This window comes from Triturus cristatus, chromosome 7, assembly GCF_964204655.1.
Source record: "Triturus cristatus chromosome 7, aTriCri1.1, whole genome shotgun sequence".
Taxonomy (NCBI): Eukaryota; Metazoa; Chordata; class Amphibia; order Caudata; family Salamandridae; genus Triturus; species Triturus cristatus.
The window spans coordinates 1,095,348,212-1,095,420,300 of record NC_140590.1 but is presented as its reverse complement, the minus strand read 5'-3'; the positions used below and the strand labels follow the sequence as shown (position 1 = coordinate 1,095,420,300).

Genomic DNA, 72,089 nt, shown 5'->3' with positions numbered 1-72,089 from the left:
TGTGGGCATTGTATCTGTGGGAAGTCCTCCCTATTCCTTCCATGGGAGACAACAACTTGGTGGCTGTCCCAGCACCTGTACATTCCTATCAGTCCTGGAATGTGCGTGACAGTGTGTGTTCCCTTTGGCTCTCTTAGTTTAGTAGGCTTTAACATAACTATACAGTCTTGTGATAAGATCTCAGTGTGTGTATTGTGCTGCATCCACCAGGGGTGGGTATGCATGTGTCATTTGTCCTCACACCCACATGTGGTGTGTCATGCAGTGGGGGAAAGACATCCATCCTCATGGGAGTGGGACACTGCTGTCAGTGATGTGTTGTTCTGGCACCCTCAACATAGTCGCACATTGGGGATGCGTTCAGACACCCATGGAGTTGTGGTCATCTGAGGATGATGTACTCACCCCTATGTCTCTGTCCACTGCTGGTAGTGATATGCACCCACTCCTCATATGTCTGGGCACTGCTGGGAGTGATATGCACCCACCCCTCATATGTCTGTCCACTGCTGGGAATACTCTGCACCCACCTCTCATACGTCTCTGTGCACTGCTGGTAGTGATATGCATCCACTCCTCATATGTCTGGACACTGCTGGGAGTCATCTGCACCCACCCCTCATATGTCTGGACACTGCTGGTAGTCCTCTGCACCCACCCCTCATATGTCTGGGCACTGCTGGGAGTAATATGCACCCACCCCTCATATGTCTGTCCACTGCTGGGAATACTCTGCACCCACCCCTCAAACGTCTCTGTCCACTGCTGGTAGTGATATGCACCCACCCCTCATATGTCTGGACACTGCTGGGAGTCCTCTGCACCCACCCCTCATATGTCTGGGCACTGCTGGGAGTGATATGCACCCACCCCTCATATGTCTGTCCACTGCTGGGAATTCTCTGCACCCACCCCTCATACGTCTCTGTCCACTGCTGGTAGTGATATGCACCCACTCCTCATATGTCTGGACACTGCTGGGGGTCCTCTGCACCACCCCTCATATGTCTGGACACTGCTGGTAGTCCTCTGTACCCACCCCTCATATGTCTGGGCACTGCTGGGAGTGATATGCACCCACCCCTCATTTGTCTGGGCACTGCTGGGAGTGATATGCACCCACCTCTCATATGTCTGGGCACTGCTGGTAGTGATATGCACCCACTCCTCATATGTCTGGGCACTGCTGGGAGTGATATGCACCCACCCCTCATATGTCTGGACACTGCTGGTAGTCCTCTGCACCCACCCCTCATATGTCTGGGCACTGCTGGGAGTGATATGCACCCACCCCTCATATGTCTGGGCACTGCTGGGAGTCCTCTGCACCCACCCCTCATATGTCTGGACACTGCTGGGAATCGTCTGCACCCACCCCTCATACGACTCTGTCCACTGCTGGGAGTCCTCTGCACCCACTCCTCATATGTCTGGACACTGCTGGGAGTCCTCTGCAGCCACCCACCCACCCCCTTGGTGCAGTACACTGCTGTCCTGGGCATACACCCCCCCCAAATTTACTGCTAATATGCTGCACCAGGTCGTAGTCCGACATTTGTGGCGTGTGTATGCCTTGTATCCATAATGTACAGTTGCCGTAGGGGAACGGGTGAGACGGACCCTACCCCTGCTTTCATAGGGTGTGTACGGTCCGTACCACGGTGCCCCTACATCACCACGACAATGGTGGTACGGACCGTACTCACGCTCTGGGGGGCGTGGGTACAGTCCGTACCACGCGTACCCCTACCTCACCACTACAATGGTGGTACGGACCGTACCCACGCTCTTGGGGATGTGGGTACGATCCGTACCACGCGTACCCCTACGTCACCACTCCAATGGTGGTATGGCCTGTACCCACGCCCCCGTGTCAGTTGATTCCTTTGTGTTCTACTGCAGCTTCTCAGAGTGTTCAAAAGAACAATTAGAGCGCTAACAGCGTTATTTATGACAAAAGTATGGCACACCTGAAGCCATCTTGATTGGAATAAACTGGTAACACTTAAAACATTTAATGTAAAAAGGAACACAATGACGGGGTTCATTTTGTCATAGAAACTATGGTTAGTGCCGTAGAAAGAAAAATTAGGACATGTTTCAAGTGTAATCTCAAATATCTTCCTGTTATATTTCAACAGGAGCAGCCTGTCTGTTGATGCCTTTGTGTTCTACTGCAGCTTCCCAGAGTGTTCTAAAGAACAACTAGAGTGCATACAGTCTTTCTCATGACAACATTATGGCACACCTGAAGTCATCTTGATTGGAATAAACTGGTAACACTTAAAACATTTAATTTAAAAAGGAACAAAATGAGGGGATCATTTTGCCATAGATATTATGGTTGGTGCAGTAGAAAGAAAAATTAGGACATGTTTTAAGTGAGATCTCAAATATCTTCCTGTTATATTTCAACAGGAGCAGCCTGTCAGTTGATGTCTTTGTGTTCTACTGCAGCTTCCCAGAGTGTTATAAAGAACAACTAGAGAGCTAACAGTCTTACATATGACAAAATGATGGCAAACCTGAAGCCATCTTGATTGGAATAGACTGGTAACACTTAAAACATTTAATTTAAAAAGGAACATCATGAGGGGGTTCATTTTGCCATAGAAATTATGGTTAGTGCTGCAGAAAGAGAATTTAGGGCATGTTTTAAGTGAGATCTCAAATCCTCTTCTATTTCATTAGAAAAGTCTAACATGCAGACTGAAACAATCACTTTCAATACTAGCAGTAGACTTTCAGTTTACTCCCTGGTGAGCTGTAGCTTTACTACAGTGATCTAATGAACAACTAGAGTGCTAACATTCTGAATTTATGGCAAATGTGTGACACATCTGAATGCCATTTTGATGGAATCAAAGTAAAACAACTGTAAGCATTTCCTACTGAGGAGACTGCAGTAATTTTAAAATTAGGAAACTTCATAGTTTCTGCAGTTTTATATAGTGCAGACTGGTCAGGTATTGGAGCGTTATATCTTACTTGGACCCCTTATTGCGTATTTTGCACGAAGTACATGAGATTGATCTTGTGAACCATTGAACTTTATGATTCTGTTAACCTGAAGTTGCTCTGAGCCGGGCTTTGTAACACCCGTTTTTACCTACTGGTTTTAATTAATTCTCACTGTATTGTATTAGGAAAGAGGATTTACTGTTTTTATGTACACTTTTATGATCTATGTTTCTAAATCAGATCGAATAAAGTTTAATGAATTCTATGGCAGGATGGAGGAGAGGATTATGCATATCTTTCCTCTCTCTATTTGCATAGTAGTTCAAAGAAAACATAACACAACCATCATTAAACAAAAGACTACAAAACTCATAAACCATTGGGGGGGTAGTCTCCAAGGCAACTATAGTCAATCATATCACAGTTCATCGTATATAATATTGTGATGTCCATTCCCCTTCTTCTTTCTTCACTGCTTGTCAGTTAAGTGCATTCCTTAAATTTTTGGCTTAATCTGACATTGTTGCTGTTTGTATAGCGGTTTCTTGTGCAAGTTATTAGCATTATTGCCTTGGTATTGTTTCATGTTCCCTGCACAGCAGACTCTCCCCCTCGCAGTTTCTACCGCTGTGCGCTCTGTGCACGGTGAGATCCTGTCAGCCGCGTCTGGTCCAAGTGAGGCAGCTCCGTCGAGCGCTCCCGCTGGTCTTTACGCGCGCTTGGGAATCCGGTCACTCCTTTAGTGTCCGCTTGATTCCCGACCAACCCTCGTCTAATTTTGACACCACTACACGGTGATTTCCCCAAACGACCAGTAATTGGTATTGCACCTCAGTCTATTCTTATAACAATTTTGAGGAAAGCCCAGCTGTTGGAGCACCGCCGAGGGGGCTGCCTTAAGGATTTTAAGGGCATTTGTTCTGTGCTCACACCCTCTGCTATCATGTCTTCTCCAGAAGACCATTTTTACTCCTCCTACCAGGAAGTGGAGGAGAATGGCCCCCCAACTTCTCCCTCCAGCAGTGGACCAAGCCCTCTCTCTGGCTATTTCTAGGGTGCTGGCTCCTCTTAGGGATCAGGTTGATAAGCTGGCGAAAAGCATCCCTGGGGTGTTCAGTGACCCAGATCTGGTGGTGGTGGGTCCCAGTTGCTCCCAGATGGGGAATAAAAGGGCCGTTAAGCATAACGCGGGGCACTTAGAGGGATTTGATAAACTTACTGAGACCTTCCTCAAGAGTGCGCAAACACTAACACATGCACCCTGCCGGGAGGAGGAGGAGTACTGAGAAAATTGTGACGCTGTCACCACTATTGTAGACCACAACGGCGGGTTATCCTTAGAGGGAGAGAGTGTATCGGAGGACGATTTCTCCACCGATGAGGATAAGGACTCGGAGCGTCCCTGGCATGCAGTCCCACTCCTCTCAGTCCCAGGTTGGAGACGGGTTCCACTCAGACATGTTCGAGCCTACCCAAATTTACCATCCTAGGTCGGCAGAGTGGACCCCTGACACCAAAGTGGCAGAGTATGTGGTGAGGAAAATCCATCAACCTCTTGAAAGGGAGGTCGGGAATAGGATGAGGGGAGAGTGCCCCATGCCCTCACTGAAGGGGAAGGTGGCACACACGCCTGAAATTGATGAGAAACTATGTACCTATTTCTCCAATTATATGAGGGATCCCAAGAAAGGTATTGATAGGTCTTGGACGTGGTAGGGCCCTTGACCCAAATTATTCAATTGGCGGAGCGTTCAAAAGAGTCAGGATGCCCTTTGTCCACGAATATTGTGGCTGGTTGAGCACACTACCCTAAACCCTAAAACACTACCCCTTCACTACCCAAACAACACTGCACTACCCTAAAACACTACCACCAGCACGACTCCCTACACTACCCAAACACCACTGCACTACCCTAAATCCAAAATCTACCACAGCACAACCCCTACACTACACAAACACCACTTCACTACCCTAAACCCTAAAACACTACCCCCAGCACGACCCCCTTCAATACACAAACACCACTGCTCTGCCTTAAACCCTAAAACACTGCCCCAGCATGACACCCTACACTACCCAAACACCACTGCATGACCCTAAACACTAAAATATGACTGGTTCTGTACGAGTGAAATGTCCAGCTTACTATAACGCCCCTGAAACCTATGTTTTTTTCAGTGAATTTCTAAGGTTTTTTAAATGCTAATTTCTAACTATAACGTGCCTGAAACCTATTTTTTTTCAGTAAAAAAAAAATATATATATATATATATAAATACATATTCACAGAAAAAAAGATCGATTTCAGGGGTGGTATAGTTAGCTGTTCATTTCACTCGTACAAAACCATAGAAATTCCTCCGTTATAGTTAGTTCTGCTAACTAAAACTCACGCGCCAGCAATGCACTGCTGATGCTGTCACATATTGCATCATTCATGACATGGTCAGTGACATCACTGATGACATCACTGATGACATCTCAAATGACATCACTGGTGACATCACTGATGACATCATCCAGTGAATGTAGTTTAGTTTGAAATTTAAATATGTATTATATACATATACCAATCTGTATTGAAGATTGAGAAGATATATAACTGTCTGGATGGAGGATTTAGTAGCTGTCTGACTGTCTCTTTAAGTGAGTAATTAAAAGTCTCACTTAATACATGGATTAGTAACTAAACTATGTGAATGTGTGCATCAAAGTCTCTGTTGTTGTTTAACATGCTGCATCAGTTGTCACTATATGAGGGTGTATATTAGTTATTGATTAGTTGGGTGAGTATTTGCATGGGACACTGAGTTTGTGTGTGGTTGGATGGGGTGTGTGTAACTCTATGCCTAGATGTGTGAATGGTTGATTGAATAGGTGTATAGGTTTAAGAGTACATGTGGAAACAGTTTTTTGGGTGACTGAGTGTATTTATTTGTATGTTGGTGAATATATGTTTTAGTTGTACATCTTCAACAAAGTAAAAAAAATAAAAGGCATTGTATGTGAGAGTTGGTGTATATAAATAAGTATGTGTAAGAGTCAGTGATTGTGAGAGTAACTATATGAATGAGTGTATAATTTTAATGTTGATTTTTTAGCATATTAACTATGAGTTACTATGTGTTTGAATAAATGAGGTGCTGTTGGATAATTGTGTGAGTAAATGTAAGTGTAATTAATTTTTTTCATGAGTGAGTAGGATGACTGCATAACCGACTAAGATGACTGCTGATGTGTCAATGTCTATATATGTGTATAAGTGCATTTGATAGTGTTCTATTAATTAGTGACTGCATGTATAAATGATTCTGTTGTTGAATGGGTAGTTGTGTGTGTAGACTTAGTAATCAGTGAGTGGGTATGTAGTAACTGGTATTGGTGTGTCAATGGTTTCAAATATGGTACTCTGTATTTTACAGTGAGTGATGAAAGGTTATACTAGTGTATGATGAGGTGTATCAGAGTGTCACGTGGATGATGTCATCAGTGATGTCATTAGTGATGTCATTTGAGATGTCATCAGTGATGTCATCAGTGATGTCACTGACCATGTCATGAATGATGCAATATGTCATCAGCAGTGCATTGCGGGCGCGCGAGTTATAGTTAGCAGAACTAACTATTACGGAGGAATTTCTATGATTTTGTACGAGAGAAATAAACAGCTAACTATAACACCCCTGAAATCTATGTTTTTTTGTTTGAATTTCTAAGTTTTTTTAAATGCTAATTTTTAACTATAACGTCTCTGAAACCTATGGTTTTTTCACTGAATTTCAAAGCTTTTTTAAATGCTAATTTCTATCTCTAACGTCTCTGAAACCTATCCTTTTTTTCAGTGAATTTCAAAGGTTTTTTAAATGCTAAATTTTAAGTGTGATAGTTGTTATACCTATTTTTTTTGTACTGATTTTCTACAGTTTTGTAACTGTTCATTTATAAATATTTTATTCATTAAATAACATTATTTATTTTTCTGAAAATTGCAAAAAAACATGAAAAAAATATTTTAATTTATTTATATTATTTTCTTTAAAAAAATGTTTCTTCCAATTTTTTTCGGAGTCGCGCACTCAAAGCGTACACATCACTATGCGTGCACGGATTCTAGCTGCTATTTTAGAAAAGTCGTGAAGGATCCGCGTACGGTGTGTGACGGCTGCGTGTTTTTCAGTTACATCATATACATTTAATATTATGTGATGTGCGCGATTGGTATGCGACCAGTCCGTGACTCCTGCTCCCGCGCATTCGCAACACATGCGCATTACGGTACAAGATGCTTGCGCGGTGGCGGGTCCCACGTGATGTCATATACATGCTGGGGCGCACTGGGTGCGCAACTCCAGCCATAAAAATGTATGTTGCAAAATGATATGTATGTGTCTTAAATATACATATTAGGGCAAGATATTATCTAGGATAGTCATAAAACTAACATATTTGTACTTATAATAAACTTATATAATTTTTAAATATATTTTCGCAAAGTCGTGTGCGTGCATTGTGAGTGCAGAGAACCAGCTCAGCAGAGGTGCTGTAGAGCCAGAGAAACCAGGTCAGCAGAGCCATTGTAGATCCAGAGAACCAGGTCAGCAGAGCTGCTCTAGAGCCTAAGAAGCAGGTCAGCAGAGCTGCTCTAGAACTAGAGACCCAGGTCAGCAAAGCTGCTCTAGAGCCAGTGACCCAGGTCAGCAGAGCTGCTCTAGAGGCCGAGAACCAGGTCAGCAGAGCTGCTGTAGAGCCAGAGAAACCAAGTCAGCAGAGCTGCTTTAGAGGGAGAGAACCAGGTCAGCAGAACTGATTTAGAGCCAGTGAACAAGGTCAGCAGAGCTGCTCTAGAGCCAGAGAACCAGGTCACCAGAGCTGCTTTAGAGCCATAGAACCAGGTCAGCAGAGCTGCTCTAGAGGCAGAGAACCAGGTCAGCAGAACTGCTTTAGAGCCAGAGAACCAGGTCAGCAGAGCTCTTAAGAGGGAGAGAACCAGGCCAGCAGAGCTGCTTTAGAGCCAGAGAACCAGGTCAGCAGAGCTGCTTTAGAGCCAGAGAACCAGGTCAGCAGAGCTGCTCTAGAGGCAGAGAACCAGGTCAGCAGAGCTGCTCTAGAGCCAGAGAACCAGGTCAGCAGAGCTGATTTAGAGGGAGAGAACCAGGTCAGCAGAGCTGCTTTAGAGCCAGAGAACCAGGTCAGCAGAGCTGCTCTAGAGGCCGAGAACCAGGTCAGCAGAGCTGCTGTAGGGCCAGAGAAACCTAGTCAGCAGAGCTCCTCTAGAGCCAGAGAACCAGGTGAGCAGAGCTGCTGTAGAGCCAGAGAAACCAGGTCAGTAGAGCTGCTTTAGTGTGAAAGAACAAGGTCAGCAGAGCTGCTTTAGAGGGAGAGAACCAGGTCAGCAGGTCTGCTTTAGAGCCAAGGGATCAGGTCAGCAGACCTGCTCTAGAGCCAGAGAACCAGGTCACCTGAACTGCTTTAGAGCCATAGAACTGGGTCAGCAAAGCTGCTTTAGATGCAGAGAACCAGGTCAGCAGAGCTGTTGTAGAGCCAGAGAACCAGATCCGCAGAGCTGCTCTAGAGCCTAAGAACTAGGTCAGCAGAGCTGCTCTAGAGCCAGAGAACCAGGTCAGCAGAGCTGCTGTAGAGCCAGAGAAAACAGGTCAGCACAGGTACTTTAGAGGGAGAGAACCATGTCAGCAGAGCTGCTTTAGAGCCAGAGAACTAGAACAGCAGAGCTGCTTTAGAGCCAGAGAACCAGGTCAGCAGAGCTGCTGTAGAGCCAGAGAAACCAGGTCAGCAGAGCTACTTTAGAGGGAGAGAACCATGTCAACAGAGCTGCTTTAGAGCCAGAGAACTAGACCAGCAGAGCTGCTTTAGAGCCAGAGAAACAGGTCAGCAGAGCTGCTTTAGAGCCGGAGAACCAGGTCAGCAGAGCTGCTCCAGAGCCAGAGAACCAAGTCAGCAGAGCTTCTTTAGAGCCATAAAACAAGGTCAGCAGAGCTGCTTTAGAGCCAGAGAACCAGGTCAGCAGAGCTGCTCTAGAGTCTAAGAACCAGGTCAGTGGAGCTGCTCTAGAGCCAGAGAACCAGGTCAGCAGAGCCGCTATGGAGCCAGAGAAACCAGGTCAGTAGAGCTGCTTTGGAGGGAGAGAACCAGGTCAGCAGAGCCGCTCCAGAGGGAGAGAACCAGGTCACCACAGCTGCTCTAGAGTCAGAGAACCATGTCAGCAGAACTGCTTTAGAGCCGTAGAACCGGGTCAGCAGAGCTGCTTCAGAGCCAGAGAACCAGGTCAGCAGAGCTGTTGTAGAGCCAGAGAACCAGATCAGCAGAGCTGCTCTGTAGCCTAAGAACTAGGTCAGCAGAGCGGCTCTAGAGCCAGAGAACTAGGTCAGCAGACCTGCTGTAGAGCCAAAGAAACCAGATCAGCAGAGCTGCTTTAGAGGGAGAGAACCAGGTCAGCAGAGCTGCTCTAGAGCCAGAGAAACCAGGTCAGCAGAGCTGCTCTAGCTGACACTGACTGACTGACAGTTTCTCGCTCTCTACTGCTCACTCTCTACTACTCTCTACTATTCACTCTCTACTATTCACTCTCTACTACTCACTCTCTACTACTCACTCTCTACTACTCTCTACTACTCACTCTCTACTACTCTACTACTCTCTACTACTCGCTCTCTACTACTCACTCTACTACTCTCTACTATTCACTCTTTACTACTCACTCTCTACTACTCTCTACTACTCTCTCTCTACTACTCACTCTCTACTACTCACTCAGTACTACTCTCTCTCTACTACTCACTCTCTACTTCTCTCTACTACTCACTACTACTCTCTACTATTACTCTCTGCTACTCACTCTCTACTAGTCAGTCTCTAATAGTCTCTACTACTAACTCTACTACTCTCTACCACTCACTCTCTACTACTCTACCACTCACTCTCTACTACTCTCTACTACTCTCTCTCTGCTGCTCACTTTTTGCTACTCACTCTACTACTCTCTACTACTCACTCTCTACTACTCACTCTTTACTACTCTCTCTCTCTACTACTCACTCACTACTACTCACTCTACTACTCTCTACTACTCACTTTCTACTACTTACTCTCTACTATTCACTCAATGCTACTCACGCTCTACTACTCTCTCTCTACTACTCTCTAGTACTCACTCTCTACTACTCACTCTCTACTACTCTCTAATACTGACTCTCTAATACTCATTCTCTACTACTCTACTACTCTCTACTACTCTCTCTACTACTCACTCTCTACTACTCTCTACTACTCACTCTACTACTCTCTATTACTCTTTACCACTCACTCTCTACTTCTCTACTACTCTCACTCTCTACTACTCACTCTACTACTCTCTACTACTCACTTTTTACTACTCTATCTCTACTACTCACTCTCTATTACTCTCTACTACTCACTCTCTACTACTCGCTCTCTGCTACTCTCTACTACTCACTCTCCACTACTCACTCTCTACTACTCACTCTCAACTACTCTCTACTACTCGCTCTATTACTCACTCGCTACTACTCTACTACTCTCTACTACTCTCTCTACTACTCACTCTCTACTACTCTCTACTACTCACTATCTACTACACACTCTCTATTACTTGCTCTCTACTACTCGCTCTCTACTACTCTCTACTACTCACACTACTACTCTCTAATACTCACTCTACTACTCACTTTCTACTACTCTCTGCTACTCACTCTCTACTACTCCACTACTCTCTACTACTCACTCTCTACTACTCTACTACTCTCTACTACTCTCTCTCTACTACTCACTCTCTACTACTCTCTACTACTCACTCTCTACGACTCTCTCTCTACTACTCACTCTCTACTACTCTCTCTACTATTACTCTCTACTAATCTCTCTACTCCCTCTCTACTACTCCCTCTCTACAACTCACGCTCTACTACTCTCTCTCTACTACTCTCTTCTACTCACGCTACTACTCACTCTCTACTACTCTCTACCACTTTCTCTCTTCTACTCACTCTCTACTACTCACTCTCTACTACTCTCTACTACTCACTCTCTACTACTCACTACTGCTCACTCTTGACTACTCTCTACTACTCTCTACTACTCACTCTACTACTCACTCTCTACTACTATCTTCTACTCACTCTCTACTACTCAGTCTTCTACTCTCTACTACTCACTCTCTGTAACTCTCTCTACTACTCTCTACTACTCTCTACTACTCTCTACTACTCACTCTCTACTCTCTATTACTCACTCTCCACTCTCTACCTCTCTACCTCACTCTACCTCTGTCTCTGCTACTCTCTATCTCTCTACGTCTCTACCTCTACATCTCTGCCTCTAACTCTACCTCTCTAGCTCTACCTCTCTACCTCTACACCTCTACCTCCTCACCTCTATCTCGCTACCTCTCTCTACACGCACACATATGCACATATATATATGCATATATATGCATATGCATTTAATCATATGCATGTGTTTATATATATATATATATATACATACATATATAAAAATATATATGATCTACATATCTATATAAATAGAAATAGAAATGCATGCATACATATACATATACATATATGCAAGTTTGAAAAACACTAATACAAGCAAAGCTAAAAAGCCACCTAATTACAAACAGAATTGCTTTAACTTAAACGAGGGCGAGACCTATTGCATTTTCAATGCTTGTTTACTTTGGTTCCATCAAGAAGGCATTCAGATGTGTCACACATTTGCCATAAATTCGGAATGTTAGCATTCTAGTTGCTCATTAGATCACTGTAGTAAAGCTACTGCACACCAGGGAAGTCTGCTGCTGGTATTGAAAGTGCATGTTTCAGTCTACATGTCTGAATTTTTTAATGAAATAGAAGAGGATTTGAGAAGTCAAAATGTGCCCTGATTTTTCTTTCTGTAGCACTAACCATAATTTCTATGGCAAGATGAACCCCCTCATTTTGTTCCTTTGCAAATTAAATGTTTTAAGTGTTACCACTTTATTCCAATCAAGATGGTTTCAGGTGTGCCATACTTTTGTAATAAGTAAGACTGTTAGCGCTCTATTTGTTCTTTAGAACACTCTGGGACATTCTGTCATTGGGCTATACGTGGGCTACATCTGAGTGATAATTGTGCTATATTTTGGCTCTTTTGCTTCTGGTGGCCATCTTGGGAGACTTATTTGTTATGAAGTTTCCTAATTTCCTCATTTACTACAGTCTCCTCAGTAGGAATACTTTCAGTTTTTTACTTTGATTCTATCAAGAAGGCATTCATATGTGTCACACATTTGCCATAATTCAGAATGTTAGCACTCTAGTTGCTCATTAGATCACTGTAGTAAAGCTACTGCTCACCAGGGACGTCTGCTGCTGGTATTCAAAGTGCATGTTTCAGTCTGCATGTCAGAATTATTTTTTAATGAAATAGAAGAGGATTTGAGAAGTCACTCAAAATGTGCCCTAATTTGTCTTTCTGCAGCAATAATCATACTTTCAATGGCAAAATGAACCCCCTCATTGTGTTCATTTTTAAATTAAATGTTTTAAGAGTTACCACTTCATTCCAATCAAGATGGCTTCAGGTGTGCCATACGTTTGTCATAAGTAGGACTGTTAGTGATCTATTTGTTCTTTGGACCATTCTTAGATGCTGCAGTAGAACACAAAGGAATCAACTGACAGTCTCTGCCCTTGTTGGATGTACATGTTTTACTGAGAATGTCAGACTTCATTCTCACATGAATGAGAAAGATAATGTGAATTTACATAAAATATGCTCTCAGTTTAGCTTATAGATCATCTTTCAAACTTCTGTGGGAAAAGCATGAGAAAGTAGTTTTCTCTCAAACATGATTCATGATATCCCAGCAGAAGGCTTTTTCACATGGTAAAATCACCTTAGAACATACCACAATTCCTAAAATTAGTATGGTACCATCATCAAATGATTTATAATGTAACTAAAGTCTTAAAACCTTCTATTAACTGCAATGCTTTTTTAATGAGGTGCTATCATGTATATTGGTCCCAAGATGGCTGCCAACACTTCTTGGATGAAGTGCTGACAGCCAATCTGATCTCACGATGAGATGTGTGGTTAGGCTCCGCCCAGATATATATGTGATTTTACTTTTGATTTTCTCAGGAAGTACTGAACAGATTTACACCATTTAAGCAAAAGGCACAAGTCTGAACCGAGGACTACCTTTCTGCCAAATTTGGTGTAATTCCGTTCAGCAGTTCAGGCTGTAGCTGCGGCTAAAGGTCCTATGGGAAATTGCATGGGAAAAGCACGTTTTGGGACCCCCTTTTTTCTCAGCCCCCGCTACACGAATCATCCCGAGACTTCCAGGAAAGGAGCGGACCGGAGCTGGCCAAAAGTTTTGAAATTTTGCGAAGATTCGTCAATAGAATGTTGCGGATTTCCTATGGAAAATAGGTCCTAACTATAACTACCTACTCAGCTCTGGAGGAATAGCAACCAACTCTAGATTATTATGAACAGCTCTAGCAGGCATTTTATTCTCATCTAATTTGTTATAACAATATTTGCAAATACGCTGCTCAGATCCCAAATCAAAACAATCCTCTACCAACAGATAAGTTGCAAATTTCTTCCACTTATCATTATCTTCTATTTCACTTTTTAAATACAGATTGACACCCCAGTCTGATTTTATAGTGACTTCGCCGACAACAAATACAAGAAACATTTGGTCTTTCACCTGAAATTTCCTTAAACTTTGTAATTTCATCCCCAACATTTTTTGTAATCACGGGTTCTGCATTGTCTTCAACATTTTGTTCTACTAATGTGTCAGCTTCTGCACTGTCTTGCTGAGAACCAAAGCAACAAAACTCAATATCATCACAAACCTTCTTCACATCTGATACTGACCCACGCAAAAGAGCACTTATCAACTCATTTAACTTTAGTGCTGGACTTTTTGCATAATACAATCTTCTCACTAACTTCCGCATTTGAGTATGATTTACTGCCAACATCCTGAAATGGTGAAAAACACTTTGACAAACTTTCCTAGAAAGACAAGCCAGAGAATGACCTTGCAAACCAGTATTTTTTCTCACTCTGCAAGGGTCTAGTCCTTGCAACACCTTAATCTTTTGTTTAACACTTTTTTTACTATATGCTCGTAAAAAACTACATAATTTATCAATAGATTCTTGTCGTACACTACAAATACTACTGCAATCCCAAGTGTACACAGGGTGTTTAGGACGTCTCCCTAGAACTTCATCAGCTATCACTTCTTCTGCATTTCTTTCAACACTTTTCTCTCTGTCAATTGGACAACCATCTCTAGCCTCATAACCTCTGCCACTGGTGTCAACTGCATACAATAAGTTAGGCTCTGAACTGGAACTGTGTTTCCATTCTCCCAAAAAAAATCACAATTTTTTTTTCTATTAATTACTCTTTTCCTCCTAATTTTGGCCTTCATTAAATGGATTGGTTTATCTAGTGATCAGATTCTGTTTAATACTAAAATAAATAGTTTCCTTTTTACTTCAAAAGCCTTTTCAACAATGGTTTCAATATGCTTCTTCTTTTTATAAAATCGAGCTCTCTTTTTATATTTCTTCACATCTTTCAGCAAATTATGTACTACTCTCTTGTAAAATATTTTTTGCGTATTTCCTTATACTGATTTTTCCTTCTTTTACCATACTTTGTCTCCTTTGACTGTCCATTTCCTTTTTTGCTTTTCCTATTATTTTGAATTTTTTTTCTAGTTGAAGCATTCTCAGAGGTTCCAGGATTCTGTACATTCTGTTTGGTCCTACGAACAATTTTTATAAATTGCTTTGTGATCTTACCAGAAGATTTTTTCTTTTTAACCACATTATGTTGTTCATTCAATACTTGTGGTTGATGTTTCTTCAAGTAATTCTCCTGTCTCTGTTCTTTTCTTTTTCTTTTTTTTCTGGCATGGTTTCTCTATTTTAACGGTGAAAAACAGTATCTGTAAAAAATAATCACAAATAAATGTATATTATTAACTTTCAAATGTATACTATTCTATCACTGTACAATCACATTTTATATAAATACTGACTAAGAAACTATAGCCCTGAAGCACAAGTGTGACGATGGTTAAAACACTACATGCATAGTGCATACTACTTTGAAGCAGTTCATGCCCTAAAGCCTGCTTCACTAAAAGACTACATGCTAACTGACTGAATGATTACTGTACTATAAGGAGAGACACTGGGTGAGTGACAGGGTGTTTTCTAGAAGTGTATGCATACTGACATGGATATTGATGGTGTGAAAGACAAGTGTGTAGGTGATTAGAGACCTACATGCATAGTGGATACATGTCTGAATCCATCCATATGTTAAGGCCTGTCTCAGTCCAATAGTACTTGGATACTGACTGAATGTTTTGAGTATTGCAAGGAGAGTGCCAGGATGAGTTTATAAGTATTTGTATTTTGGTGCAGTAAATACATTAGTACATGGTTCTGAATAAGTCACTGGAGAAGTATAAGGGGAGTGACAGAGTATTTGCGGGAACTGTATGAATACTGTCTGGGATATTGAAGGTGTGAAAGACAAGTGTGTAGGTGGCTACAGACCTACATGCATAGTGGATAGATGTTTGAAACAGTCCATAGGGTAGCACTTGGATCACTGCAAAACTACCTGAGTACTGACTGAATCATTAGAGTACTACAAACAGAGTGACTGGGTGAATCTTTTTAAGTTTTTGGGTTTTGGTGCAGTGAATAGATTAGTACTTAGTGACAAATGAGTCAGTGGAGGTGTGCAATTGAAGTGACAGAGGGAAATTGAAGGTCTGAAAGACAATTGTGTTGGTACTTAGAGACCTCCATGCATAGTGGAAACACGTTTGAATCAATCCATGTGCTAAGGCCTGACTCACTCCATTAGTACTAAGGATTAGACTATTGCAAGAAGCGTGCCTGGGTGAATTTATAAGTGTTTCAGTTTTGGCACAGTGAATGCATTACTACATGGTGCTGAATAAGTCACTGGAAGAGTGCAAGGGGAGTGACAGGAATGTTTACTGGAAATACATGGATACTGACTGGGGAATTCAAGCTGTTAAAGACAAGTGTATAGCAGGTTAGAAGACTGCATGCATACAGCATAGACATTTGAAGCAGTCCATGTGGTAATGCATGGTTCACTACATGAGTACCTGGGAACTGACTAAATCATTAGACTACTGCTAGGAGAGTGCCTGGGTAAAACTTTTAAGTTTTTCTGTTTTGGCGCAGTGAATAGATTAGTACATGGTACTGGATAAGTCACTGGATGAGTGCAAGATGAGTGACATGGTGATTTTATTGAAGTATATAGATAATGACTAGTTAATTAAAGAAGTAAAAGACAAGTGTGTAGGTGACTAGAGGCCTGCATGCATACTGGATAGGCATTTAAACAGTCCATGAGCTAAGACCTCAGACACTGCATGATTACTTGGGTACTGACTGAATCATTACACTACTGCAAGGAGAGTGTCTGGGTTAATCTTTTTAAGTTTTTGTGTTTTGGTGCAGAGAATAGATTATTACATAGTGCCAGATGAGTCAGTAGAGGTTTGCAAGTGGACTGAAAGAGTGTTTACTGAACTTTATAGATACTGACTAGTTAATTGAACAAGTGAAAGACAAGTGTGTAGGTGACTAGAGGCCTGCATGCATACTGGACAGATGTTTGAATCAATCCATGTGCTAAGGCCTGCCTCACTCCATTAGTACTTAGGTACTGACTGAATGATTAGACTATTGCAAGAAGAGTGCCTGGGTGAATTTATAAGTGTTTCAGTTTTGGCGCAGTGAATGCATTACTGCATGGTGCTGAATACGTCACTGGAAGAGTGCAAGAGGAGTGACAGGATGTTTGCTGTACACGCATACTGACTGGGAAATTCAAGCTGTTAAAGACAAGTGTATAGTAGGTTAGAAACCTGCATGTATACTGGATAGACCTTTGAAGCAGTCCATGTGGTAATGCACAGTTCACTGCATGAGTACCTGTGTACTGACTGAATCATTAAACTACTGCTAGGAGACTGCCAGGATGAAACGTTTAAGTTTTTTGGTTTTGGTGCAGTGAATAGATTAGTACATGGTACTGGATCAGTCACTGGAGGAGTGCAAGATGAGTGACAGAGTGGTTATTGAAGTATATAGATACTGACTAGTTAATTAAAGAAGTCAAAGACAAGTGTGTAGGTGACTAGAGGCCTGCATGCAAAGTGGATAGACGTTTAAACAGTCCATGAGCTAAGACCTCAGACACTGCATGATTACCTGGGTACTGACTGAATAATTACACTACTGCAAGGAGAGTGCCTTGGTTAATCTTTTTAAGCTTATTGTGTTTTGGTGCAGTGAATAGATTACTACATTCTGCCAGATGAGTCAGTAGAGGTGTGGAAGTGGACTGAAAGAGTGTTTACTGGAGTTTATAGATACTGACTAGTTAATTGAAAAAGTGAAAGACAAGTGTGTAGGTGACTAGAGGCCTGCATGCATACTGAATGGATTAGAACATGGTGCTGAATGGGTCACCAGAGGAGTGCAAGGGGAGTGTCAGGGTGTTTGCTGGAAGTGTATGGATACTGACTGAGGAATTTAAGGTGTGAATCTTTTGTATCTATGTTGTTATTTAGCTGTTTTCCCCTGTTTTTAAAATTGCGCTTCTTCCCTCTTACCTGCATTTAAATTTGTTGAGTCACCGCTGCTTTAGCGGGTCCGGTCCTGGTGGGTCACGCTACTGGGGGGAATCGGCCGCCATCTTGGAATGGTGGTGGGGACGCTTTGGGCCGCCATTCCGAGAGGTCTAGTGGTGTTGTCCACACGCGGACACGCTATTTAAACCAGTCCTCAAGCGCGCAGCGGTAACGCGCAGCGGGCGCGCCCTGATCGCGCCTGAGACCTGCCCGTCTGCGCCCGTCAGCGCTGAGGAGGTGCGAGGTGCGGGACTCGCCGCCCGTAGGTGCTTTCCATCTGATGAGGTGATGGCCACAGTAAGGGGATATTCCAGGGAAGAGTTGGTGTTTTTTGGACAGGCGGTCCCACGTTGTGCATTTGAGCCTGTCAGTCCCCTCTATGGTCGGTATACGTGTGCCTGTGGCAAATGGTCGCTCAATGCTCCTTCCTTAATTTCTGCTCTGACGGAGTCTCCTCCATGTAAGCCTTTGTGTAGTAGTCCTTCTGCCCCCCGAAATACCACTATCTGGAATCTTAATATTAGGGCCCTATCTAAGCATTTTTTAGAAGTATTTGATCTTCTACGTGAAGGGACACCTGACGTGTTTTGTATGACGGAGACCTGGCTTCAGGAAGCTGATATGGCAGTGGTGAACTTGGCTCTTCCCCCAGATTATTCCATTTTTACTCATAATCGGGCTTCTAGGGGTGGTGGAATTGCTATGGTTGTCAAGTCTTGCTAACCTTGCGACTGGAGGGTAGTCAATTTGGTATGATGCGAAAGTGCGTTCTTTAAGATCGCTATTAACCATCATTTTGCTCTATCGGGCCTTCTCATCTATCGTCCTCCTGGATGCGATACTGCCTTTCGAAAGGCTCTCCCGGAATGTGGCAGCTCGCTGGCATTGGGGTGCGCTAATTTTAGCATCCTGGGAGACCTCAATCTTCATTTCGATTGCCCTCACATCCTGGCCATTAGCAGCACTTTGGCGGACCTGGGGGCTTTTCAGATTCATCAGCTGGTTACTTCCCCCACGCATGTGGGGGGGCACATACTTGCCCGCTGTTTACAAACCTGGTAGGGGCCATAGTGGCTACGCCTAGCCCGGTTGCCTGGTCTGACCACTTTTTGGTTAAAATTTCTCTTGCATTTGCTGAACACCCTTTTAAGCCCCTGGATAAAGTGGTGTACAAACGCCACTGGAAAAAACTCAAGTTGGAGGACTTTCACCATTTGCTGGAAACGAACCCGCTAGGCCCTTATCCCAATGTCGAATCTGGGTATGACCTTTTTTGTGATTGGGTCTCCCGGGCCTTGGACGTACTGATCCCTGCGGCTTGGTCGAAATGCCGTCCCAGAGAATACAGCCCATGGTACGATAGTTCCCTGAGGCTGTTAAAAAAAGCCTGTAAACAGGCAGAATGGGATTGGCGAAAATCTTATGAGGCCGGGAAAAAATCTAGGCATCTCTCTAAAGTTAAAAAAATATCATAGAGCTGTGTGCAGAGCCCGGGCGGCCTACTACTCACAAGAATTCAGAACATGTCTTAATCCATCTAAACTAATTTTTAAGGTCCTAAAGGACCTGTTGGCTAAAAGAGTTCTTGTGGCTGAAATCTGTTCTGTGGCCCACTGTGAAAATCTGGCCTCTTTCTTTCTTGGAAAAGTTCAAGCCATCTACCGTGCCTTTTCCAATACTGAGCCAGCCGTTGAGCACATCAGCCCCATACCAACTACAGGTGAGACATTGGCGGTATTCCCTAGTCTCTCAATGGAAATATTTTTAGAACTAGCCTGGAAGACTAAATCGGGTTCGCCTACAGATCCTATGAGGCCAGCTCAGTTCAGAGATTCCGCTACTATCTGCCTCCCTACACTATATCATCTTTTAAACCTCTCTCTTGCCCCTGGTGTTGTCCCTCTTAAATGGAAACAGGCTGTCGTGACACCTATTCTGAAAAAGCCCACAATGGACCCCTCGAAACTCGAGAGCTACCGCCCGATCTCTCTCCTCCCTTGGGCTTCTAAAGTTGTTGAGTCCCATGTGAACAAGGTGCTGACCGAACATTTTGTAAAGGCAAATATTCTCGATTCTTCCCAGAATGGCTTCCGGGCTGGTCACAGCACCGAGACTGCCTTGCTCTTTATGACAGAACATCTGCGCACTATGCTCGACTCTGGTCAGACTACGGCACTGATATTACTGGATCTCAGTGCCGCATTTGACACGGTGTCGCATGGGATTCTACTTCAACGGCTTAGGGAGGCGGGTGTTATGGGCATTGCTCTCGAATGGTTCCGTTCTTTTCTAACTGGTCGGACCTTTAAGGTTGCAACGCCGCCTTTTGAGTCCAAGTTCTACTCGCTGGAGATGGGTGTGCCTCAGGGCTCGTCATTAAGTCCCACTTTGTTTGATCTATATGTGAGACCGCTAGCAGATGTCGTCAAGCACTGGGGCCTGACTATGGTCTCCTATGCGGATGACACGCAGCTGGCGGTTGCCCTGAGTGGTGACTCCAACCTTGATGCCCCCAGATTCCGGGATGGGCTCTCGGCAGTGGCTAGTTGGATGAATGCCAATTGCCTCCAATTAAATGCTCCAAAAACTGAGGTCCTGATTGTGGGCAAGCGGACGGACCTTTGGGGCGATAGGTGGTGGCCTCCAGAATTGGGTGTGACTCCTGTGCCAGTGTCAGAGGTAAAGAATTTGGGAGTATGGATAGACTCTGTTTTGAGCTTCAGTGTCCACACAAAAAAAGTGGCGGCCACCTGCTTTGGCATTCTGTGAGGGTTGCGAACCATCCTGAGATTCTTTGATGCCCCTACCAGACAGCTAGTTATTCAGGCAACCATACTATCGCGGCTTGACTATGCCAGTTCGCTCTTGCTAGGGGCTAATCAGGCTGAAATTGCACGGATGCAACGTGTCATAAATGCCGCAGCGAGAATCTGGTAGGATTACCGAGGTTCTGTTCTGCGGAAAGTACCATCCGTGCTTTGCACTGGCTGCCTATGGTACAGAGGATCCATTTTAAGACTTTGTGCCTCTCGTTCAAGATCCTCCGGAAGGCCTCCCCTCAGATCCTCTCCACTTTTCTGGTGCCCTATGTGCCTTCGCGTCCTCTTAGATCTCTAGGTCAAAACCTGGTGGTGGTTCCTCAGTTCAGGCTATGCAGGGCCGGAGGCCGGTCCTTTTTGGTTTTGGCATAAAAGTTGTGGAATTCTCTTCTACCCCACATGCGTGAAATGGATGAGCTTCTGATGTTTAGGAGGACCATTAAGACGCATCTGTTTCCTCCCTCATGTTAGTATTCTGTTCTGCGCCTGTCTGCCCTTTTTTAGCCTTGTTGTGTTGGGACCTTTTCTCCAAGCGCCGGGACGCCCCTTAGCTGGGGCAGCTGTGTGCTATAAAAGTGTTTTTAACATAACATAACATAACTTTAACAAAAACAAGTAGGGCTGCATGCATGGTGGATAGGGGTTTAAAACAGTCCATGTGCTATGGCCTGGCTCACTGCCTGAGTACTTGGGTACTGACTAAATGATTAAAGTACTGCAAGGAGAGTGCATGGGTGAATTTATAAGTGGTTGGGTTTTGGCGCAGTGAATGAATTAGTACACGGTGCTGAATGGGTCACTAGAGGAATGCAAGGGGCGTGACAGGGTGTTTGCTGGAAGTGTATGGATACTGACTGGGGAATTGAAGGTGTGAAAGAGAACTGTGTAGATGGTTAGAGGACTGAATGCATAGTGGATAGGCGTTTGAATCAATGCATGTGCTAAGGCCTGCCTCACTCCGTTACTACTTGGATATTAACTGAATGTTTACAGTATTGCAAGGACAGTTCCTGGGTGAATACATAAGCAATGACTGCCTTCTAATTCTATCAAAACCTGAGAACAGGAAAGGTTTTTAAGCAGTTATGTGTATGCAAAGATATGAAGTACCCAAATGCTTCTCTCACAGTGGTTCCCAAATGCACACAGACTCACAGTGTGATTCTAGACAAGCAACACTATCCCTAGAAGTTTACCAAAACTCATTCACTATTCTGAAAGGGGTAAGGGGACTACACACAATCTACATATTTCAGTACTGCACTTTAGTGTCAAAGCCTAACTCATTTTATGAATGCATAAGCAATGACTGGCTTCTAATGCTACTAAAACTTGACAACATGACAGGTTTTAAAACAGTTATCTGTCAGCAAATACACGATGTTACCAATTGCTTCTCTCACAATGGTTACCCAAATGCACACAGACTGACAGTGTGATTCTAGACAAGCAACACTATCCCTTATACTTTAGCAAAACTCATTCACTACTCTGGAAGGAGTAAGAGGTTTGCACACAATCTACATATTTCAGTACTGCACTTTACTGTCAAAGCCTGACTCATTTTATGAATGCATAAGCAATGACTGGCTTCTAATGCTACTAAAGCTTGACAACATGACAGGTTTTAAAACAGTTATCTGCCAGCAAATACATGATGTTACCAAATGCTTCTCTCACAGTGGTTCCCAAATGCACACAGACTCACAATGTGATTATAGACAAGCAACATTATCCCTAGGAGTTTACCAAAACTCATTCACTACTGTGGAAGGGGTAAGGGTACTGCACACAATCTACATATTTCAGTACTGCACTTTAGTGTCAAAGCCTGACTCATTTTATCAATGCATAAGCAAAGACTGGCGTCTAATGCTACTAAAACTTGACAACATGACAGGTTTTAAAACAGTTATTTGTCAGCAAATACACAATGCTACCAAATGCTTCTCTCAGAATCCTTACCCAAATGCACACAGTCTCACAGTGTGATTCTACACAAGCAACACTATCCCTAGGAGTTTACCAAAACTCATTAACTACTCTGGAAGGGGGAAGGGGACTGCATACAATCTACATATTTCAGTACTGCACTTTAGTGTCAAAGCCTGACTCATTTTATGAATGCATAAGCAATGACTGGCTTCTAATGCTACTAAAACTTGACAACATTACAGGTTTTTAAACAGTTATTTGTCAGCAAATACATGATGCTACCAAATACTTCTCTCACAGTGGTTCCCAAATGCACACAGACTCACAGTGTGATTCTAGACAAGCAACACTATCCCCTGTACTTTAGCAAAACACATTCACTACTCAGGAAGAAGTAAAGTAACTGCACACATTCTACATATTTTAGTACTGCACTTTAGTGTCAAAGCTTGACTCATTTTACGAATACATAAGCAATGACTGGCTTCTAATTCTACCAAAACTTGAGAACAGGAAAGGTTTTCAAGCAGTTACGTGTATGCAACGATATTAAGTACCCAAATGCTTCTCTCACAGTGGTTCCCAAATGCACACGGACTCACAGTGTGATTCTAGACAAGCAACACTCTTCCTTGTACTTTACCAAAACACAATCACTAGTCTATAAGGGGTAAGGTGACTACACACATTCTACATATTTCAATACTGCACACTACTGTGAAAGCCTGACTCATTTTGCAATTGCATAAGCAATGACTGGCCTTTAATGCTACTAAAACTTGACAAGAAAACAGGTTTTAAAGCAGTTATCTGCCAGCAAATACATGATGTTACCAAATGCTTTTCTCACAATAGTTGCCCAAATGCACATAGACACACAGTGTAATTGTAGACAACCAACTATCCCTTGTAGAATTACTAGTCTACAAGATGTAAGGTGACTGCACACATTGCAGACAATTTTCTACTACACATTAGTACCAAAATGTTTCTCTCAAAATGATTCCTAAATGCACACAGACTCACTCTGTGATTCTAGACAAACAACACTATCCCTTGCACTGTACCAAAACACATTTCTTAATCTAGAAGGAGTACTACATTTTAGTGTAGAAACGTGACTCATTTTGTAAATACATAAACAATGACTGGTTTCTAATTCTACCAAAACATGAAAACAGCACCGTTATCTGTCTGCAAACACATGAAAAACACAAATGCTTATCACAGAATGGTTTATACATGCACACACACTGTCCATAAGATTCTAGACCAAAAAAAGTACTCCCTGCACTTTAGCAGGAGAAATGCATTAGTCTGATTAAGATCAAAATAGACCACATATATCCCCTCACAATTAAATAACTCACCTTTCAAGTTGTTTTGTAGATTAAGAAGTATGTCAGTCACACACCATATTTTATTGTACAGAAACTCTGCACTATGCCATTGGTAAAATCCATTATGCATCTTCAACACCCTGACCTCATAATAGTGCACTGTGAGTTACAATGACCTAAGCACTTTGACTGGGGTAGGTCTGGAAATGCTTATGAAGGACACCTTTGCAGAATTGATTTCACTTTTTCCCAAAACTGCCTTTGTGTATTCTAAAATATGCCAAAGGCAGAAATGAAACTGGTCCAATCATTTTTGTCCACAGATTGAGAAAGCTAGAAAACATGTGAATAAATCTGTTTCTGCTTTTCTCCGAGACTATAGAATGGGGTCCATTTACAATAACAATCTGCGCTTTCATATGCAAGAGATGTATAGGAGAGATGGAGTACACTTTACTGATGAAGGAAACAGGAGTCTTCCTCAACAACTTTAGACTCTGTATAGGTACTTACTTATAAGTACCAAAAACTCTCAATGAACACAACGGCTCTTTTTAGAGCCACTCAAGAACAAAACCACTTAAGATTGATGTTTATCTCCCAAAAATTTCAGTTTTTTTTCCTTGGATCTGCACACCTAACGTGTTAGGAACCGCGCACCCTAATTTTACTGTAAAACAAAAAAATAGCCCCTATCACTAATTTTTATTATCCCCGGGGACCTCATCCCCCGGGGTTTGTTAAAAACTGTTGGGGACTGTGGGGGGAGCCCCAACGCCCCCACGGTCCCAGCTGGCATTGCTTTTCCACATGGGGAGCTGCTGACATGCAGCTTCCCATGTGGAAAAGCAATATCGCTTGGATTTTGAAAGAGAGAGCAGGTTTCTCTCTTTCAAAATCCAAATGAAGATTGCTATGGGAGGGTGGGAGACTCCCGCCCTCTCTTAGTAAACAACATTGACCTGGGGTGGGCACCCCAGGACACTGTAGGAGATGGCCCTGGGGGTGGCGGTCTCCAGGGCCCTCAAGGGCTCCAGGAGGGAGGCCATGCAGCCCCCCTCCCTCAAACAATAAAGCCCTGGGGGGTGGTGGTCCCCGGAGCTTGGGGGGGCCGTTCAGCCCCCCCACCATGTCTATTTTCTAGTCCCGGGGGTAGCGGTGCCGGGGCTGGGGGGCCCCCCATTAATTTTTACAGATTTTGCCCCGGGGGCTAATCATTAAGGAAGCGCGGAAGCCCGCGCTTCGGGTTTTTTTTTGGCCGGATCCGCACACCCTGCACGCATTTTGCCGTTTTTTTTTTTAAAAAGGGGGCCCGGGGGTTCCTTTTGGGACCCCTAAGCAACACTAGAGGGTCAGAGTATTTTTGCCCTGCCCCCTTTACATCTTTCACACACTTATTTCCCTTACTTAATCAGCCTCGCTTCTACCCAGGCACAAAATGGCTGCCAACAGTTCCTGGTTTTGAATGTAGACAGACACTTGACCGCCAATTAGCATCCAGCGCATGATCGGGAGGGTGCACGCTCGGTTCGCAGAGGGTGTGTTCAGGGTGCGCATAGGGTGCGCGGATCCTCCGAGGCCATAGATGTATCTTTATTTTTAACTCTAATTTTCTCAGGAACTACTGAACGGATTTACACCATTTATGCAAAAGGCACAAGTCTGAACTGAGGACTACCTCTTTGCCAAATTTGGTGTAATTCTGTTCAGCAGTTCGGGCTGTAGCTGCGTCAACTGGTCCTATGGGAAATAGCATGGGGAGAATGCATTTTGGGACCCCCCTTTTTTCTCGGCCCCCGCTTGACAAATCACCACAAATCTTTCAGGATTGGAGCGGACCGGAGCTGGCCAAAAGTTTCAAAAATTTCGTGAAGATTCGTCAACCGGCGCCAGACTTAATGGGAATAGAATGTTGCGGATTTCATATGGAAAATAGGTCCTAACTATAACTACCTACTGGCGACTGCCAGTAGGTAATATGTATATTTATATATTTTTTTTCCACTGAAAAAACCATAGGTTTCAGGCATGTTATAGTTAGAAATTAACATTTAAAAAACCATAGAAATTCCCCCCAAAAAACCATAGGTTTCAGGCACGTTATAGTTAAAAATGAGCGTTTAAAAAACCATAGAAATTCACTGAAAAAAACCATAGGTTTCAGGAACGTTATAGTTAGTTGGACATTTCACTCATTCAAAACAATAGAAATTCCGGTGTTATAGTTAGTTCAGCTAACTATAACTTGCGCCCCCGCAATGCACTGCTGATGACATCAAATATTCCATCATTCATGACATGGTCAGTGACATCCCTGATGACATCACTGATTATTGATTATTTTCAATATAATTTTGACGAAAGTAAAGTTACGAAATGCGCGGTGTAGCCGCTTAATGCGCGTAACATCTCCCCATGCGTTTTTCTAGGGTTGTGCCATGATCGCTCTGAGATCGAGCCGAAGTCGAGACTTCGGCCTACTTTTAAAGTTGAATAAAAGAATATAGAAAGTTTGAATATGATATTAGACTGAACAGTTTTGCTAATATACTTATTAAAAGTTTATAGACATTTTTATTTATAGTGTATAATGATATATATGATTTTTGCGGGTGCGCAAAGGGTGCGTGATGAGTGCGTGCACACTACGCGACTTCATGTCAGCAAAAGAAAAAAGGAATCTGTTTGGTTGAAATAAATTTCATCGTGAAAGAGGGAGGATCTATCCTTCTGATATTTCCCTTATGTTTTGTCCTTGATAGAGAGAAGACCTGTTTCTTGTTTCTCTTTATATTGATAAACCTTTTTTGTGTGTTTGTTTATTTTTAATACATCTATGGCTTCTTTTTTTGCTGATGTTGATCCACTTGCAGTAGAGGAGGAAGAACAGATGGAGCGGCAGAAGAAGAAAAGAAAGGAAAGCATTTTTTGGTAATTTTTCAGTGTACAAGAGGGCCTGCGATAGATGCTGCTTCTGCCTCCTGTAACCTAGAACGGAACAGTATGGTCAAACTGCGGAGGGACGCACACTCGTTGACCACTCATGGCACTGCTCCACACTCCGGGGAGGACGCTTTCCATTAGCTGTGTTTTCTGATGACGTGTCACACCGGCCCTGTCCAAAACAGAACTCCTTTAAATCGAAACTGACTCTTCCACTCTCTCACCGGAAGTGAAACCAGGCCACTTGGACACGTTCACAATACAACAGCCGGGAACGCACTTTTCGGTAAAAAACCACAGTCTTTCCTCCTAAACAAATAAAAGACTCTCTGAAGAACTGGGGACAGCCCTGATCGGCAAACAGCTGTTACAGCGACTTTTTTACTTCACAATACCATTACAATTACATTTGTACATCGCAAAGTCAATCATACACATTTTTTTAGAACACATGGTCATTTACCACGGATGCCTTTACAACGAATTTCGGTGTAAAGGTATGCATGGTAAATTACCATGCGGTCTAAAAAAATGTAGACGATCCACGTCGTTGTAAGGATACATAGGCTGCTCCGTTTCCTCACAACGACATGCACCACCCCTCAGAGACGACGTCAAGCAGGAACCACGGGGAGTGATAGGTTAGGGGGATTGGGCATGGAGTGGGGGTCACTTTTCTAGGGTTTCGGGTAGTGAAGTGGTGTTTGTGTGGTGTAGGGATTCGTGCAGGGGTAGTGTTTTAGGGTTTAGGGCAGTGCAGTGGTGTTTTGGTAGTGTAGGAGGTCATGCTGGGGGTAGTGTTTTAGGGTTTAGGGTAGTGCAGTGGTGTTTTGGTAGTGTAGGGGGTCATGCTGGGGTAGTGCTTTAGGGTTTAGGGTAGTGCAGTGGTGTTTGTGTAGTGTAGGGGGTCATGATGGGTGTAGTGTTTTAGGGTTTAGGGTAGTGCAGTGGTGTTTGGGTAGTATAGGGACTTGTGCTGGGGGTAGTGTTTTAGGGTTTAGGGTAGCGCAGTGGTGTTTCTGTAGTGTAGGTAGTCGTGCTGGGGGTAGTGTTTTAGGGTTTAGGGTAGCGCAGTGGTGCTTCTGTAGTGTAGGTGGTCGTGATGGGGGTAGGGTTTTAGGGTTTAGGGTAGGCCAGTGGTGTTTGGGTATAGCATAGGGGGTCGTACTGGTGGTAGTGTTTTAAGATTTAGGGTAGCGCAGTGGTGTTTGGTTAGCATAGGGGGTCTTGTTGGGGTGGTGTTTTCGGGTTTAGGGTAGCGCAGTGGTGTTTGGGTAATGTAGGGGCTTATGTGGGGGTAGATTTAGGGTTTAGGGTAGTGCAGTGGTGTTTGGGTAGTGTTGGGGGTAGTGCTGGGGGTAGTGTTTTAGGCTTTAGGGTAGCACAGTGGGGTTTGTGTAGTGTAGGGTGTCATTCTGGGGGTAGTGTTTTAGTGTTTAGCTTAGTGCAATGGTGTTTGGGTAGTGTAGGGGTTCGTGCTGGGGTAGATTTAGGGTTTAGGGTAGTGCAGTGGTGTTTGTGTATTGTAGGGGGTCAAGCTGGGTGTAGTGTTTTAGGGTTTATCGTAGTGCAGTGGTGTTTGTGTAGTGTAGGGGTTCGTGCTGGGGGTAGTGTTTTAGGGTTTAATGTAGTGCAGTGGTGTTTGTGTAGTGTAGGGGGTAGTGTTTTAGGATTTAGGGTAGTGCAGTGGTGTTTGTGTAGTGTAGGGGGCATTCTGGTTGTAGTGTTTTAGATTTTAGGGTAGTGAAAGTTTTGAGGTGATTTGCCAAGCAGGGGCAGAGAAAAAAGGGGGTACCAAAACGTGTTTTTTTTAGGCCTGGGCGAAAATTTCATTCCGTTCGCGGAAATTGCGATAATTTGACATTTTCGCGTTCCGCGGAGAGCGCGAAAATGTCTAAATTTCCACTTTCCGCAGCTTGGCGATAATTTGTTTCTTGCTCGCGCTGTAAAATAATACATTCTCGCGCACGCGCGATCGCCTTACCTGAATCCCTGCGTTCGCCGACAAGTTTTCTTGATCCGGTCGCGTTCTCCATGAGATGTTGTATTGTTTTTAGCCATTTGTGCTGTCTCACGACAGTTCGCGCCCGCAGTGACGTCATGCGTCGCGCGATCACGTCTTTCCTCTCGCGATCATGCACCACGAGACAACTCAAAACAAGATGGCCGCGCCCGTGAGAAACCACTTGGGTAAGTTGGCGACCCGCAACCATGCAGAAAATCTCACGAACATGCTGGAAAAAAACTTCCGCATCTTCGCGATATTTCCGCTTGTTTGCGATAATTTTAAACATTTTCCCGATAATTTGCGGAAGTCGATTTCGCAAATTCCGCCCACCTCTGGTTTTTTTTCATGTTATTTTCCATCGGAAACTTTAGACACAGCTACAGCCCGAACTGCTGAACGGAATTACACCAAATTTGGCAAAAATGTAGCCCTTGGTTCAGAAATAGTCCTTTTTGTTAAATGGTGTAAATACGTTCAGTTGTTCCTGAGAAATTCAAAAAATAGAGGTCGTAAAATCAATTTCCCATAGGAACCTTTAGCCAAGGCTACTGCCCGAACTGCAGAATGGAATTACACCACATTTGGCAAAAAGGTAGTGCTTGGTTCAGAAAGTGACCTTTTTTGTAAATGGTGTAAATCTGTTGAGTAGTTGCTAAGAAATTCAAAAATAAAAGTTTTGATATCCAGGGCAGCGGTGGATTCGCGAACCCTCCCGACCACAAGCTTCACTTTGATTGGCTGCCAACACTCCAAACCTGGAAGTGTTGGCAGCCATCTTTTGACTCGGTAGAAGTCACAAGAAAACAGTTAAACAAAGATAAAATACAAAACTTTGGGCGGAATTTGTGCTGGGGTCGCGAATACCACCGAAATTATTTTAAAAAAGGAAGCACAGGCTCCCACTCTTCAATATTGAAAAGCCCCGGGGTGGGCAGGTCCCGGGGGCAATCCCAAATTATTTAGCGGGGGCCTGCTGTTTCAGTCTTTACTAAGAACAATAAACTCTGCTTATTCTAATAAAATGCACACTTTATTCTTTTACCAAAGAATAACTGTGGTTACGCAAGAAAATGTACATAATATATTTATTCATTACCATTCAACAGATGCCAAAGAACTGTGGCTTTTCCAAGAAAATCACGTTCACGTACATTTCTAGAACATGTCAGACTGACATCGCTTTCTTAGACGACAGCACAGACATAATATAAACACAAACCCCCACACACATATGATGCACAAACGCACATACACACATATGCCATGTACACACACACACCATGCACAGACCACGCACACACGCACCATGCACGCACACACCACACACACATACCATGTATACACACACACACACCCCACATCATGCACATGCACCGTGTATTCTGTCTCTCTGTGAAGCCACGCATCTGCCTTGGTCGTTCAGTTTCTTAACATGAGTGTTCTGTAATGAGCATTGCTGGCACTGTTTTAGCAAACATCCTGGAAATGCACTGGTGATTTTTCAATAAAATTCACAAAACATTCCTGACTCTAGGGCACATTTTTAACAGTCGAATTAAGTGAGTAAATTTAAGTGTATATGGTTGTAAATACTGAAATCCGCAAAGTATTTGCAAAATCTACCATTTCAGATCTGACCAAGAAAAGGCAGTGGGGTTTGGCAAAAGTGCCCCAGGTTGTCTTTTAGACAGATACAGCTGTCCCAGCCTCACCAATGAGAAGGATAAAAGCCCTCAACTGTGAAGGATGACTTCCAGAAGTGTGCAGCCTGAGGCTGCTCCTTGGCACAGTACACCCCGCCGCCCCAGCCATTCGCCAGAGTCCATGACGGGTAGCTGTCCATGGAGATGTATGCTTTATGCCTGGGTTTGCCCGGTTCAAAGCCAGACACCATGTCGATGTACCCTGGCATGTGCTAATAGGGCCCGGGGTACCCCTGAAAGTAGGAGACTTCCTTGGACCACGAGGGCCCCTCGCTGCCCTGTGTGCTACCCCCGCTGACCAAGGCGAGCACATCCATGTACTTCTCCACTGGGAAGGCGCCATAAGGGGATGGCTTCAGGGCGATTTGCTGGACACCCACCCTGTGGACATGCAGCAGCTGTAGTAGCCATTCCCAAAGTGGTAGCCATAGCCAAGAGAGGGCGCGCTGCCCCCGTGGAGCCATCCTTGCCAGAGTCTGAGGGCGCACCAGTGGATGATCTCTCCGGTCCCAAGAAGGTGAAGCCAGATGTTGCTCTGCCAGCGGTGAGCCTGAAGACATTAGGGAGGCAAGGAAGCTCTGGGCCTGGTCATTGGAAGAGGTGCACTCCGCTCGGAGCCCTTCATGTCCCTCTTACGGGCCTGCACACGGCACTCTCCTCCATATCCGGCCAGGCATGGCAGAGTCAGGCATTCCCTGAAGCAGGTTAGGTCATCTTGGTGAGGTTATAAACAATAACCTCCAGCCAGAGAGAGGGAAGTGGGTGGAATGTGTGTGCAGCGTGGCAAGTGCAAGGCCATTGGCCATCTGAGACAACATGGTCCTAGAGTGCTCAGAACTTCTCTGCCCTCAGTCCCCTTCACCAGGTTATCTCGCACCCAATCTCCTGTGCACAGGTCCTTCTGCAAGAGGAGTCTTTTCCCATCCGACCATTCAACAATGAGGCCTTCAGCACTCTGCCCCCTCGCCCCCCACCACCACCTGCCACAACAAGGAGGGCTCTTGCCTCCAGCACAACGACTACCCACATCCCCTTCCACAAGGATTGATTCTGCCCCAATCCAGCCCCCATCCCTCCTGTCCCCTTACTGTCCCCCAGAAGGAGGAAGGCCCCTGACCACTGACCCTCAGCAAGGAGGAGGGCTCATGCACCCACACTCTCCGCAAGATGGGCCATTGCGCAACATGCCTATCCAGCCAGGCCTCCCTGCAAGGAGTCTGCTGAATACAACCCTTCATAAATGGACCCGTGTCCCCTGCACCCCAGCACCCATCGGAAAAGCAGCTCCTGCCCACACACTTTCGCTTCAAAGGCATGTTCTCCATCAAGCCCGGGCTGCGCATGCACTGGGTTATACGTTAAATGAGTCAGGGGCAGGCGTGCAACACCCTTTGGGCTCACCGGGCTTCAGCCCCCGCCCCCCCCTGTTGTGTGTATCAGCCCTGCTGAGACAGATTCGCTGGCTGGCGACCTTCTAATTGAGGCCGCACCCGAGTACTTCACAGGTCCTTAAATGACCATTTACTTATTAATGAGGCTTTTGTTGTGTTTCACCCCTTCTTAGAGCCACTCTGCCTATGGCTGGAAGAACTAGCCCCCCCCAAAATATTTGTCAGCCCCCCAAAATTTGGCTCTAGTTGCCCGCCTGGTCAGGGGAGACATGGGGACAAGAGGCAGATGTTTCCAAAGCCCAGACTATGCCACTTTCCTCTTGTAGGGCACATGTGAAGAAGCGCTGAGATTAAATTAAATTAAATTATAATTGGTTGCACTCAGTTGTGTAAGGCAGCGTAGAAGAAACAAACTGTGTAAATTAGATGCATGCATGGTACATGTTTAGAGGGTACCATTTGAAGAAGGAGGTTATCTCCTAAAGGGCAGACCCCCTTACAAAATAGAGCCGAGTGGTCAGGCCATCCTTCAGAGTGAGGTTGGGGGCTTGCTGCCCTCAGTTGTTGTGTTAGGCAGGACTGAATGAAAGAACCTTGTAAATACATGCAAGGGATGTGTTTACGGGCTACCCTCTGGTCAGGGATCCTCTCAGAATGTCATCATTCCTCACCCAATAAGTTGTCAGTGGGCAGTGAAAGGCGTTGCCTCCCTAAAGGGAGGGGTACAGGATTCAGCGTGCAGATGCTTGTGTAAAGCAGTGGTGAAGAAAGGGGCCTTTTATATATATGCATGTGATATGTTTACAGGGTAAGCACCCTCTCTCCTTAAGAGCAAACATTTTTCATTTTTGGGGTACATTCACCTCCCACATACACACAATAGCCTTGCAATTTACCACTCACTTAACCGTGGGGATATTTTAACAAGTGCTACGAGGCGGCAGTCGGTCGCAAGGGAGCTCTTTGCAAAAATAATTGAACCAAGAATCTATGGAAAGTCGTAGGTTGGCAACAACAACCAAAACAACTGCTCATGACCACATGGAACCTCATGGAGGTCTGTAGTCAGGGGCCTTCAATCCCTTTACTCGGATCTAGGAAAGGTGTAGGGACAGGGGAGCTTGGTATATTGTACAGAAAGCATTTACACCAATGAAGGCGCCTTCCAGCTTCAGAAGTCATCACCAGTTGCGAGCTGTGTGTCTGTCTATGAGCAGACGAAGGGACGTACACTGCGCACTTTGAAACTTGTAGTGTATTAAGAGAGGCAACCTGTATATTAGAAGTAGAATTTATATGTGTGTTTATTTGAGTGCACACGTGTAGGCAGAGGGAGTTTTCAACACAAGTTTCTCTTACAAAACATAAACTGTAATTGTATTTGAAAATAAACCCAATGAAAAAATGCACTGTCTCATTAAAGACTGAAGCACATCAATAAAAGCATTTCCGCAAAAAAAAGAAAAAAACGTTTGAAGGCTTTACAAAAATGTTTGTGCACCTCGAACAATTCATTGAATCAGTAACTTACATCTACACAGAACAATTCAGTGTCATACCATGAGTTCCTGCACTTTTACACTAACTTGTTAGCATTTTAGTATCGATCTGTGATGTGATTTGTTTTAAAGTACCGTGAGTCAACTATTATGGTACTTTTAAGAAGTCAGTTTTTTGCACTATTGTAGCCTGAGCCCAATGTTTCCTTAATTCTAGTTGTGAAGTTCTACTTCTAATGATTTTATTTTATTTGTGAGCAACAGTGGCTGAATATGCACATTGTTCTAGTGAGCAGTATGAAGGTACTCTCAGCACGAGTGATCACATTTAACACCCTGTAATGCAGATTTAGTAGAATTAACATTCATGTGTCTGAATGCGCATTTATGCGAGTGAACATGGGTGCATCTCTGTGCATTCGATACTGTCGCACATGCCATTATGTCGACATAACATCTGGATACACAGAGGGAATACGTTTGTGAGTATTGTATCCGTTATCTTTTCGGTGGAGGTGTTATTGTTCACTGTGGTTATGGTCGTCACTCTTTCTTTTTTCTTCAATCAGGTGATTATTTTGTATGATTTTTAAAGTTCTGCCTGGTTCCAGTTTTTTCTAGGCATGTTACAAATTTCTCATTTTTTATATATTTGTTTTAAATATGCTAAAAATCAGTTAAACAACCTATTTTAAATCTTGGTCAATTTTCGCCAAACGTCTGGCACAGATGAATTATTTGCAGAATGCATTAGAAATTTGCTTTACTATGACCAAAAAATGCCTAAGTTATGAGGAGCATGCTCTTTTAAAAGTTGCTCACAGAAACTGAAATAGGCTTTCAACACACAATTACGAATGTGTGTGACACGCACACACACACATACACAAAACAATGGAAAATCTAAAAATCTGCAGAACAAGGTTCCAGTCTTGGCGTCGGCTCCACATCCTGTGATTCTGGGCACGCCGCTCAACCTCCCGGTGCCTAAAAGATTATTGAGACCTTATGTATTTGCAACGTTTGCTCATATAAAGTGCTCCAATTTCTCTTGGTTCTTTCTGCACCTTTCTTCCTCTTTCTGCACATATCCTACCTCTGTAGGCATAATTAGAAACTATAATTTAAAAAACCTTTGAAATTCTCTAAAAAAACATAGGTTTTAGTGACATTAGAGTTAGAAATTAGCATTTAAAAAACCTTAGAAACGCACTGAAAAAAACCACAGGTTTCAGGGACGTTAAAGTTAATTGGACATATCACACGTACAAAACCAGAGAAATTCAGCCGTTATAGTTAGTTCAGCTAACTATAACTCGCTCCCCTGCAATGCACTGCTGATGACGTCACATATTACATCATTCATGACATATTTTCGCCAAACGTCATAACTTTACATATTTGAGCAATACGGGGATCTGTATGCAGAAAATGTCAAATTATGTATTGTATTGTAAATATATATAAAATAATCCATATGTTTTTACAATGTATAATATTTGAGTAATAAGTTTACATTGAACATAGTATGTTGTCTATTTCGATTCAGGCAAATTTAGCACTTGCACTTTAAATAGGATCCTCACAGTTTGAGCCATTTCATGTGATCAAGGCTGTGGGGTGGCCGAAACACGTCATGGCGGACTGACTTGGTGGCAATAAAGAATACAATGCACCTCCTTGGGTTCACACTCGTTTATTTCTACGAAGGAAAAGCAACAACATAAAATCTATTTAAACAAACAGTCTAATATAAATTAAAACATGAAATAAATATTTCTTTTGAAATTGAAATGCTGGGAGTGCATCCTGCTAGCAGAACAACTTTGGGACATATATATCTATCTATATATAAATATATATATATATATATCTATCTATATATATATATATATATATATATATATATATATATATATATATATATATATATATATATATATATATATATATATATATTACCTACTGGCGGTCGCCAGTAGGTAGTTATAGTTAGGACCACGTTTCCATAGGAAAACCTCAACATTCTATTTTGAATAACTTTGGCGCCGGTCGATGAATCCTCGCGAATTTCTCAAAATAGGTGGGGCGCTACGCTCCGCTCCTACCCTGAAAGTCTCGGGGGGATCCGTCAAGCGGGGGCTGAGATAAAAGGGGGGTCCCAAAACGCGTTTTTCCCATGCATTTTTCCATAGGACCTTTAGAACGAGCTACAGCCCGAACGGCTGAACAGAATTACTCAAAATTTGGCAGAGAGGTAGTCCCTAGGTCAAGGAAGTGCCTTTTGTAGGTTTGGTGTAAATCTGTTCAGTAGATTCTGAGAAAATAGCCTTTAAATCAATATATATATCTGAGCCCGCTTACGGTACGCTTACCGTACGCTTACGGTAAGCGTACGGTGGCGTGCGCGAGCGCGATTCTGATTGGCTCTTAGATCTTAGTAAACATTCGAATCGGCCGAAACCAGGAAGCGGCGGCCGCCATTTTGTCTCTCGCACTGAGTGTTGTTTATCAAACATGATGGCCAAAAACATGTTACGGGGCTGTTTTGACAACTCCCTCCCACATAGTCATGTTGAGGGAGTCCACAAACATCCCCCAAGAGCAAAAACGGTTTTATTTTTTTTTCGGCAATTTCGCGGGGTACGCTTACTGTACGCTTACCGTAAGCGTACGGTAAAAAAATAAAAATAAAAAAAACACTATCCACACTTACCCCACCCCCTGTGCTTTTGGTGGCCGAAGGCCACCAAATGTACAGGGCTTATTAATAGGTAAAAAAAACTAAATTTTGGCAACATGAAATTATAAAATTGAAATAAAAAAAACACTATCCACATTGACCCCACCCCCTGTGCTTTTGGTGGCCGAAGGCCACCAAATGTACAGGGCTTATTAAAGTTGATAAAAACCGTGCACGGAACGAACTGCGTTAAGTGGGCGCGCACGCCTCGAATGGCGTAAAGTAACTTAGCATTTAAAAAACCGTACATATTCACTGAAAAAACCATAGGTTTCACACACGTTATAGTTAGGAATTAGCATTTAAAAAACCTTGCAAATTCACTGAAAAAACCATAGGTTTCACACATGTTATAGTTAGCGGAAATTTTACTGATAAAAAACCAGTGAAATTCCCCCGTTATAGTTAGTGCAGGCAACTATAACTCACGCGACCGCAATCTTCTGCTGATGACATATGTGTCTTTATGAAAAAAAAATATTTGTAATATATGTATAGCTAAAAATGTATGGAAGAAGACATGGGCATATAAGTGTCTAAATACAGTATTAGCATCAGCAGAGGATTGCGGTCGCGTGAGTTATAGTTGCCTGCACTAACTATAACGGGGGAATTTCACTGGTTTTTTATCAGTAAAATTTCCGCTAACTATAACATGTGTGAAACCTATGGTTTTTTCAGTGAATTTATATATATATATATATATATATATATATATATTACCTACTGGCGGTCGCCAGTAGGTAGTTATAGTTAGGACCACGTTTCCATAGGAAATCCGCAACATTCTATTTTGAATAACTTTGGCGCCGGTCGACGAATTCTCGCAAATGTTTCAAAATAGGTGGGGCGCTACGCTCCGCTCCTACCCTAAAAGTCTCGGGGGGATTAATCAAGCGGGGGCTGAGATAAAAGGGGGGTCCCAAAACACGTTTTTCCCATGCATTTTTCCATAGGACCTTTAGACAGGGCTACAGCCTGAACGGCTGAATAGAATTTAATGAAATTTGGCAGAGAGGTAGTCCCCAGGTCAAGGAAGTGCCTTTTGTAGGTTTGGTGTAAATCTGTTCAGTAGAATATGAGAAAATAGCCTTTAAATCAATATATATATCTGAGCCAGCTTACGGTGCGCTTACGGTACGCTTACCGTACGCGTACGGTGGCGTGCGCAAGCGCGATTCTGATTGGCTCTTAGATCCTAGTAAACATTCGAATTCAAAACCAGGAAGCGGCGGCCGCCATTTCGTGTGTTTCACTCAGAAAAAAAAGAGTGATATCTTGAAAAGGGGGCAAGGAGGGGAGTTACAGACCCCCTAACATTTGTAAGGGGGTCAAAGAAGGACAGAAAAGTACAAAGAAAACATTTATTGATTTTAAAAAAAATCGCGGGGTACGCGTACGGTAAGCATCAACGTACGCGTACGGTAAAAAAATAAATAAATAAAAGAAATGAAATGCAGATTTAAGAGTTTAGATATTAGGGGGCTCTAAAAAGAGCCGTTGTGTTTATGAAGTGATTTTTTAGTGGTACCTACTAGTAAGTACCGATGCAGAGTCTAAGGTTCAAGAGGAAGACTCTGTTCCCTTCATCATTGAAGTGCACACCATCTCCTCTATAAATGTCTTGCATGTCATAACGCAAGTTGTTGTGGTAAATGGAACCCATACCATAGTCACGGAGGAAAGCAGAAACAGATTTGTTGACGTGCTTTCTTGCTTTGTCAATCTGCGGACAGAAATGATTGGACCAGTTCCATTTTTGCCTTTGGCATATGTTAGAGAACACAAAGGCAGTTTTAGGGAAAAGTGAAAACAATTGTGCAAAGGTGTCCTTCATAAGCATTTCCAGACCTACCCCAGTCAAAGTGCCTAGGTCATTGCCACCACAGTGCACTATTATGAGGTCAGGGTGTTGGATTTGCATGAAGGATTTCACCAATGGCATCAATTGGTGCCACTTTAACCCTCTCTGACCAATCCATTTAATGTCTACATTTGGCAAAGCAAGGTCTCTCACCATATCTGTTTTCTCTGCATACTTTTCACTCCAGAAGACATAGCTGTGCCCTACAATCCACACTGTGAACATCTTCAAAGGAGAACTGGATGCACTCAGGAGGTGTAATTCAGTAGAATGGTAAAAAGAAATGAAAGACAGTTTGGAAATGGAGGCATACATATTTTTTTCATAAACAAAAGAACTGATTGGCTGTTTCATACCATTCTAGAATAAAAACTAGGCTGTATGTGTAAATTAATAGAAGCATGTTTTGTATTGGTACAGAAAAATGTGTTACCAAAGAACAGTACTATGGATTTGCTGTTAGGTTTGAAAAGTCAAGCACTCTTGCTCTGTGGAATTGAAACATTGTTTGGTGAACTTCTGACCTAACTCCACACAGCAGTGTTCCATGAGATGTTGCTATGGTAGCAGGCAGAAGTCAAGTTGGGGGAAGGGTACTAGGCAGAAGTCAAGTTGGGGGAAGGGTACTTTTGGAAAAGGGTTGGTTTTCAACCAATAGAAATGTGTGATTACATTTGAAAAAAAGGGGGAAGCACTGAGATTTGAAATTAACATGTATATGTGTGGAAAAAGAGAGGGAAAGTTTGCCATTATCTGGTTCTGCTGAGAGGAGAGAGGTGTAAAGAACAGAGATCCTGGCTCTGATAATCTGCTGTTTGAGTGCCACATTTCTTTCACAGCTAACTAATTTTAAAGGTGAGTTTAGAGTTTGAGAGGGGATGTATATGGTAAATTAAGAAATGAATAATAGAAATGGAATTCCTTTTGTTGAAGTTGTGTTTATTATTTTCTGTTTTGGGAGAAATTTAAATGTGAGGACCATGTAAAATAATATGGGCTATGTTTTCACCATAAATTAAGGTGTACTGGTAAAAATAAAGAATACTTTAAGGGTTTGAGGTTGGACTCAGTAATGCAAATACATTCAGCATCACTAAGGCTGGTTGCCCTTGCTGGAGTGTAGGCAGTCACCCAGGTTACACATGGTGGTGGTCTGAAAAAGCAGTTTGGACATGTGCTTTTTTAAGAATCTGAAAAGTGGATTCATAATGTGTCAGTCTGTAAAAGTGTTTATCACTTGCCAAAAAAAGAGTAGTAAGTGTGCTTTCAAATTGGCAAAGAAATTTCGTTTTGTGACAAATGTGAAAACATGACTCTGTGTGCAAATAGGAATTACAGGCAGAGATTTATTGCGTATTGCTCTGGTGATTTCACAGTTGCATTAGATGGAAAGGGGGAGCCATTTTTTAGTGCAGAAGCAGACTCTTAGCACACACCCAGCTGCTTACCCTGTGGAATCATGCACAGTATTCACAAGCGAGTGGGGTTTGAGGTTTCAGTCAGTAATGCAAATACATACAGCATCACTAAGGCTGGTTGCCCTTGCTGGAGTGTAGGCAGTCACCCAGGTTACACATGGTGGTGGTCTGAAAAAGCAGTTTGGACATGTGCTTTTTTAAGAATCTGAAAAGTGGATTCATAATGTGTCAGTCTGTAAAAGTGTTTATCACTTGCCAAAAAAAAGAGTAGTAAGTGTGCTTTCAAATTGGCAAAGAAATTTCGTTTTGTGACTAATGTGAAAACATGACTCTGTGTGCAAATAGGAATTACAGGCAGAGATTTATTGCGTATTACTCTGGTGATTTCACAGTTGCATTAGATGCAAAGCGGGAGCCATTTTTTGGTGCAGAAGCAGACTCTTAGCACACACCCAGCTGCTTACCCTGTGGAATCATGCAGAGTATTCACAAGCGAGTGGGGTTTGAGGTTTCAGTCAGTAATGCAAATACATACAGCATCACTAAGGCTGCTTGCCCTTGCTGGAGTGTAGGCAGTCACCCAGGTTACACATGGTGGTGGTCTGAAAAAGCAGTTTGGACATGTGCTTTTTTAAGAATCTGAAAAGTGGATTCATAATGTGTCAGTCTGTAAAAGTGATTATCACTTGCCAAAAAAAAGAGTAGTAAGTGTGCTTTCAAAATGGCAAAGAAATTTCGTTTTGTGACTAATGTGAAAACATGACTCTGTGTGCAAATAGGAATTACAGGCAGAGATTTATTGCGTATTGCTCTGGTGATTTCACAGTTGCATTAGATGGAAAGGGGGAGCCATTTTTTGGTGCAGAAGCAGACTCTTAGCACACACCCAGCTGCTTACCCTGTGGAATCATGCATAGTATTCACAAGCGAGTGGGGTATGAGGTTTCAGTCAGTAATGCAAATACATACAGCATCACTAAGGCTGCTTGCCCTTGCTGGAGTGTAGGCAGTCACCCAGGTTACACATGGTGGTGGTCTGAAAAAGCAGTTTGGACATGTGCTTTTTTAAGAATCTGAAAAGTGGATTCATAATGTGTCAGTCTGTAAAAGTGATTATCACTTGCCAAAAAAAAGAGTAGTAAGTGTGCTTTCAAAATGGCAAAGAAATTTCATTTTGTGACTAATGTGAAAGCATGACTCTGTGTGCACACAGGAATTGTTTTTAGATATTTAATTGGTGAAGGTGTTATTGTGATTTCCAAGTATACGAAAGGGGTTTATAGTATTTTAAGATTTCTAAAGAACATAAAAAATGTAGTAATATATTTAAATAAAAGAAAGGAATTTTTTTTTAGTTTTTTTCAGGTATTGCTGAAGAGCAGTGAACAAAATTTAAGATGCCTACAAAATCCAGAGTAAAGAAAGACCACAAAAAAAACCTATATTTGAAGACAACTGGAGGACCTAAGTTAGTGGGAGATGCTCATGTTGGGAAAAAGAAAAAATCTTCTGGTAAGCAGACAAAAAATTTTTTAAAGAACATATTCAAAAAAAGGAAAAATGTACAAAATGTCTGTACTGGAAATAATGTTTTCAATAAAAAAGGACAGGAAAAAATTGAGAATTTAGTTAATGCAAATATACCTTCTGCAACTAAAAAGATTAACTTAAACAGAAAAACAGCGTTTAAAGAGATACGTAGAAAAATGTTTCAGAGAAGAATTATGTCCAATTTGATAAAGGATGTGAAGAAATATAAGCAAAAGGCTAAGTTTTATAAGAGAAAAAAAGAAATTGAAGCCATTGCAGCAAAGGCATTAGAATTAAAAAGGAAACTATTCATTTTAATTTTGAATAGGATGCGTACATTAGATAAAATGTTTAATGTACTGAAATCACAAAGCAAAAGGAAAAGAGTAGTGAACAGAACAAACTTTTGTAAAGTGTTTTTAGGAAAATGGATGCATAGTTCAAGTAGTGAACCTTTTTTTAATGAAGAGAGCTATTTTCAAAGTAATAGTTTGCTGCATGCAGTTGACACCAGAGGTCGTGCTTACGAAGTGAAAAATGGTTGCATAATGGAGAAGGAGATAATGGTTCCAAGAGATGAGGTACAAGTGATGGCGGATGAGGCTATGGGGAGACGTCCTAAAGCCCCAGTGTACACTTGGAATTGTAGTAGTATTTGCACTGTGCGTCAGGAATCTATTGATAAATTTCGTGAGTTTCTAAGAGAATATAGTAAAAAAAGTGTAAAACAGAAGATTAAGGTGCTTCAAAGTCTAGATCCATGCAGAGTGAGAGAGAATACTGGTTTGCAGGGTCATTCTCTGGCTTGTCTATCTAGAAAAGTGTGTAATAGTGGTTTCCATCATTTTAGGATGCTGGCTGTTCATCATACTGAAATGAGAAAGTTTGTGAGACGGTTGTATTTTGCTAAAAGTCCAGCAATAAAGTTAGATGAATTGAATAGGGCTCTGTTCCGTGGATCGGTATCAGATGTAGAGAAGGTTGTTGATGAAATTCAGTTTTGTTACTTTGGTCCTGAACAAAACAGTGCAGAAAAGGACACAGTAAATGAGGAAGAAGTGGAAGAGAATGTAGAACCCTCTGTAAGTAAGACATTTAATGATCACATAACAAATTTTGCAATAATCTCTAATGAAAGACCAAATATTACTTGTATTTGTTGCCGCAGAACTTATTATAGAAAACAAACTAGGAATGTTGATCTCTACAGAAAGAGTGAAAATGAAGATAATTATAAGTGGAAGGATTTTGCCACATATATATTTCTTGAAAATTGTTTTCAATTGGGTGAAGATCAGCGTATTTGTAAATACTGTTACAACAAGTTAGAGGAAAATAGAATGCCGACCAGAGCTGTACATAATAATTTAGAATTGGATGCTATTCCTGCTGAACTTTCTGAATTAAATACATATGAGTCTATACTCATTCAATGTGTTCATCTGTTCCAGACCATAGTACGTATGGAGCCCAAAACTGGTAAATTACCTCCTTCAGATTTACTGAGAGGTTTAAAAGGTAGAGTGGTGTATTTGCCCTTGAATTTGAAAAAAAATATGTAAACTATTGATGCGGATACTTTGGAAACTGAACCATTAATTATTCTGGTTAATGGTGTACCTACAAAGAATAAGAAGATTTGGCAGGAGCTGGTAGATGTACGGAAAGTACAAAGAGCAAATTTGTATTTGAAAAGGAATAACAAATGGTATGAATCAATTTATATAGAAGAAGAAGAAGAAGAAGAAGATTTACAAGAAGACACAGAAACACCAACTGGACAAATTGAAAAAGTGGACAAGTCAAAGGAAGAAGAAATTTATGAACATTTTAGCATACATCCTCTTCATTCAAAAGAAGTTATGGGAGACAATATTGATCTGTTTCAGATGAAGAAAGCAAAAGGAACTCCCGTGAGTGTATGGGAGGAGAGCTTGGAAGCTCGATGTTTTCCCCAGCTGTTTCCTAAAGGAAAAGGAGGACGATACGCTGAACGTCCGGAACAGATTCCAGCTTCTGAGTATCGGACTACAAGACTATATGCTGAAGATCCCAGATTTCGACAAAGTATTCCTTATTTGTTCCATCTTTTATTTGAAAGCGACTTGTCTGCACTGTCTTATGCAGTAAATCACATTTTAAAAAGTGGAGTACATTTACAAAGTGTGTCTGCTAAGGATTTTATGGAGAAAGTGCAGCACCGAGATGATCATTTGGAAACACAACTGATCAATCTGATGGCTTGTCAGCGTGGGACAAATGAATATTGGTACAGACGCCATGGTGAATTAAAATGCATGTTACGGAATTTAGGAACACCAACATGGTTCGTTACCCTAAGCTGTGCTGAGTACGCTTGGGATGATTTACTGGATTTTCTACGAGAGGCAAATTCAAACATTAAAAACATCGAATACAAGACAGGAGGAGAACTGTGCTCATTGGATCCGGTTAATGTTTGCAGATATTTCAATCATAGATTTGAGGCTATGATGTCGTTCATCTGCAATAAAAAAAATCCACCTCTAGGAGAAGTAGTGGATTTCTTTTGGAGAAAAGAGTACCAGGGAAGAGGTGCTCCTCATATTCATATGCTGTTGTGGATCAAAGAAGCCCCAAAGTTTGGAACAGATGCTGATGAAGCAGTGTTATCTTACATTGAAGAATATGCAACATGTGCTATACCAAAAAACACAGAAGAGAAAAAGTTAAAGGAGCAAGTTTTACGTTTCCAATGTCATCGGTGTGGAAAATACTGTCGACGGAAATACAAGAGCAAAGATAAATACTACACTAAATGTCAATTTGGATTTCCTAGACCTGTTCTTTCAAATGGAAGAGTAAACAGTTTTATGTCATCTGTGAGACATACTATCACAAGAAAATCACCTAAGAATACCTACAACCTTAAAAGAAAAGAAGAATCAAAAAATATAAATGACTACAACCCAGTCATGTTATCCATGTGGAATGCTAACATGGATATACAGTATGTAGCTGACAATTCCATTGCTGTTGCTCGATATGTAACGTCTTACATTACGAAATCAGAAAAAACAGAATTGAAGGAAATGTGGGAAGAGATTTCTCATGAGAAAACTGTCAGTAAGAAGCTGTACAGTTTCAGTTTGAAGATGTTATCGCATCGAGAAATTGGATCCTACGAATGTTCAGATACGTTATCTTCTGCAAGTCTCTACTCGAAATCAAGAAGAATAATTTGGGCAAGTTTAGGCCTTGCAGCAATGAGAAATCGGGTACTGAAATCTGTTGGAGAAATTGAATATTTGGCCGAGAATGACCCAGAAAGTACAGATATTTTGAAATCAAACATGTTGGACATATATTATCCCAAGAGAAGTCATCATCTGGAGAACATGTGTCTCTATGAAGTGCTGCAGAACTACATTTATTCACGGAAAGCCACAGAAGACATCAACAATGGAAAATATAAAGTCATTGGTGAGGAAGGATGTTTGGTGAAGCAAACAAAAGGAAGTTTGATAAATCACAGGAAGCTGAGTTGCGACACTACTGACAAAAAGGAATTTTACTACTTGGCTCTTTTACAGCTGTTTAAACCATGGCGTACAGAGGATGAACTACTGGGAGAATTTCAAAGCTATGAAGATTCTTTTAATGCTTGCAAAGACAGCATACAATGCAGTACATTCTCAGCTTATCTGCAAATGTTAAATGAAGAAATTGAACAGGAAACTACAATTGCAGCAGAAATAGCTAGAGACAGTTCTCAGGACAGCCAAAGTTCAGGAACACTCACTCAAGATCCCCTAGGACAACCAATCGTTGAAAATGAAGCATCAATAGCCATGAATGAAGTGGAAACGGCTATGAATCAAGCTCAAGAAGAATTTATAGACTTACAAAATTTGGAAAGACAACTGAACAAAGAGCAGCAACAAATTTATGAAGAGATCAGAAACAAAATTGATCACGGATTTCTACATGAAAAAAAAGAATGCTCATGCACATCATTTCATCCAATCAGGATGTATGTAAGCGGACAAGCTGGAACTGGAAAAAGTTTCCTTATAAAAGTCATCAGAAGCTACCTACTGCAAAAAACGGATTCTACTTTGTCTTGTGTGGTTACTGCTCCAACTGGGTTAGCAGCATATAACATAAAAGGAATCACTTTACATCGTTTGCTAATGTTACCAGTGGAGCATGAGAACAAAATACAATACAACAAGCTAACTGGAGAAGCATGCTTGGAAGTTTCAAGAGTATTGAAGAAGATGCAAGTTCTCATTATTGATGAGGTGAGCATGGTATCAAACTTAATGCTTGCCTTTGTGCATTTAAGAATGCAGCAAATTCAGAAGACAGACTATGACGTGTTATTTGGAGGAAAACACGTCATAGTTTTTGGAGATCTTTTGCAACTTACTCCAGTTAAAGGACAACCAGTGTTTAATACTGTGACACATGAAGACACGAAGAAGTCATTGGGAAGCATCGGTAATACAAATATTTGGTCCTTCTTTGAGTACAAGGAACTTACTACTAATATGAGGCAAGCAAACGATGAAGAATATGGAAGTATTCTGAAAGATATCAGAATTGGACTACTCACTGAAGCTGGCACGAAAGCATTACAGAGTCGACTGCTACATAATTTATTTCCAAAGGAAGAAATAGTTGCAGAGAACATATACAAGAACATTGCAGAAAAGAAAAGTGTCATTTGCTTAATGCCAACTCTACGTGAATGCTCAATATTCAATGAGGAGCTTTTGAAATTGGAAATGGAAGATATCAGGAAATTGGAAGCAGTGGACAAAATTGAGGATGGAAGAATTACTGTCACATTAACAGGCACACTGAAAAATAAATTGGATTCACTAGAGAAGAACATTTCCAAAACAGCTGGATTAGAAAAAAATCTATATGTTTGCATGAACTGTAGAGTATTTTTAAGGAGAAATTTGGATGTTGAAAAAGGTTTAGTTAATGGAGCTATGGGAAGAGTTGTGGGTTTTATTAATTATCAGAAAAAAGATGGAATTGAATGTTTAAAAATAAAATTTGATCAGATAGAAGAAGTAAAAGACATTTGTCGTTGTTCAGTTCGTTTCATGCTTGTGAAAGACTTATATGTACGTAGGAAGCAGTTTCCATTTTCTCTAGCATATGCTGTAACTATTCACAAGTCTCAAGTATTGACTGTAGATTGTGCATTTGTGAACATTGGTTCAACTGTGTTCAAAGAAGGTTTGGCATATGTTGCTTTGTCACGAGTGAAAACATTATCAGGATTATTCATGATAGACTTTGATGACTCAAAAGTTAGTGCTGATGCAAATTGTGTAAAGGAGTATAATAGATTAAGAAGAAGCTATGCTCCTCATTTACGTCAGTATCCTGTGTTGGAGAAACGTGTAGTTTCTCGTAAAAGGAGAAATGAGAATATCTGTAATGAAGATGTAGAGAGGAGGAAAAAAAAGAGGAGTGATGTAATTGCAAGCAAAAAGAAAAAGGAAAATGAAGAACAGGTTGTAGGATGTCATTTTGAAAATAGCTCTGGTGTCAACTGCTACGCAAATGTAGTGCTGAATGTTGCATTTTATCTGGAAAGTGTGCAAGAGCAGATAATAGTAAATCAGGGAAAAAGATTCTGTTCTGAGTTGAGTCTCCTTTTTCAAAAGCTGAGTAATGATAAAACTCAAATAGAAAGTGCTACTGAAATTAGAAAACTTTTAGATGTATGTTCAGGACGAACACAGTTTTCTCAAAATGTACAGCAAGACGCACAGGAATTCTTGATGTTTTTTCTTCAGGTACTGGAAGAAGAAGGGGTTCCCATTGAAAATTTATTTGGTCTCTCTTATAAATGGGAACATAGTTGTGAAAACTGTTATAATATATGTGGCTCTAATGTTGATTCTGAAAGGCTTATTTATTTAACATTGCCAGAAAGTAAAACAGTCACTTTTGCTAAATTAGTTAAAGATGTTAATCATAGCATGGAATGCAGTGAGTGTCAATCTGACATGTTTTCAACGTTAATTTTAAAGGAATACGGACAGTATGTAATTTTAATGATGCAACGCTGTAAAGCTGATGGTTCAAAATTAGATACTTTAATAAAGAAGTTTACAGGACAGCAATTATCAATTTCAGGAAAAACTTTTGTAACAGTTGCAATAATTTTCCATGATGGACCTACTGTAACTTCTGGTCATTACACAGTGTATCTTAAATGTGAAAAAGGCTGGACACTGTGTAATGATTCCCAATTGTTTTTTAAGCAACGTTTGCCTTTTGATTTAGCAAATTCCTATCTAATCTTCCTGAAACCTAAATTTTAGAGAGATTTGGCAACATCTGGACAAAACATTTTTACCATTTTATTGGATTACCATTGGAATTTACAAATAAAAAGATTTTACAAATTATCATTTGGCCTAATGGAAAGGTAACCAATTGTAATGTGGAATTTTTCAATTTTTTAATGAAACTTTGGATATCCAAAACTTTAGAAAAAATCGGTAACATCTGCACAATTTAAATTTTGGAATGTTATTGGATTGCCATTGGAAATTTATTCAAAAAAGATTTTTAAAATTACTATTTGGCCATGCGGAAAGGTAAACAATTCTATTGTGGACTTATTTAATCATTAATAAATCTTTCGGAAACCAAAATGTTACAGAGAATCGGTGAGATCTGTACAATTTAAACTTTAGATTTTTATTGGATTACCATTGGAAATTTAATCAGAAAAGAATTTTAAAATTACTATTTGGCCTAAAGGAAATGGAACCAGATGTATTGGGGAGTTATTTGAGATATATTTTTTTGATTATACTTCTGAAACAAAAATATCAGACGGTATTTTAAAGAAATAAGTATTGATATTAGATGATATTTTTTAAGAATATTATGCATTTCTATAAAGTTATGTTTATGCAAAAAGAGATTGTGGGCTTTTTAAAACAATCTTTGAGATTGTTAATTTTTTTTTTTGCCCGCTGTTAAATGATGAATGAAATTGCTTTCACAATTTATAGTGAAATGCAATATATTCTGAAAACAGCAAAAAAAAGGCAAATATTTTTTTTGAAAAATATGTAAATATGTGTACTGTATTATAAAATGTTTTATTAAATATTAATACTTTTTTCTTTTTTTTCAGATTGAGATAGAAAATTTTCGAAAACTAGAACCATTTGTAAAGCAATTAAAAAAAAAATTAAAAAAAATAATATTTTTTTGAGTGGGTATGGTAAGTTAAAAATTTCATGGTCCATTTTTTCCACTTCTCCACAATCACATTTTCAGTTTTTCATTGTAGTCTCTCAAGGACCTTGTAATGTGATAATTGATTTTTAGTGTTTTTTTAAAAAAAAAAAAAATTATTACGCGTACCGTACGCGTACGGTAAAAAAAAATCAAAAAAAAGTTTTACAAAATATATAAAAAAAAGTTGAAAGGTAAGGTTGGCTCTTAAAAGAGCCGTTGTGTTCATGCAGGGACAGAGGAAAGAAAGAATGGGAATATTAGACGGTACGACAAATGTGCTGATCTATTTTATTGTTCACTAGGGAAATACTGGTCTCCCTATAACAAATTAGATCATGACAAGTGGCGCACCGTATTTCAACCCTCAGAAACCGAGGGTTAATTTCCAGAGGACGAGAAAAAGGAGATGCTCCCCCCACAGATGAAGGGCTCACCTGACCTGCCGAAGATGGACTCGGCCCTGCAGATGATGGTCCAGGCTGAGCTGCTGTGGATGTGCTTGGTTGACTTACTGAAGGGTTACCTTCAGTATGTCGAGCATGTGTTATTCTGTGTACATCCTTAAGGTGTCTCAACATGGTGTGATTCCCGAAGGAATACTTCTTGTTGGGATTCCCTCTTGAAAGTACACGCTTACACAGCTTACAAGTCACTAAGGGTGCATTTACCTTTTTCTTGCCCTCTGGAAAAATAAAATACTCCCATATGAAACAGGTCTTTTGTTTCCTCGTTCTCTGCCTCAAGGTAGTGCTGCTAGCCTCACTCTCAGAAGGGCTCTGCTGTTCTGCCATCGTATCACAAAGACAACCCAGCTCCTTCTCCTAAGGGATCACAAGCAGAAATGAGGGGAATGGGTGTGGTGTAGGAGAGTTCTAGAACTGAAATTTGTAAAAACCAATCAAAAGTCTTGTTTCTTGATCACATGACCTACCGTACGCTTACGGAGCGCTTACGGTGCGCTTACGGCAAAAGTACGCATGCGCGTAAAAAAGACACGCGCACGTGCGCATGCGCACAACAGGCACGCCCCTTTACTTCCGCATAACGTGCACGTGCAGCGTACGCGCTACGCGCTGTGCGCGCGTGACGTGCGTATACGCAAATTGCGTAAATAAACGCAAACAGCGTAGAAATCTAACGTAATTAAAGCAACACGTGCGCTTACCGTACGCGTACGTTTAAAAAAAAATAAAAAATAAAAAAAAATGGAAAAACAAAAAAAAAGTTATACTAATAAATCTTACCTGTTTATTTTATAAAAATGGTAAAAAAAAACATATTGTAGAATTTTTAAAATTTAACCATAGTCTTTAAAAAAGGATAGAAAATTAAAATAAAAATATGTAAAAAAAAAAGAAAAAAAAAAAATAGCATTTTAAAAACCTTGCAAATTCACTGAAAAAACCATGGGTTTCACTCACGTTATAGTTAGGAATTAGCATTTAAAAAACCTTGCAAATTCACTGAAAAAACCATGGGTTTCACACACGTTATAGTTAGGAATTAGCATTTAAAAAACCTTAGAAATTCAATGAAAAAACCAAAGGTTTCACACATGTTATAGTTAGCTGGACATTTCACTCGTAAAAAAACATTGAAATTCCCCCGTTATAGTTAGTTCAGCTAACTATAACTCGCGCGCCCGCAATGCACTACTGATGACGTCACATATTACATCACTCATGACATGGTCACTGACATCACTCATGACATCACTGATGACATCTCAAATGACATCACTGATGACATCACTGATGACATCATCCTTGTGATAGAGTGGCAGACCTCCTCTTCCCCTAATATAACCATTGAAACACACATTCAAAAATAGAAACTAAAATGTTCAAAATAATGAACAAATCAATATTAGTTACAACAACCTATTCAGTAATTCTAAGAACCACATACACATACAGTCATTCACCAACAGTCCTCTACAGTCACTCATACATGTACTCACTCATCATATGTACTCACACACCTATACATCCTGTTACACAACGCCACTCATCCATAGAGTTACTCACACACATAGTCACTCATGCTAATAAAGAATCAAACATCCATTTACTTGCATATACAGTTATACACACACCACCACACTTACTTCTACAGAAACTTACACATACTTAGTCTTTTAAACAATCACTTATAGAAACACATACTTATTCATACAGGAACTCTTCCAAACTCTCACTCTCACATATACTCACTTATATACACCAATAGTCACATATACTAGTTTAAAACATATGTAGTTACTCATAAAGACACTATAGAGACAGTCATTCACTCACTAACACACCCATGCACACACTCATCCAACCATACAGTCCTGCACACATGCTGTATTCAACACATACAAACAGTGAGTCACTCATTCATGCACCTATGCACTAAGTAATACCCCCCACCGAACCATACAGAAACTCAGACACTCATACTGATAAAAAACCAACTAATAACCTATATAGACACTCATGTAGCTACTCACCAACCCATGCAGCCACTTATACACAAAGTAAGAAACTGATACAGATATTTAAATATTTAAAGATTACTCAGTAAGCCATGTATTCACTATGATACACTTAATCAGTCAGTTACACAAATTTTTTTTTTTAAAAAAAGCATCCATTTAGACACTTATATACCCATTTATTCTTCCATTGACCTTGAGATATACATAAATATAAAAAATATTTAATTTTCAGAAAAACACACAATCACTGGATGATGTCATCAGTGATGTCATCAGTTATGTCATTTGAGATGTCATCAGTGATGTCATGAGTGATGTCAGTGACCATGTCATGAGTGATGTAATATGTGACGTCATCAGTAGTGCATTGCGGGCGCGCGAGTTATAGTTAGCTGAACTAAATATAACGGGGGAATTTCAATGGTTTTTTACGAGTGAAATGTCCAGCTAACTATAACATGTGTGAAACCTTTGGTTTTTTCATTGAATATATATATATACATATATAAACATGAAATGATTTAAAAATCTTTAAACTTAAATTTCCCACTCCAGTGTGTGCAACAGTAGGGAAAGTGTTAGATAGTGGAGGGACGCACGCAGAGAGACAATACTGCAATGTCCTGTTAGATGACCTGTGTTGATTGAGCCAGTACTTTTAGTCAGTCATTTTAATGTGTTGTGTGCAGCCCATACTTTAAAATAACCTACACCTTACCACCGGCATTTTTAAAATTGTGATTCTCCCTCAGCGTTATTTGCACATATATGTTTTTTAAAACGCGTCATTTGCACATTTATGTATTTTAAAACATTGCCATTTGCACAAAGATTTACCTGAATTCGGTCCTGAGTACTTGCCGTGACCGGTTGCTCCTCCCCGTTCCACCGCGGGTGTCGTCCCGATTGATGTGGAGGGAGTTTGCTACTTCCGGTGCACGGCAGTCAGCGCTCTAGTTGTTGCATTTCTACACCCTTAAAACGGATGCCCTGGCTAACGCCCAGCGGACGTGCGCAGAGAGACAATACTGCAATGTCCTGTTAGATGACCTGTGTTGATTGAGCCAGTACTTTCAGTCAGTCATTTTAATGTGTTGTGTGCAGCCCATACTTTAAAATAACCTACACCTTACCACCGGCATTTTTAAAATTGTGATTCTCCCTCAGCGTTATTTGCACATATATGTTTTTTAAAACGCGTCATTTGCACATTTATGTATTTTAAAACATTGCCATTTGCACTAAGATTTACCTGAATTCGGTCCTGAGTACTTGCCGTGACCGGTTGCTCCTCCCCGTTCCACCGCGGGTGTCGTCCCGATTGATGTGGAGGGAGTTTGCTACTTCCGGTGCACGGCAGTCAGCGCTCTAGTTGTTGCATTTCTACACGCTTAAAACGGATGCCCTGGCTAACGCGCAGCGGACGCGCGCAGCGGACGCGCGCAGCGGACGCGCGCAGCGGACGCGCTGGCGGCACGGCGCGGCGAAGGCGCGCCAAAGGCAAGCCCGTCTGCGCCCGTCCGCGACCAGTCTGCGGCCGGGGCCAGGCATGCTGCTCGTGGTGGTACAGATAGGGAAAGGATCGTGTGGTCTCGAGATGATCTGTGGAGGCTTAATACAGACGCCGTGTGCTGCACTCACAGGTTTGACCCAAGATCTTTCCCCCTCGCTCACATCTGCGGGACGTGTGGGAAATCCTTTGGTGTGTGGGATAATGGAGAGGAGAAGGGGCTCTGTAAGTCCAGACCGCTCAGTAATAGAAGTCTAAGAGCGGGGCTGTTGAACTGCAGATCCCTTTCAAAGCATGCCAATGATATCTGGCTGCTATTGGAAGGTCATGACTGGGATGTTTTATTTCTGACTGAAACTTGGCTTAGTGAGGATAATGTGACTGCAATAGCTTTGGCAGTACCCCTGGGCTACACAATGTGTCTCGCTAACCAAGTGGGTGGAAAAAGAGGTGGAGGGGTAGCTGCTATATTCAAAGAACAGTTCACATTAACATCCTCTGCCCCTATGTTGATCGCGGGTATGGAGGGATTACATTTCTGCATTCAGGTGGGCTCTCAGACCTCCTTAGCAGGGCTAGTTATCTACCGCCCTCCTGGTGGGAATGATTCTAATCTTATTGCCCTGTTGGACGTGATAGTGCAGTGCTCCCTCCTTACTTTCTTGTAGTGGGGGATTTTAACATCCATATGGACAGAACGGACTGTGCCCAAGCAGAGATACTAAGGGCCACTCTGAATGCTGCTAATCTGAGTTTAATCAATGAGGGCCCCACACACAGAGCGGGTCACACACTCGATCTCATCCTCTCTAATATTGAAAAGGTGACGATGGAAGAGACCCTGCCATTACTCTGGTCAGACCACCTGCTTAAGCCTTTTTTAATAAATCTGGCAGCTGACAGACCAATGCCAAGCAAGCGAGTTTTTATGAGAAGACAATGGACGAAGCTAGTCCCTACCGCTATGGGCCCAGTGCTGGCGCAGAACAAACCCACGTTAACTCTGAATGCCAACACTGACGCTCTGCGGTTTCATCACTGGATTGGGAATATGATTTCGTCCATTGCTCCAGCTAAACGCGCTGTGTCTAAGAGTGACTCGCCTTCTGCTCCATGATTCTCACAGGACCTTAGAATTGAGAAGGCAAAATGTAAACGGTTAGAGAGGCTGTGGAGGGTAAACTATGGGACCCAGGAAAGAACACAATATAAGGTGGCTTCCCATAAATTTCAGAAGGCGGTTAGAAAGGCAAAAAAACAGTTTTTTGCAGTTTCGATTGAACAGGCAGAACATTCCAGCAAGGAAGTCTTCAAGGTGGTTCAGTCCTTTTTTAAACCCAGATGTATTGAAAGGGAGATACCGCCTTCGGTCACTCTCTGTAATAAAATCTCGGACTTCTTCGACCAAAAGATTATGCGTGTTTACGACTCATTCAGCCCAGAGGTAACAACGGAGAAAACAGATCAGTTTGTCAAAGTGTTGACAAGCGGTCCGTTAACCTGCTTCCAACCAGTAACTCTGTCCGCGGTCATGCAGGAATTAAGGTGCTGCAAGTCGGGCTCGCCGGACGACCCCTGACCCCCAAAATTGTGGTGCACAATGGCGGATTTTGTGGCCCCTTTTCTACAACACGTTTGGAATACGTCCATTTTCTCGGGGGTCTTCCTAGATTTATGGAAACATGCTACCCTCCTCCCACTAAAGAAAAAGCCTAATGGATATCCTAAGGATCTCAGCAACCTTCGCCCTATCTCCCTACTGGCTGCCCCGGGCAAGATGCTGGAGAAAGTTATCCAGCGGCAGCTTAGCAAATATATAGAGGACAACAAGATTCTGCACGAGACACAGTCAGGCTTTAGACCCGGCTTTACCACCGAGACAGCTCTGATCGAGGTGGCAGAGTCAATAAGATGGTCGTTGGATTCGGGAGACTCAGCTTTGCTGGTGCTCCTGGATCTGTCGGCAGCTTTTGACACCGTCGACCACGCAAGGTTGATGATGCGATTGTCAGAAGTGGGCATACAGGATCAAGCGCTGGACTGGCTACACTCATACTTGTCCCAGAGAACCCAGAAGGTGGCCCTGGGGACCGCTTCCTCTACACCCAAGCCGTTATGCTGTGGTGTACCTCAGGGCTCGGCGCTCAGTCCACTATTATTCAATATCTATATGGCCCCACTCTTTACGCTTATTGCTAACTGGGGGGTCAAGGCAGTATCCTATGCCGATGACACCCAGCTTGTGTTTCCATATGCAGAGGTGTCAGAGGCAGCCCTCTCAAGTTTTAAAGGCTGTCTTTATGATGTGGCGCGCTGGATGAATACTAATAAATTAAAGCTCAATGCCGATAAAACTGAAGTGCTTTTCTTTGGCAAAGGCACCCCGCCCCCCTCTGAGCTCTGGTGGCCGATGGCAATGGGCCCCCCCCCCCCTTCCCCCAGTCCCTCGGCAAAAAATCTGGGAGTGCGTTGGGACAACAATCTGTCCTTTGTCTCAAACAGCTGATGGGTTGCTGTTTGGGTAAACTTAGGAATCTTCGCAAAATCTTGCGACTTCTTCCGGTGAACTGCAGGAAAACGGTAATCCATGCGACAGTCACATCCAGATTGGATTACGCGAACGGCCTGCTCCTGGGCTTGCCCAAATACTTAACTCAACGTCTGCAAGTGGTCCAGAATGCGGCTGCGAGACTGTTAATGCATATTCCATTCAAGCACTCTGTCTCTCCGCATCTTCGATCACTTCATTGGTTACCAGTAGCCCACAGGATCAAATTCAAGGCACTTACGCTAGCCTTCAGATCCTTGTTTGGCTCGTGTCCAATATATTTGAGGGATCGGCTGCCAAGATACACGCAGTCTCGCTCTCTTCGCTCCAACTGCCGGATCCAGCTAGCAGTCCCTCGAATAAAAAAGGCTCGTCTGGGTGGTAGAACGTTTTCGGCCAATGTAGCGATGCTTTGGAACTCACTCCCCCCTGAGCTCCAACAGGCCCCCACTGAATCTCGTTTTAAAACAATGTTGAAAACCTGGCTCTTCACCCAACCTCGCTAATTGACTTGAATTTCGGTATATGTTTCTCTGCCTGCGTTTAGCACCGGGACACCTGCTTGTGAGGTAGCTGTTCGCGCTCTATAAAACTCTGTATTATTATTATTATTATACAATTTACTATTCTCACTCCAGTCAGTAAATTAGTAGGGAAAGTGTTTAGTTGTGGAGGGGTAAAAATTACTATTTCCACTCCAATAAGTGTAACTGTAGGGAAAGGGTTGAATAGTGAAGGTGTAAAAATTACTTTTCTAACTCCAGTGAGTGCAACAGTAGGGCAAGTGTTCGATAGTAGAGGGATAAAATGTATTATTCACACTTCAGTGAGTGCAACAGTAGGGAAAGTGTAGGATAGCAGAGGGGTAAAGACTACTATCCCCACTCCAATGAGTGCATAAACAGGGAAAGTGTTGGATAGCGGAGAGGTAAAAGTTACTATTCTCACTCCAGTTAGTTCACAATTAAAAACAAACAAAATATCAACAAAATAAAAATATATTTTATAAAAAGTAAATGCAAAAATATAAATATGTTAAAAATAAAACTCTATTTAATATTAAAAAAAATATTAAAATAAAAGCATAACATAATGTTAAATACGTATCATAAATACCTACAAATATTATATTAAATAAAATAAAAAAATTGTTTTTGAACAAATAATATATTTCTATTTAGAAATTATTTATTAAGAACAATATGAATTATTACATAAATTTTGTCTATTTACTTCGAACCCTAAAACACTACAATACCCACAGCCCACATCGAAAAAATGTATTTGCATAATTAACAATCAATTAAAAAATTTTAATAATTAAAAACAAATTAAAACACATAAATTGTAATTACCTTCTCACCTTTTGCACCTATAATCCCCACAACCCACACCTAAAATTAAACTGAAAATAAATCAATTACACAATTAAATTTTTTTTTCAATTAAATAACTAATAGTATTTAATAATTAATGATAAAATAAATAAAATTAATTTACTCTCCTCCCTTCATCCCCATAAACACAAACCCACACAAAAAAAATAATTAAACAATTACTCTAATTATCAATTAATTAATTTATATTAAATATCAACTAATCATTAATTAAAAATACATTACTTTCTACCTTTTAGCCCTAAAAACCACACAACCCACACCTAAAATTAATTACACAATTACCATAATTATGTGTCAATTAAATATTTAATATTAATTAACAACTCATTTTTAATTAATTAAAAATAAATTACTTCCCACCCTTTACCCCTATAAACCCCACAACGCCCACCTAAAACTTACCAGAAAAAAATAAAAACACAATTAACATTATAAATTCTCAATTAAAAAAATCAGTAAATATATTCATTAATTTATTATATTTAAATTACTTCCCACCCTATTCCCCTATAAACCACAACCCACTACAGAACTAAAAAACACAAATTGTAATTAAGGTAAAATTTATAACTACTAGAAATGTAACACATATATTAAAAAACATAAGCAATACCTCTACAAAACATACATCACATTCATATAAAATATATACTAATGAAAAAATAAATGTTAAACAACTATATATTTGGAAACAATTTCAATGACTTCTATAGATTTTTTAAATTAATATTTCTTACCTTAAAGTTGATTTTCTTGAGCACAATATTTTTGCTGTCGATATTTCTGAGACACAATATTTAAAACTCTGTATTAGTGTAAATCGACATTTCCAACTCAATATTTTGACTGAATACCGGAGGTGAGAGAGTGCTGCTCAAGACCAGAGCTGGAGAGAGAAAAGCTGGCAATATGGGAATCTGAAACTCCTGCTCTAAATCCAGGCTGTTTTGAGCTGGGCATGCTCTCACCTTATAGCGACACTGCCTTGCATCAAACCTTTCTGCCTAGCTGTACAAAATAGGCCAACTTGATATCCCAGTGCCTAGAGTGTCTGGCAAGGAGATCTGTGCCTAACTATCTGGTCATCCGTCTGGGTCAGATTGATATGTTTCCTAACCTAGGCCTAAGTAGCAAAGTGACCTTATACCTACATTTGTCCTAACTTGCTCTGCATAACAGTTCTAGCAATGACCCATCACCCAGTTATGTGCTGAATAAATATCAATTGCTTTCCTTGAAACTATCCTAATTTATTATGCAAGAGGATTCTTACCATCATATCTTAAATCCCCTGTACATGACAGACATAAAAGGATTACCATACTCTGTACAAAAGTCATCATTATCTTCATCCTCGGGTGACAGGGCTACTTTGCACATTTACAATTTTTCATTTAGGCTTATCTACATAATCGTTCTCGTGACATATCAATTGTAGTTGAACCCCCAAGGCTACATTTTTACTATAAACAGCACCTTCACTAGGTAGAGAGAGGAGACACTCCTACGCTGACACTAACATGGAGGTCCCTGCATGATGAAGCTTCAACACGCAGTGGTTTGACATCCCTTGCGGGGTGTCCAACTCCTGACCAAGATGGGGTCCTTCATTCTCTGGGTTGGCTCTTTTCTAGGGGATACTTGGCTTCCCACCCATCCATATGCTAGGTACTCTATGGTAGGGTCTGCATCGCAGGAGTACAAAGAGATTACTGTTTTTATAAATGCCAGCATATATTCATGGCTTTAGCACCAGGGGGGAAATGTATCCGCTTTTCACTTTTTTGGTACTTGTAATGTCTTACGTTTGCTTCTTTCTACTGATTGTTGCATCATATATGTTTTATATTAGAATGGTGCAGGTTCAATAAATGCTTAATTAAAAATGTCCCCAACGTTTACTCTGAGACTAAGGGGCTCATTAGGATGGCAGACAGACTGGAGTCCGTCCGCCATCCTGGTGTAAACTGGGACCATCTACCATGCATGCGGGGGTCCCGCACACTGGATCAGGATGCGACTGCCACCGTGGCGGTTAGATCCTGCATATTAACATTAAGGCGGTTGATGCTGACAGCAGCACCCGCCGCAATGCTAAAATGCAATGTTGTGCATATCTCAGCACTACTCACCACCTAGTGCTGTGAAATGTAGGTGGGTGCCATGGGTACCCCCCAAGTGGACCCTTGCCTCCCCCAAAACAAGGGGGGCCTGCAACAGGCCACCAAACCCAATACCCACCAGCCTTTCCATGGCGGTTCCACTGTCATGGAAAGGCTGTCTCCAGCCATCATCGAAATTTGGCGGACGGTGACTGCTAGGATTGCCTGTGGTGGTTCCGTGGTGGACGGTCTTTGCGACAGCCAAGGTCGCTGTGAGATTTCCCGCGCCATCCTAATTTGGCTGGGGAAACTCACGGTGGGCGTATGGAAGGAACGCCACCGCATGGCTGGCGGTGGCGGTCCTTCGTCCATCGCAATTTACCGCTAAGTGAGCACAATTGACTGAGCAAAAAGTACTGAACTGTTTCCACGATCCCTGAAGAGTCAAGGGTTGTCATGTTCAAAGGTTGCCATTGATATAATGAGTTAATAAGTATGCTTTCAATGGGCCCAATATGTTCTTAGACCACACATCTGAGATAATAGTGGAATAGTAGAGTTCCAGTTGGTCCTTGTAGTATATCATATCATAGAACAAGGTCCTCACAGTAGGTTTGCGATTCCTATCAATCACAAATGACACACGCCTCTTTGCCAACAGTAGTGCCATCGATGTGAACCATCACACAGTGAATGGAGTACCCTTAGTATAGCCCCTAAAACATGAATTACTTTGCCCCAGTACCTAGCGATCAGTGGGCATGCTCAGAACAGGAGCAGGAAGCCCACTTCTAGCATGTTACATCTTACACACCAGACGTGGGGTGTAATTTGTGAGAAAAAAGGTTGAGGACAATATTGTTTGTCTGGTGAAAAAATACCGATAGGTCCTCAATTTAGCTACAACAGTAAGACCACTCTTTATCCATAATTATATATCCCAGGTCGACATCCCAAAGCACATTGATACTAGGCCTTAGTGTTGAGGCCTCGGCCTGTATGGAGGAGTATAGATTTGTTACCAGTTGTCTATCCGACTGTCCTTTTAAGAACATGGCTAATATTTTTACTTCATCACTTCCTCAGGAAACAGAGGGTAGTGCTCCCTGCTCAATGCCCGAAGGCAAAGTAGGTGAATATGCCCATGAGGGAACAATCAGCTGTTGGGCAACCTAAAATTAGCTGGTAGGGAGTAGCTTCCTCAGTAAGTGTATCCCCCATTTAGTCAACCCCTGCAAGATAACATTACCTTTAGTCAGCAGTATTAAATGGAATTGATGCAAGTATTGTTCAGGGGACGGGGGGCGCTAGAGAGCGCGCACGCAGAATGGCCGCACTGCTGTGAGGCTCCTGCAGCCTGGAACTCAAATCCGTAATTTATCCTGTCTAAACCGCTGCTCCCGCGACCGAAACTACCCGTGGCTGTTGAAGGTGTTTTGCTGCTGCTTTGGTGAAAGTTGGAGCCCTGTGCGTCCAGCTGCGGCGGAGTTAGCGGCGGCGGTAGCCGGAAGGGGAGCTCAGCAGACGTGGGGCGGAGCGAGCCGCCCGGCGTGTGATCCACGCAAGTCCGAGGCTCACCACGAGGCAAGTGGGCCGTGCTGGGGACCCGCGTTGGCGGCACCTTGACGACTGTGCGGATGGCGGAGAGGTCGCTGAGAGAGGGGGAGGCACAGCCGGACACTACCCCCCTGCTATGAGTCACGTTGCTGCGTGAGCATTATCTGTGCACCCGGGGCCCTGTGCGGAACGGCGCCATCCGAGGGAGAAGCATATCTAAAACGGTGCGGTGGGGGCTCTGGAGCAATGACGACGAGATACGACCTGCTCGACGGGTAGCGGGCAGGGTGGACGGCGGTGTACCCTGCCCTGGTCTGGCCGACCCGCTCACGCGAAGGCCAGCGCTGAGAGCCCGTGTGGGTGGGGCGCTCCCCCCCCTCCCCCTGCTGCCAGAGGAGGACGAGAAGGTGTCCGAGACTGCGCCCACCCGCCGGGGTGGGCGGCTGTGAGGTGCCTGGGCCGGTGAGGGAGACTCGGAGACTCACCGCCTCGTGGCCATCTGCTGGGACTCGACGAGTGCTGGGCTCATCTCTTATGTGCCGGTGCCTGGCTGGCCTCTCTCCCGTGTGCCGGCCTGCTGTTTAGAGGTTCGAGGGAGGCGACACGCTACGGACGCTGCGACCCTGCACCCTGCGACCTGCGGGGCATTTCGCTCCATTTGCCTGGCACGGCATCGTTGGATATTGGGGTCCCGGCGGCCGGTTCTTCCTCTGGGGGCTGTGGTGGTGGATGCCTCTTACCTGCATTTTGCTCCCTGATCGGGGGAGGCTGGTTCGGACCCGCCAGTGACCTGGTACTCACCACTGAGGTCGCGCTGTGTGCGGTCCGGGACTTCTGGGCCCGCCTGTGCCCTTGAGGATAACAGAAGCCGGCATACTGAGACCTGGTTCAGCACCCACGATGGGCAAGCAGGACAGCCGGCAGCCTAAGCTCACGTTTGACCCCCCGGCGACCAAGAAAGGGGTGCGAGGTGCGCAGGACCCGGGAGGCGCCCAGAGCTCGCCCGCGCCCGAGGCGAGTTCCTCCTCCCCGGCCACAGACCTACAACACCTAATGCAAGAGATGAAGCAAGGTTTTGCTACAATTGTGGACAAAGTGGACCGGCTATCGTCCAGAATGGACGCCATCGCGCAGAAAATAGATATCCATGAAGAGAGGATTGCGGAAACTGAGCGGAGGATATCCGATAACGACGATACCACAGCCACCCACACCACGCAGCTTTCCAGAATGGATAATGTCTTGAGACTTATAGCTGCAAAGAATGAGGAGTTGGAAGCCCGTAGCCGCCGCAATAACATCCGCGTGGTAGGGATTCCAGAATCCACCAATACAGGGCGCATGGAAGACTACGTGGAAAAGATCCTCCTGGCCGCCGTTGGTTCCGACGCCTTTTCTAAGCAATTTATCGTTGAGAGGGCACACCGCTCTCTTGGGCCATGGCCGAAACCGGGAGCTCCTCCTAGACCCATCATTGCACGGCTACTAAACTATAGAGACCGGGACACGGCGTTGCGAGCGGCTCGCACGGCTCAGACACTTTCGTGTGATGGGGTCAACTTTACCGTTTACCCAGACTTCACGCCTATCGTGCAAGAACAGCGGCGTAAATTTCTCGATGTTAAAAAGAAACTGAGGGCCCAACAAATTGATTATGCACTACTCTACCCGGCTAAATTGAGAATTACCCACCAAGAACGGCAGCACTTCTTTACAAACCCGCAGCAGGTAGAGGAATTTCTTAAGGCTCTGAAGAATGGGCGTACAGAGAGGTCTGCTGGTGGCGAGGAAGATCGTGAAGATGAACACTAGCTATGAGGGTGTGTTTTTGTGCTAGATGGATCTGCGAACTCAGGAACTATTGTCATATGCTTAATACAGATGCGAGCCCAAGGGACATGCAAGCATGAAGACGCTGTGACTGTTTGGAACTTCTTTGGTCGGATGTGGGACAGCGGTTGGTAACGTATTCCAGGCGCCACCTCCCCGTGCCTTCCCCTGTTGTGAGAGGGGACGGGCCGCTGGGGGTGGATATGGGCGCACTCTGGACGGACCCCATGGGGTGTACCCCATTGCTAACACTGACTGTGTTGCTCCTGTTGAGCTTTCGGCGGGGAATTATGGGTGGGGGGAGGGGAGGGGATTCTGGCAAGTTGGGGTTGCTTCAGTGGGTTGGGGGTGGGGTAGGGATGCGCGTGACGGCCCTGGTCTCTCCCGCTGCCCTCGATTCTACCGGAGCAACTTTGCCCGGGCGGAGGGATTGGCGCTGGCGGAGACCCCTGCTGCACACATTGTTTGTGACTATGGCCTGCGGCAACGATCAGGTAGGGACGCTCATTGATGGGTCATGGAGCATGGGGTGTACGGGGCTATCTGTCCTACATTCGGGGGGTGAAGGGGGGGGGATTGGAGCGAGGGCCCTGGAGCTTACTAGCCCGGGCCGCCCTGCTATGCCCGCGCCTGGGGAATGTGGTAGGAGTTGGCATGCTCGGAATACTGAGGAATTTCTTGTAGATAGCTGCTGGACGACTGGGACAGAACGATTGTGTGTGACGACCCTGGCCCAACCTTTAGATCAAACTGCTTGGGAATGGTGGCTATGCAAGGCAGCTGACACTGGGTGGGCGGGGAGATGCGCTTTCCGGTGCAGTATGAGATTGTCTTAGATACGTTGCCGGTAGACCATGTTCTTCAGATGGTTACGGGAATTCTGTTGGAAATGTTCAAGATGTGGGGTGGGGGGATGGGAATGTTTGAATATGTTATTGCACTATTGTACGCGACCAACATCAATGTGAGGTTTTTTTTGAAGATTATGGGTGCTCCTGCGGGTGGCATGCTGGGGGGTCCCCTCTTGGCGCCGACTCCTCCCACATTTATTCACGTGGGGTCTGGCGGAGGTAACTGCAGGCATAGGGGACACAGGTGGTGGCGCGGCTCTGATGCTGGGGTGACACTGCGGTTAAACATGTGTATTTATGGTTGCGTGGGGGGCCCTCCCCTGTCGCAGCACTATCATATTCTTTTACTGTCCCCATGACACGAGTAGATTCGGCCTTAAATATCCTGACGTGGAATGTTAGGGGTCTGGGAGACCCGCGAAAGCGGAGACAGATACTCTCCTATCTAGACCGCCATGTTATACATATTGCCTTTCTCCAAGAGACCCACTTCAGAGAGCAAGCCAGCCACCCCTTTGCTGGCAGGTGGGCTGCATTTGCTGCCTTCTCCTCCTACTCTTCGTACTCTAGGGGTGTGGCGATATTGATAAAGAAGGGAACGCCCTTCAGTATGGAGGGCACTAAAAGTGATGCTCAGGGGCGGTACTGTCTAATGTGGGGTAGGCTGGGACATGTGGCGGTTACCCTGGTCTGTTGTTATGGCCCCAACATAGATGATCCGCATTTCTTTACAGACCTCAATGCAGCAATTGTGGGCGTGGGCCCGAGACAGCTTATTTGGGGGGGGGACTTCAACACTTCACTGGACCCGTCTAGGGATAGATCCCACCCGGCCCCGCACCATTACACTAAGGCGCGTGCGAACCTGTTGGACGCATTGGCTAATCATAACTTAATTGACACGTGGCGGCACCTACATGCGGACGCACGTGAAGGTACACACTTCACGGCGCAAGCAAAATCATGGGCACGGCTTGACTATGTTTTTATCTCCCCTCATTTTCATGCGGCGCTTGAACATGCACACCATCTCCCACGCACGTTCTCTGATCATTCGCCGACCCGTGTCACGTTGCGAGCGGCGGACCTGGGCCCCCCTGTGACTTCTTGGCGCCTGCAGCCCATGATGCTGCTAGATCCGGTATTTCAGGAGGAATTACGGGAGGAATGTTTGGAGTTCTTTGAGCGCAATAAAGATTCCGTGACTGAGGTCGGAACCATATGGGACGCTTTTAAAGTTACCATACGGGGAGTGTGCATCGCTAAGGGGTCAGGCGTTCTCAAAACCATATTAGCCCGCCTGCGTACTCTGGAGAGTGAACTTGAGGCGCTTGAGGTGTCGCTGGCCGACAACCCTGAAGATGCCACGCTCGCTCGTATTCGTGAAAAGATAGCGGAATATATGACTGAAGCCGATCGGGAAGTGAAATTTAGGGGCAAACACTGGATAGCTCGCCGCTATGGCGAAGGCGAACGGCCAGGGAAAGCCCTGGCAGCGACGATGCGACTGACGCGCCCGCCAAATACTATAATGGGAATTGAAAGCAGTAGCGGTGCCGTGTACAGAGACACCACGCTCATTCTCAACGCATTTGTTGAGCATTATCACCACTTATATACATCGACCAGGGCTGGGGATCTGCACCTGCAGGACTATTTGGGGGATGTCTCCTTGGGATGGCTTAGCGATACACAACAGGCATTTTTAAGCTCCCCTTTTGAATTGGATGAGGTGCGGGAGGCTATTATGCACATGCAATCGGGCAAGGCCACAGGCCTTGATGGGATCCCAATCGAATTCTATAGGACTTACATTGATTTTATGGCGCCGGTCCTCCGCGAAGTGTATGAAGATGCACTGGAGGTGGGCCATCTCCCCCCTTCGATGCGTATGGCCCTCATTACTTCGCTCCTCAAGCCTGGTAAAGCTGCTGACCAATGTGATTCATACCGACCCCTCTCACTGCTCAATTGCGATGTAAAAATACTTGCTAAACTGATAGCTACCCGCATTAACTTGCTCCTCCCTAACCTGGTCCTCCCTGACCAGGCGGGGTTCGTGCCCGGAAGGGCCACATCCCATAATCTGCGTACTTTTTTCTCGATTCTGAATGCCGTACATGACGATCTCCCGATGGCTGCCGTCTTCCTTGATGCCTCGAAAGCTTTCGACTCGCTTGAGTGGGATTATGTATTTCGAGTTCTGGAATTGATGGGGTTTCCCCTCATCTTTATTTCTTGGATTAGGCTCTTGTACGTATCCCCCAGGGCCCGAGTGCTGGTGAACGGGAAACTGTCGGAGGCGTTTCATATCACCAGGGGCACTAGACAGGGTTGCCCCCTGTCGCCCCTGTTGTTCGCTATCGCCATGGAGCCGCTCGCGGCGCGGCTCAGGCAGCATCATAAAGATAAGGCGATGCGGTGTTTTCAAAGACAGATATTGATTTCTATGTATGCGGACGACATTACCCTGTATATTCGTGATCCCTGTGATAACCTTCACCCGATTCTTAGGGAGTTCATCAGGTTTGGCAGGCTCTCGGGAATTCAGATCAATTGGAGCAAGTCTCGGGTTTTCCCGCTTACGTCATCTACTAGCAGGTTTACGCTGGAGTACCCTCTAGCTTGGTGCGAGGGGGATTTCACCATCTAGGTATACACATCGAGAAAAACAGGGAGGAACTGCTGAGGGCCAATTATGGCACGAAGATGACTCGTATTTCAGACTGCATAACTCGATGGATTACACTCCCCCTTTCTATGGCGGGTCGGGTGTCGCTGGTTAAAATGGTAATACTGCCACAGTTGCTGTATCTCTTCCTGAACATCCCCTTTTACCCGGGCAGTTTCTTCTTCCGGACCCTGCGCTCGGAGCTTATTCGCTTGGTTTGGGGCGGGAAGTCTCCTCGACTCAAATGGGAGGTCCTCACTAGGCCATTTGTGCAGGGCGGGTTTGGCGTCCCGGACTTCGAGCTGTACTTTCAAGCGGCGCAGGCGCACTACGCCTATTTCTGGATACGGCAGCCCCGATACATGCCCCAGCTTGCGGCCGAACACTGGCTGGCGCATCCGATCCCCATAGAGGGCGCATTGTACGCTCCGGTAGCGGGGGCAGATGCACCGCCAACGACAGTGGCAGGTACGGTGACGGCCTGGAAGCGAATAACTGCTAAGCTGGGCCTGAATATGGTATACGCGCCGCTCTTGCCGCTTGTCTACCACCCTGCCATGCCCCTGCTGCAGGAGGCAGGGTTTCAGAAATTGGCCCAGGCTATCCACGTTAAGACATGGGGAGACTTATATCATGATGGCACGTTTCGCTCTATGGAACACCTCTATGGGGGCATCCAGCCTTCTCCCCTTGAGGTGTTTTTGTATATTCGGCTCCGGCAGAGGCTTAAGGCACTCACGCCCGATTTCCCACGGGAACCGCCAGAGGTGACACCGTTACAGCGTGCCCTTCGGGACGAGACCCCTGCCAAGTTGGTCTCCAAGATCTACGGGTCGGTGCGATCGCTGATGGACGCGCCGCCTCTTGCTGCTCGGGAGAAGTGGGATCGGGAACTGCAGATCCCACTGACGGACAAACAGTGGGAGTTCTGCCTTCAACAAACGGAGCGTATTTCTTCTAGTAGCAGATTCAGAATAATACATTATAAATATATTCACAGGTTGTATTACACTCCTGTAAAGCTGCACAAATACCGACTCCGGGAGGATGATAGGTGCGAACGGTGTCATGCTCCTGGGGCAGACTTCCTCCACTTGGCGTGGGCGTGTGAGGCGGAGCAACGTTACTGGCGTCAGCTCTTTACAGCGGTATCCAAAATGATCAATTCGGAGATAGAGCCTTCCCCTGTCCTCGCCCTCTTGGGGTATGTGGAGCCCATACAAGCCGCGCACCGCAAATTCATTGCATTAGCCTTCCTGCTTGCTAAAAGACGAGTTGCATGCAAGTGGGGCAGAGGCAGGGCCCCCAAATTTAAGGATTGGATGCGGGATATTGTTTATTGCCAGGAACAAATTAACACGTACTCTGAACTATTACCACCTGCTTCCAGGCCAACTGACATTTGGGCACCACTGACTTGCTACTTGCTGGAGGGGGAGACTGCTGGGGGGGATGAGGCGATCCCATAGCCACATACGGGACTATCCCTCATGACATGTGTAACGCCTGCGATGAATGGTGTGCTCCAGTGCAGATGCGACTGGCTGGCCGTTAAGTGCAGCGGCCCTTAGGCTCGTGGAGAGTGTCTTCCATTTGCCCAGTGCTGAGACGTGAGAGAGTGGAATTGCGGCTTCACCAGGGGGAGTCTGATTTGAAACGCACTGCACAGTTAATATGGATTTCAAATGCGATCTTGATTTATTGATATCTTGTGTTATTGATGCTTGCTGTGATGCTCCTTGTCACCTCTGTACTGCTTCCCACTGCCATATGAACCCATTGAAGTAACTTGCTTATGATGTATGGTCGCTCAAATTTCATAAATAAAGTTTAAAAAAAAAAAAAAAAAAAAAGTATTGTTCAGGGGACAACACAGCCATCTACAGATCTCATTCCATTCCTTGACTGCAGCACAAGGCCTGGACAGCTGGGCCCCCAATGGATTGGGGTGTGCTATCATGGTAAGAAACTTTTGGAGGTAGGTGCAGGTGGCTACCTCCAGCTAGTATCAACATCACAGTAAAAAAATAAGGGCAAGGCAAGGTATCAATAAGTTATTACCCTGCTTAACCCTTGGTAGCTGCCTTAAAGCAGGCAGGTTTAACTTAGGAGAAAGGTGTGTGAAGCATTTGGAAACACAAATAAATTAAATAGGTAAGACACAACACTCACAAAAATGTGACATCTATTTATAAAAATAGGAAATATTTTTATGATTAAAATGATGGCAAAATGACAAAAAAAAAAAAGTAGGGAACCAGAGATTAAATATAAAAGTGTACCTTCTAGAGCCAAAAAATGCCAAAAAGTTAAAAGTGCCAACCACAGCTATCTGGATGCACCAGACTGGGAATAAGTCAAAGTTTCAGGCTGACTGCAATGTAGAGCTAGTTAGATGCGCATGGGGTTTTGAGCCAGTAAAATTTTACCTTTGGACTTAGTCACTTTTTTGGTTCGTTTTCTCTCAACATCGAGCCGGTCTCTTCAACAGGCTTGGTTTAGAGTCGACGACAGCGGCTTAGTCCAGCAGCACACTTTCGTGAACTTCTGGAGGTCTTGTTGATGGCACAAAGCTCCGGATTTTCAGCGGAACAAATCTGGATTTCAGTACTAGTCACAGTTCTACATCACCAGCTTGGCTCTCAATGACAGGTCGGTCAAGTTATAGAGCTCTGTGAAAAAAAAGCTCTAAATGATCTCAAACTACTTGAACTTCTTCCAGAAGGTCCTTTTGGGGGTTCAAAGTGTCCACATCAATAATCCAAGGTTCCAGATACTCTGAGTTGCTCCTTGGGATATTAGGACTACGACACCCACAATGCACCTGGTAAAATCCTTTAAAGTCCAGTTGAAGGTGGTCTGCTAGCTTCTTCTTGGTGGAGATGATGCAGGTGGAACTCTTTTAGTCTGTTGCTTTCAGGGTGTCTACTCCTTAAACTTTTAATACAAGGCAAAGTCCTTCTATTGGTGTAGCCCCATACTGTGCAGCAGGTGCAGTCATTCAGAGTGTAGTCATCTTAGTGTAGGCCAGGGGTCCGGCCGGGCAGTCCTTTTTCTTTTTGTTTCTTCAGGCAGGGATCTGAGATACTGGGCAGATCACCCATATTCTTCTGGTATGACAAGTAGTTGGGCTACCCTGACCATTACGATACAGGGTGAAAACCTCAGGTATGACAAATTCCTTAAAAGTGTGCCATATTTCTGTTTCTTTAAGCACTGATTACCAAAATCTAAAATTAGTTGTTCAGCTCTGGATAATCCTGCGTACCATTGTTACTAACTTTCCCTAACATGCCCCTTCCAGACCCTCTGCTAATTCAATTACTGGGGCTCCTGTGCACCTGGAAGTACAGGAATTAGAGGTGAGCCTGGTTTCTGTATTTACTGTCCTTCTCTTTGAAGTCCGGTTTGGATGCCTGTCCTTCTCACCGCCTTTTGGTCTGCAGCCACAGATCTCCTCCCACCAGTTGTCCCTTTGTTTCAATGTAGGCCATTTAACACCTCATCAGACCAGTTTTGCTCAGCCTGTCGAACGCTGGTGACTCAGTACAGGCTGCTAGAAGGCTGGATTCTGGCACATCAGAAAAACAAGTAATATAACTTATTTTTTGGGAAAGTAATATTAAATATAACCATGGCAATGTATTGACTTTATACTTTCATTATCATGCTTTGAAATATATTTTTAACTCACTCCTGTCAATAGTTCGACTTTATTAAAGTTTAAGAAAATCTTACAAAGTTAGCCTATAGAGCTCATGTACTATAATGGGAAAAAACAAAATTTGCAGTCATTTCCTCACCAGGGCATATAAAAAACCTTTTAACTTGGCCTTTCTTATTATTACTTGGCACCCAGCCCCTGGGTCACCTATTATAGAACTTAGGAGTGACTTGTATGATAAGATAAGGTAGTTTAAAACTTTGGAAGTACATTTAATCCCAGAGCCGATATTGGGCATAATTTTAATTTAAAAGCAGCCTGCAAGGTAGGGCTTGCTTCTAAAATGACAGAGGCAACACAGCAATGCACACCTCAGTGCTAAATGTACTGGAATGTAATGGTAATGGTAATTAAATCCAGCAATGCCAGTACACCCTGTTTGAAAGATAAAGTCAGAGTGTCCCATCGAACATGAATGTGCTTGCCTGCCCAGGCCAGGTTGATCATATGTGATTTGAGTGTTTTAAAAAATCTATTGATTTAATATTACAGGAACATTGTTAAAAGGTAGTATTTGGAGTAAGATGACCATCTTAATAAAGGCAATTCTGACTAACATCGACAGCAAGAGTTTCATCCAAAGGCATACCAACTCTTTAAAGTGTGTTATAGCTGTCCTACAGTTATCCATGATCATCTTTGTTGATCCACGCACCAATTATTTGATAGAGGTTGTACTCCAAAAGAAAAGGAAATCGTATTCTTGTCGATGAGTTACCTGTGTTAATGGAGAATTATGCATTTATTCCAATTGATTGTAATACTCAATAGTGCTTTAAATAGGGAGGAATCTTAGGTGTCTGGGCTGATGTTTTGTTTTGGGTTGAATAGGTATAGAGTGATCTCATCAGCATAGAAAGACACTATCACATTTTGTGACAAAATATCTGCTTCTTTTACTGTGCACCCATACTATGATTAAAAATCAAACATTTGAATGTTCAGTGAAAAAAACAATGATTTCAACATCCTATATTGCGGGCATGTTCTCAGACAAAACATTCTGCCCATATGGGTATTTTGGCTTTCATCAGGGGATCTCTATCTTCCTGTCTATGTGTAAGTATCAGGAGTATACCAATAACAATTTATTTTTTCTGGATTACTGCATCTGTCCAGAAAAAAGATCATCCACAAGTTACAACTTAGTTGACTGAGCATTAGTAGTAGTAAAGGAGGAAAATAAGGAGCTGCAGTCTCAAAAATTCCCATGCTGCATGGCCTAGAGTGGGGCTCCCCATCCCTCAAGCCTCGGATCTGGCTGGAGAGCTTCTATCAAAATATCAGTAGTCCTTAGCAAACAAGGCTGGAGGCCATCGGGTGCAATTGTCAAGTGGCTGCCTCAATCAGAGATTTCATAGGATTTCACGTAGAGAATGTATTTTAAACTTGTAAGCTCATAGGGCAAATATTGGTTAGCTGAGTCTCCATAACTCAAACCCTCCTCTAGGATAAGAAACCCATGTGGTGACACAGACAGCCTTTGAGGTTTTGATATATTTATGCATAAAAGGCACAGAACTTTGAGGAGTAAGGAACAGGTATGGCCTGTTGCAATGCATTGTCCTAAGGTGCACCAGATACAGCATTGCATTGTGTATTGCGGTTTGGCATAGTTTTCACTTGATGTCAAATAACCACACTGGCCCTTTGGGACTGTTAGCGTGAAAGAGAGGGGAGGTCTTGTGCACCAAAATGTCACTGTCTGCATTGCTAAGGACAGGTACATGGCCAAATTCCAATCCCTATAGTTGAGCATTCTAGAGATAATCAGGCCCCAGGTGAGAGTGTAGGGCCCAGTGATTTTTAAGCCCTTTCCACATCAAAAAATGCAAAAACCTGTCAGCTGCAAAAAGTAATTTGAGAGGCCATATTGCCTGTGTTTTTTGTCTCAGGCATACCTATGATTCACATATTGTTGCATAATGATCTGACTCAAAGTACTCACTCTTCACTTTTATGGCAATTAGTACTTTACTGATGTTTGCTATTTTTTCATTATACCCAGCTGTGTTGTCCTCAAGAGTAGGAATTTGACTTTCAGCTGTAGTAATCCGTTTTTTTCTTGCTTGCTGAGAGCAGTGGTTACCTTGTCCACTCTGGATTTAAGCATTTCAATCTTGTTATCTATAGAAGTCAGGCTTTAATCGCTAAGCACTAAGTGTGAATTACTGTTGTTGACATCTGTTTCTGCTGTGGCTCCCTGAGAAGATAATGATTGTATCGATGAGTAACCTATGTCTGACTTCTTGGCTACAAAGTGCAATTTAGCTTACATGTTGTCACAGTTTCCTATCATGCACACAAGGGTGTAGGCAGTTGGCCAGTGCCTGTAGCCTCTTGATTGACCGTAGGGTTAGGATGTATGATCATTGGAGGATGCTGTGGCTGCTGGGGATCTCAGCTATGGGTAGTGGACGCATGCCCTACAGTACATATGCTGCACATATCAACGTTCTCAATTCAGTCCACTCCCCTCCATATTTTTTTTTTAGAGTTTTATATAGCACGAACTACAGCCAAAGATATCAGGTATAAGAGCACTTTACATGAGCACCAGTTTTGAAGCGGGAGATTAATTGATTTGCTCAGAATCACAAGATCTTGTCATTGTTGCTGAGACTTGAACCCAGTTTCCCAGCTTCGGGGTCGACTGCTCTAGCTGTAAGGCTACATCCTCTCCCAATATCACCACCACATAGCTAGGGCGAGGAACTGGACACCCAGCAGAATGGTATACAATGAAGGCATTGGTATTCATGTCCATTTTTGCTCCTGGCACTGGAAATCCAGCAGCCTGCCCCCAAGGTTAGTCCCAATAGGGCAGCACAGTAGCCAATTTATTTGCCATAGTGTTCCATGGGGGACCAAATATCATGCAGGAGCCCATCCTAGGCCAAGCATTTGCAGTGTGGCCCATCTGTGCTATATAGCCTGTACATAGCACAAGGGTAACTCAGACTTCAACAGGATGTATGGCCCTCTGTGGTGAGCAGCAGCAACAGGCTTGGATAAGGCATGCCCATCAGGAGCTCTACAGTACAGTGTCACCAGTGGTCCGAACTTTCAAAGGGAGCTTTGCCTTCCCACCATATCCCCAATACTGGGAAGCTCAACAGGCCCCTCTCTGACCCCAGGGCACTCACCTGTCTCCATGGGCCAGTTATATTTTCTCCTCAGTGCCTGCTTTACAGATTGTTGCTTGCCACCACTACACAGGTGACAAAGTGGGGCCAAACTGC

At 43.1% G+C, this 72,089-nt stretch overlaps 1 pseudogene; it reads right to left on the bottom strand.

The window, feature by feature from the left end:
* Positions 1–30,466: 30,466 nt before the first annotated feature.
* On the bottom strand, positions 30,467–60,898 carry LOC146811150 (homeobox protein Hox-D13 pseudogene; annotated as a pseudogene).
* Between the last annotated feature and the right edge of the window lie 11,191 nt (positions 60,899–72,089).